The sequence below is a fragment of the Phocoena phocoena genome, chromosome 17 (assembly GCF_963924675.1).
Source record: "Phocoena phocoena chromosome 17, mPhoPho1.1, whole genome shotgun sequence".
NCBI classification, from domain to species: Eukaryota; Metazoa; Chordata; class Mammalia; order Artiodactyla; family Phocoenidae; genus Phocoena; species Phocoena phocoena.
The window spans coordinates 23301805-23373893 of NC_089235.1; the positions used below are offsets into that span (position 1 = coordinate 23301805).

Here is a 72089-nt window from a genome sequence, read left to right on the forward strand (position 1 = left end):
CACTAAAAGGGATATAAAGATATACACTACCCAGTCCCTACCTGTAAAAATGTTAATTGTATTAAAAACCATAAACATCGTAGCCATAATTTATTAAACATTCATGGTGATTTAGGCAGTTTACACATGGTAACCCTTCAGCCTATCCCAAATTCTGTAATATAGGAATTGTTGTCCTTATTTACATTGTACAGATCTAGTACCTATTCTTTAATTTTGGTATCCACCATCCTCATCAAAACCATTTGCTTCACGAGCAGCTGCATGGCACAGGGAGCTCAGCTCGGTGCTTTGTGACCACCTAGAGGGGTGGGATAGGGAGGGTGGGAGGGAGGGAGACGCAAGAGGGAGGAGATATGGGAACATATGTATATGTATAACTGATTCACTTTGTTATAAAGCAGAAACTAACACACCATTGTAAAGCAATTATACTCCAATAAAGATGTTTAAAAAAAACAACAAAAAAAAAACATTTGCTTCATGGAAAGCTGATTCTCATCTTCAGACCTCTGGGACCTGCTCAATCTCTATAGTTAGATGAGCTGACAAATCCCCTTCTATTATCAAAGCTAGTTTGCATTGTTTTTTCTATTCTTTGCAACCAAAAGCACTCTAACTGATACACAGGATAATATTCATCCTTCAAAATTAATAACATTTTCTTAAGAAGGTGAGGGTTATAGCTTCCTTTATTTTATAATTTTTTAGACACTAAGGAGAAGCTTAGCTGATTTCATAATATAAAAACCTGAAATGTCATTAAATAAATATTTGCTGTATGAATGAACTGAACAAATGAATGAATAATGATTAAACTATTGAATATGAGATAATTTCTCTGTCCCTATTTTGCCCCTACCCCATCAGGCTAAGATGCATGCTTGACATTGTTATGTTAAAAGAACATAAATATATAACAATAATTGATGTAACTCAGCTCTTTGAATTTATTTAGTTTTTCTTAGGCAGTTGATGATAGCCCCAGCTTGACATTATTTGAAAATCATACATAACGGGGGTTAAGTAGCTAGCACCTAGAAAGTCAGAAATAGATAAGAGTCACCCATTTAACACTTGCCCCTGTGAACACTGACCTCCATCTCACATTCCTATACATCAGTAAGTAATGTTCCCAGAGAGTGAGAGATTAGACCATAAAATGTGTGTTTTGTTTTGTTTTACTCACAGTGATCAAAAGTGCAATAGATCTTGTTCAACTGTTAATGGTGGTTGTTAAAGACATTAATGCCATGACTTAGGGACCTTTTTCTCCAAGGAAGCTAAAGAATGGGTAGTAATGACACATAGCCTGAGGGGAAAGGGTGTGGTGGGGAGAAGAGGAATACTTTAAAGATATTAATCACACAGACATACTGAAGATCCCTCATCTCACGATTGGAAACTACTCCACTGAGAGGGAATTAGCTCTCACATTTAAAGTGGGAAGTGACTATAGAGAGGGAGAAAAGGGCTGTTTATTTCCAGACGCTGCCAAATTCCATATTGCTCTCTTGCTGTGTCATAGTCACAGACCTGTACAATGACAGGAAACATAATTTCTAATCTTCCTGTTCAAGAAATGATTTTATTGATCTCCACTTTATCTTTTATTTTTCCTATGATTCAGCAGGTTAGAACTGCTCCAGCTCCTGTAGCTTTCTATCATTCAGCAAGATGTCCATGGAGTTAAAATGTCTTACAAGTTAATAGGAGGTGAAGAAATTTATTTCAGCACCAAGGAGAGTACCCTGTTATTTTTCAAATGGTTTTATGCATTCAAAACTACATATTACTCATGAAGCTAGAAAGAAATTTTGAAAGGTGGTTTGACAGAAAGCTGCTAAGAACTTATTTCATTCATGAGAAAAATTCTAATCATTTCTATAAAATTAAAAACTTGCCACTTTTGTACCTGTACATGATTTAAACAATGCACTATTCTTTTAGCTTCAAAATGCAATGGGATTCGAGATTATTTGTCTATTTTTCAAATGTCAAAACCACAGATTCTGGATGGACTTAGATTGCAGGAAGTTTCAGTGAAGTCACAGAAGAGTTAAATTAACAGTGATGTTCCATGATGCAGCTAGAGATTATCATACTAAATGAAGTAAGTCCAAAAGACAAATACAATATGACATCACATATATGGAATCTAAAATATGACACAAATGAACCTATCTATGAAACAGAAACAGAATCAGGGACATAGAGAATAGACTCGTGGTTGCCAAGGCAGAGGATCATGGGAGAGGGTAGGAGTGGGAGTTTGGGATTAGAAGATGAAAACTGGTATATATAGAACAGATAAACAACAAGGTCCTGTTGTATAGCACAGGGAACTATATTCGATATCCTGTGATACACCGGTCAGAATGGCCATCATCAAACAATCTACAAGCAATAAATGCTGGAGAGGGTGTGGAGAAAAGGGAACCTTCTTGCACTGCTGGTGGGAATGTAAATTGATACAGCCACTATGGAGAACAGTATGGAGGTTCCTTAAAAAACTAAAAATAGAACTACCATACAACCCAGCAATCCCACTACTGGGCATATATCCTGAGAAAACAATAATTCAAAAAGAGTCATATACCACAATATTCATTGCAGCACTATTTACAATAGCCAGGACATGGAAGCAACCTAAGTGTCCATCGACAGACAAATGGATAAAGAAGATGTGGCACATATATACAATGCAATATTACTCAGCCATAAAAGGAAACGAAATTGAGTTATTGGTACTGAGGTGGATGGACCTAGAGTCTGTCATACAGAGTGAAGTAAGTCAGAAAGAGAAAAACAAATACCGTATGCTAACACATATATATGGAATCTTAAAAAAAAAAAAAGTCATGAAGAACCTAAGGGCAAGACGGGAATAAAGATGCAGAACTATTAGCGAATGGACTTGAGGTTACAGGGAGGGGGAAAGGTAAGCTGGGACAAAGTGAGAGAGTGTCATGGACATATATACACTCCCAAACGTAAAACAGATAGCTAGTGGGAAGCAGCCGCATAGCACAGGGAGATCAGCTCGGTGCTCTGTGACTACCAGAGGGGTGGGATAGGGAGGCTGGGAGGGAGGGAGACGCAAGACGGAAGACATATCGGGATAGATATATATGTATAACTGATTCACTTAATTATAAAGCAGAAACTAACACACCATTGTAAAGCAATTATACTTCAATAAAAATGTTTAAATATATATATATATATATATATATATATATATATATATATCCTGTGATAAACCATAAAGGAAAAGAATATGAAAAAGAATGTGTGTGTGTGTATATATATATATATATAACTGAGTCACTTTGAGGTGCAGCAGTAATTAAAACAACATTGTAATTCAACTATACTTCAATAAAAAATAAATTAAAAAAAAAAGCTCCATGAGAACAAGTCCTAAAATCTTTCTCACTGCTGTATCCTCAGAGCTTGGCTCATGGTAAATGCTCAATGAATATTCATGTGAGTCAAGTGAGAAAGAATGAATTAATGAATGGCATTCATTAAGTGAGTAGGAAGGAATTAAGGAATACCTTGTTTGTAATGAATCACTTTCTGCAACTGGTCTCAGAGATCCTCACATTGCTCAGCCTGAAACATGGACACATCTTGCTTTGCCCTGTATCAATGGTGCTCTGGATCTCAGAAAAAATCATGCCCCAGATCATGCCTCTCAGCTCCATTAAGCTTTCAGTGTAAAGGGTTCTCCTTAGAGCCCTGGAAGGGTCACTGGGGTTTCTATCCATGTAATCCTACATCTCCAGGGTAGCATGGCATCCACCCACCTGTGGCTCGTCCAATGCCCAAGCCAACCAGTCAGGTTGGTTCTGCCCTGTTACCAGTCGGACAGGACCCAGTCACAGGAGGCTAACTCTCATCCTTTTCCACAAAGTCCCCAGGTAGACCATAACTACTTGTCCTTATTCCCAAGCAACCCAGGCAGCCCCTTCCTTCTGTGCCAAAAGTAGAAAATATCAGGCCTTGCTCTACTGAGAGATCCTCAAGAGTCCAGCGACATCTTAGTTCAGATGTGCTAGGAGACAAAGGACAATAGTGCAGTTCTCCTCTGAGTTACCACCATAGCCAGACATGAGGTCACCCTGAGAGACTAGAATCTACCAGAGACATGGCCAAAGGTGAAAGAGGAAACATGAACGAGTAAAAACAGTGTTGAAACAAATGTTTCTGACAGTCAGCATGGCATGAAGACTTCTCAGGCCTCTGAATCCCTTTCCTTGTTTTATGTCTATTTGTTCAATGAAACACGTGCAAATCAAGTCAAGCCTCCTGGCTCCCAGGTAGGTACAGCCCAGTTCTTAGCTCCTAGAAGGATTCTGGGCTAAGGCTCCACTCTACTTGGACTGTACTATCAGGCCCCCAAAACGGGGGGAGCTGGCAGGGAAGGACTGATTTCCATTTCAAACTGCATTCTGGTACTTTGTACTCCAGCACCATTGGCCGATCAATATTTAATGCTTGGAGATTCTGACTCTGCGGGAGTCATGTCAGGGGACCTTGGGAGCCAATCTGCTTGAGCTTCTGAGTGATAATTATTCATGGGCTCCTGCCTCTTCTTGCTCTTTCTCTCGCACGGTCCCACTCTGCAGACTCAGTGCCTTATTCAGTCTTCTCTCTCGCTCTCTCCGCTGCTGTAGCTGGACCCTCCGCCTTCGCCAACGCTCAGCATCTGCACATCCCTACAATGGCTAAAACAGCAATGGGTAAGGCATCGCGCCTCGTTCTTCCTCGGCTCGACCTGGAGCCCACCTCTCACCCTCTCTCTTACAGCTTGGAAGACATTCGGAGATATTTTATAGAGAAAAAGTCATTACTGTTAACATAGCAATCGGGAAGGATGGAGGCCGCTCTGGGGTTTGAGGGAGGGCAAAAAGGGGATCCTTGAAAATCTAAAGCTAAGGATTTTTTTTTAAAGGTGGAAGAAGGTAAGTTGCCGTCCCATGGGTAGCGAATTTATTCTGTTTCCATATTTAAAATTAGGGCTCAGTCGTGGGGGGGAGGGGTCTACTCGAACTGTATGCCTTAAATGGGGTTAAGGGACATTTTGGAAAGTGCTTTGTAACATCCTTTATTTCTTCTCTAGTTAAAAAAAAGAAAAGAAAAGAAAGAAAATAGGGGAGAGAAAAGGGGGCGGGAGAAAGGAAAAAGAAAAATGCAAAGTCAAAGCGGTCCCATCTAGGCTGTTTGAAAGATGGGTGGAGACGAGGGAGGCGGGAGAACCGGGCAAATGTATCGCATTGTCTGGTCGGAAAAACTGATGGTCCTGGGGCGCGGTGCGAAGAGGTGAGGGCGCGGGGCGGGGTTGGCAGTTGGGGGGAGACCTACACTCTTTTGTTTTAGGGAAAGGGAGGGGAAGGAGACAGGAAGTCGGGAGGGCACGGAGGGCGCGGGTGGGCAGCTGCAGGGGCGGGGAAGCGCGCGGTTGGGGAGGGGTGGAGGGACAGCGGTTTCGCAGGCTCTCGGGTGGGGTTTCTTTGTGTGAGGACGAGCCGTCCCGGGGGGGAGGCACCTGCAGAGCTGGGCACACAATGCGGATGGCCCCACCCTTTGCGGAGCCGCGCTGGTGCCCTCCCCCTCCCCCCTCCCCCCAACCCGGTGCCGCGGAAAGGGGGCCGGGTGCGGAGCGCAGCGCGACGCCCAGGAGCCCAGCCCTGGGGAGACAGCAGCGCCACGCCCGGAGCCTCGCGCTCCCGACTCCCACCCTCGGCTTCCGAGTGAGACCTGACCATTGCCCCCGCCTTTCCCACCCTGGCCATATTGTTCCGTTTTACAGAGGGAAGGGAGGAAAAGTGGGTTAACATTTTTCTTTTCAAAACCGCATTGCACAGGGTTATTAGACATAAACGCGATAAAGCCTTCTTTGAACTCATTTGATCGTTTGGGGGAAAAGCTTCTGGAACCTAGATACGAGTATACATAATAATACAGACACAAAAGAGGTCAAGGTCTTAAACTGAGCCAAGTGAAACATGTTTTGTAGGTCAGACAGGGCCAAATATCGGCAATTTTCATAGGCTCAGCCTGTATCGGAGAGACGGTCGAGACGCAGAGACCAAACGAGGTTCCGGATCCAGGGCCGCCATCCCCACCGGGTCTTGCGCCTCCAGTACCCCTCGGTTCGGCGCTCGGTGGCCCCGGGAGAAACAGGCAGGGAGGGACCGGAGGTCGGGTGGCGGTTGGAAGCACCCCTTCCGCGGGACCCGGTGCGGGATGCGGAGAAGGGGGAAAGAGGCCAAAGGGCTTGTTCTGGTCAGCTCCGCCCTGCCCTACCCTCCCAGGCGGAGCCGGAAAGACCTCAGGCTCAGATACTGAGCAAGGAAAGGGGGCTGGGGAGGGGCCCTTGAGCGGTCTGCCGTCCTAGAGTCCTTTTTTCCAGCCCCGCAGTCCATAACAGCCCGGGGGCCCCTCGATGTGCGCAGACAGCGGGCGTTGCTCGGAGCCGCAGCGCCGAGCCCCTCCCAGCAAAGTGCGTGGCTCTGCGGAAAGGCCGGCTCGAGCCCCGCCCGGCCACACAAAGGCGCCGCCCCACCCCAGCCGGCCGCGGGACCGCAGAGGTGACCCCTTCCTAGGAGCGCGGGGAGGGTCTCTTCTCGCCCTCCCACAGCCCGTGGAGCATGGGGCTGTTTCCCGTAGCCGAAGCCCACGGCCCACGCCCTGTTCTCCATGCTTTCCTGGGTGGAGACCCCTTGGATGGTCTCGGTAGGAGAGGCCCTCGCTCCTTGAGCCAGGGCCTCGGCCCCACCCTTCCCAGCTGGGGCCCAGGCCCGACAGCCGCTGGCCGGATGGGGGCGCACGTGGCGAGCCGGCGAGTGGAGCGCAGCCAGCCCTGCAGAGCCCCGCGCCGCGCCCTGCGCTCCCCTCCCCAGGGCTGGGCGCTCGCCCGCGTGGGTGCAGCCGGGAGACGGGTTTCTGCGCAGTGTCCTGAACTACCCCGGCCTCCCGCGGTTCGCGGTTCGCCTGGCAGTCCGGCAAGGTTCTGAGAATGGGAGGTGGGGGCCCTCTCGCTCTGCGCTCTGCACCCCCACCGAGAGGTTTCTGATGCAGGCGGGCGTCTGCAAACTCAGCAGTAGCAGCATTATTGCTATTATTTTAAATTACTATTATTGTTTCCTGACTCACTGGCCATATTTGTTCAAAAGGTTTGAATGACTGCATTTGAATAAGGATTAACCCTTGTTGTGCTCACTTTTCTTCCTCCTGTTCCCAACTCCCCCTCCCAAAAAAAAGAATGCATTCCCCCTTTCATTTTACGTTATAAAACAAATACATGTTCGGTTCCTGTAGGGACTTTGTACGTTCATGTGGGTCAGATACAAGTGCAGGTGCTTGCTTAGGGCAAGGCTTGTGTGCCAAAGATTGCTGGAAAATTCTCCGCGAATTGTTTGTGGCCGCAATGGATGAAAATATCCGTATATAACTGAAATATTTTGATCTTCACCTTGTAGTCCATAGACCCTATCTATAAATATAGGTTATGCACAAAATTTTAACTTTTTGTTTTTATTGCTAAACTCTTCTTCCAATTGCTGATTCTTGATACCGACTCGATTCTGCACAGAAACATGGATGGTGAAATAGCCACCATCCCATTAATAAAAATCCCACCCCAAATATGACAAACGTAACGGCCCTTTCTGCCATGAGTAAGCAAATCATGAAAAGAACAACCTCTGCATTATTAAAATAATGGATTTTGAAGTCATTCCAGTTGCAAAGCATAATCAGTTAATCACCAGGGCGGGAGATTTTTCCTGATTCATTAAACAATTATTGTATTCAGCAAGATTGTACTAGGTGTATATAATATTCCCTGTTAACTTCTCAAATGAAGTGGGCACCTTATAAATGGATATATAAATAACTAGAAGTGTAAAGAGGAGGATTTTGTCAAATTTTCAGGATAAAATTGAAAGAGAAATAGCAGTAGTTTATCACTTAATCTTATATGCATAGTTCATACCAGGAGAGTAAGCTGAGCCTGCAGTAAGCATTACTGACTGACCCAGTGTAGCAGCGTTACTGACCCAGTGTAGCTCAAGGCAGGTAGCTGGTTTAATGATATAAATTAATACACTGGGTGGTGGTTGTCTACCTACGCATGGTAAAATTCTCTGAAAGAAAATTAATTTTTCAATGATAATTATCAATGATTATTGGATTGGATGGTTTGTCATATTAAAATACACAACTTTAAAGTTAATTAAAATTAACCATGGTTTTGTGATGTGACTTACCGAATAATTGTACTAAATTATTCTAACGGGGAAGGGAGTGTTTTTATTGTCAGAGCAATTGTCTCTGCCCTTAATCATTAACAGTTTTAGCAGAATTGTATCTGTTGCATTAAAAATACTTTTACTTACTTTCATATTCTTTTAATTGTTAATGGCTAGATCATGGAATAAGCATTTAGTTATTTGGCACAATATATTTACCTTCAAATAACTTGTTCTCAATGGTGAAATGCTGCAGGAGGCTACATTTTCCTCGGATTCAAGAAATGTCCTCTCAGAGTGTCATAAAGCCGGTTCACGCAATAAAATAGCTTTCCTCCCTGTAATTTAGAATCAAAATAGTTACTCAATTCTGTGAATATTTAGTAGTAGCTATTAAGCAGAGTTTTAAAGTTAAATCTGTACAATTAAAAATGAAATGGAGGATAAGTCAATTACATAATTAATTGAGGATTTTTGTCATTGATAAATCCAGACCATCTTTAGGAAAATTCCTGACTTATCGGTCACTCGTGTTTTTTATTCCAACCGACTATACACCCACCCCAATAGCTCACTGCTCACACAGGCTGGATGAAGCTGGCCTCAGAGCTAGTGGCTGCCTGCTTTGGGTGTGGCCACCCCAAGCTGTTATATCTAACTCCAGCGCACACCAGTTTTCCTCCGCGGTCTTAGAAAAACACACATTATTCTGTTGTCACAGAACCTGTGACCTTATGCCTTATGTGAAGAATGCAAGAAATTTTCCGGACAAGAAAAAAAAAAAAAAAAAAAAACGGAATTAGCCAGTGACCCAGATGTTTCCAGAACCAAGGCTTGGAGTCTGCATTAACTTTTCATCCCACTAGAGGGCACTCAGGTTCTCCAAAGAAGTAGATTGATTTAAACCCTGTTCCAAATACTTGCTATTTAAGAATGTCTTTTATCTGGAGCATTCAATTGCTTATTGGATACGTTAATGCCACGCTTAGCCTAGTGAATGAAAAGAGTTTGTACTCTTTTTCAAGGAGACGAGATGAAATGAGCCATGTTCATAATCTGGAAGTAGGTGTAGGTCCTGGTTAAGTATTCTCTGATGATTTTACTTTCTAGTATCATTACATTGTTACTGTAACATCATTTATGTTATTAGGGTTTGTAGTGGATAAATAGTATACGGTGGTCAGTAGTAATATCAAGATTATATAGGAACAGAATGTTTCAATGTTTAAATAAAGGAATAATTAAACAAAAACATTGTTTAGTTATTCATTTATTTAAAATGTGCTCAGTGTTGAGGACACACCTGAATGTCACTCACCACTTCCAGAGAGATGTCATGTTAGTAGATAAAGCAGGTAGATACAATGTGATACTGAGAGGGGGCCCCCCAAACTGGCTGTTACTCTTTTTCCCACTTCCTGTTTTTGTTTTTTTTTTTTCCATTTAAAGGATACCTTTTAAACCAAATCCAGTGTGATTTCAGCTTGAATATTTAAATCTAATGTTATGTCAGCTTTCAATAATTATTGAGTACCTCCTTGTAGTTTTATTATTTAGTAGAAAATTGATGTTAATTTTCATGAAATAAGAAATAGATAAGCATAAACTAATTTTTAGGATTATCAAAAGTGGATTTTTTAATGTTTGCTATGGTAGGAAATTCTTTTTCTCTTATATGTCATGTACTATAATCCAACCGTGAAATATTTAATAGGTTCATATTACTATGCTCCCCAGACTTTAATGTGCATGCGAATTACCCTGGATTTTCATTAAAATGCAAATTCTAATACAGTAGGTCTGGTTGAAGCCAGATATTCTGCATTCCTAACAAGTTTCCAGAAGATGCCAATTCTAGCCACCAAACACTTCAGTTTAAGCAATATAAAATTGTGATATATACGTTCCTCCCACAGTAAGCTCTGGCATTACGTCTTAACATTCAAGCCTATGGCAATCTTTACAAAATATTTCACCTCCAAACTCATACACTTAAGGATTTTATTCCTCTGGGAGTTATGTGTTCTGTGCCATCATTCTCTTTTAATTGGATTTTTTAAATATATTCATATTGCAGGATTCAGCAAAAGACCTTCAAGAGAAATGTGGAAATAAGAATTTGACTCTGGGTGGGGGGGGCGGTGTGTGTGTGTAAGAAAAAAATGAATGTGGCTTGCAGCACAGTTGAGAAGGACGATAAATCAATACTGCTAGTTTACTGTCGTTTACAAAACAATGCACAGAACAAAAAATTCAATTCGGAAACTTTCAGTTATGGAATACAGTGCAAAAGTCTGTAGCCCCATTTACCATATGGCTAATTCATTGCAAGTACTCTACATACAAAGGAAATTAACACAGAGGATTGAGCAGCTCTAAAGTTGTCCCTCAGCATATCCCGTACTTATTACTTACCAAGTTATCCAACAGAACACTTCTTCCTGGATACCACATGAGCAAATTATTAATCATTTATTGAGTATGGCTGTATATCTGAAAACATTACGCGTGTGTTTTCTGCTTACTTAAGCCAATAAAGGAACTCCATTATTCTATACTAACTTTCTAAGAAAGTCAACCTAGAGGTAAAAAATGGGTCTTCAGGGAATATCATCAAAGATGTACTATGTCAGTCCTGGCATGCAGTGGGTGGCTGACCCTGCAAACATCACCACATCTCGGGAAATGCTCTCCTGCAAAAATGATACTATGCATGAAACATCTCAAATTAGAAATTTACCGTTTCCCAAATAGGGCACTAAAAACGTGGTCCCAAATAAAACTGGCCATAGAGATAATAAGATGTACTTTTTCCCCATGAAGTTGGATTAAGCCTAAAGCTTATCCATCCCTTTGTTCCTGTTGTTCATTTCAGGGTCTCTCAAAAGCTAGGGAACTTTCAATTTTGCAACTCCTGGTACATTTAAAAAGGAAGAAGACATGCTAAGACAGCATTATAAAAGTAAAGTGTGTTTTAAATGTTTAATCCTAGCAGTCTGCTGTAGCTGTATGTATACTTCATTTGGAGATAACAGAAATTTAAACTAGTGGACCCCGAAAAATGAGGCAAAAAATTTCCTGACTGGTCCTTCAATCAACAATTTTCCTGTGACATTGCTTATTTTCAAGGATCATTTCTCTGGCATAGAAGTAAAGTTCAGAGTGTCTATAAGAAGTTACTTTAATTTATTGCTTTCATCCTTACATAGTGTATATAACATGCTAGGCACTAAGCACCTTACACATATTAGCTATGTTCATTTATAACATGTTATAACATGTTCATCATCCAATAATCCTAAAAAGTATGTACTATTACAGATGAGGAAACTGAGGTGCAGAAAAGAGGAATGACTTGCCCAAGGTCACACAGTTATTCAGATCCAAAATTTGAATCCAGGCCTTCTGGCTCCAGAATCTTTGCCTTTAACCAGTACCCTTAGACTTCAGAGGTGTTCCCATCATGGGGTTTGAACCAGTGATACTACTATTTTGTTTAACAAGCCCGATGGTCTTATCCTTTCTGAGCACAGATCCACCTTGAAGATGAAATACCTTCAAATTAATGACTATTTTAATAGCTAACCTGGGACTTATTAAAATAATTGCTGTGATTTAGGCTTTTGGTGAAAGAGAGCTATAAGACCTTGGGGGCTCTAATGTATGGGATCACTTTGCTCTCTGAAGGCTCAACTAAGAACACAGCAGGGACTTCTCTTGTGGACACAGTGATTTTTTTTCTGGAAAAAAAGAATTCTTGACTTATCTAATCAGTATCTTCCGGTTGACACATTTCAAAATGGGCTCTTAGCTGGTTCCGTAGACCCTAGATGTTTAACCTTAATATTTTGTTTTATGAAATAAATCTAGAGCTAAAAGAGAGATACAGCCATGGCATCCACATTTAACATAATCATTAGATATTACTTCAAGATTTTCTCCATCTTCTTACCTCAAAAGCAGACACTCAGGCAAGAGAGATCTGTGGGAAGGCTCTGACTCCCTTGCAAAACATTTCTAATTATCTTTTAATAAAGGAATCAGGTCCTGTCATTTGTCAAGGAGACATTTGCAGTAGTAAAACCTGTGTTTATATAACCCATTTTTATTAGTCATGATTAAGATAACATTTTGTGTACATTTGTTCTCACAAAACACTTTTATGTGAATGTAAAGGTTAATTAATGCATTTCAGCAGTCATTTTGCTAGTCATCTAGAAATATAGCTTCTCTGGGAATTGTACTTAAGAAAAGAAGCCACACGTTATACTGTAAAACCATAGCAAAATTTTAAGGCTTTTCCTCATTTGCAATTTTGTTGACCTCCAGATTAAAATATTTAATACTTTGAACAATTATAAGATTTAAAAAATTTGTTTTTGTGATCAAAAATAATTACAGTTCTTGTATACTCCATTAAATGTAGTATTATCTGGAATTGATTTTTTTTAATTGTAAAGCAATGACTATAAGTGTGCTTATTTAGCAGTTATTCTTCTGGAATAATTGTACTTTGGATGTCAGAATTTGTACATCACCCATCAGCACAAGTACTTAGTATCACAATAGATGATCAGTAATATGAATCTGTCAACCTTTTAGTTGTATGCCTTTATATCCGGAAAAGAAATGGATGAAATTCATCTAAACTTAGTTCCACAAATACTTGTACAAGAAAGCATTTTCAAGTTTAAATTTTCATTCTACTCCCTGTTTCGGAAGATTTTTTTTTTTCTATTAATGGCAGCCATAAACTTTAATTTCCATTCAACAAAACTGCTTACAGTAAACCTAATAACAGTCTTTCAGTTTGGGCTTCCTAGTAAACAGAAACCTAACTCTCATGATAAATCTCAACGGTATAAAACATTTGACTGTTGCAAAAACTGAGACCAGAAAATCACATCAAGATGTCACTTGTTACCACTTCCAGACTCTGATGGGGAGGGGCGCCAACCATCTCAGGCAACTGAACAGCAGCTAGAGTTACAGCAGCCTGCCTTGGAACCCTGCTTCAGAACATAATTGTCTTTACTACTGCGTGGTTCTTTTTTGTTCCTGACACACTAATATCTACTGCTGTTTTTTAAGTCTTACAGCTTTATCTGAGCAGTGCCAGTTAGCATCTGTCTCATTGTTCAAACACGTGACAAATTACCAGAGTTGATTCTAGCCTTTTCATGCACAGATTACATGATCCAAGACCCCTGTCGCTTTTAAAATCATCTTTTCATTCTATTTCTGACCTAATCTTTACTTTTAGAATAAAAAAAAAAAGGAGCAGATAAACACAGAAGACTGAAAACATTCAAAAGAAAAATTGGATAGCATGATCTATCAATGTGGGACCTTGTAGTTCTCAGAAAATACTCACCTGTGCTACACTTTGTAACCTTCCTATAATTCTTATGAGATGGGCATAGTATACATGTCACTCTGTTTAAAAATGAGCAAATTTAAGCTCAAAGAATTTAGTAACGTTCACATGTGGTAAGTTTTAGAGCTAGGGCCAGAACACAGGTCTAACAAAGATATATGTATCTATGTATACATACAATATATGTGTGTGTGTGTGTGTGTGTGTGTGTGTATGTAATTTCACTGATATGTGGAATCTACAAAACAAATGAACAAACAAAACAAAATAGAAACAGAGTCATAGATACAGAGAACAAACTGGTGGTTGCCAGGGGGCAGAAAGGGGGGTTGGGCAAAATAGGTGAGGGAGACTAAAAGGTACAAACTTTCAGTTATAAAATAAATAAGTCACAGGGATGTAATGTATAGCATAGGGAATATAATCAATAATATTGTAATAACTTTGTATGATGACAGATGGTAATTAGACTTATTGTGGGAATCGTTTTATAATGTATGAAAATATTGAATCAGGGCTTCCCTGGTGGCGCAGTGGTTGAGAGTCCGCCTGCCGATGCAGGGAACACGGGTTGGTGCCCCGGTCCGGGAAGATCCCACATGCCGCGGAGTCTGCGCGTCCGGAGCCTGTGCTCCGCAACGGGAGAGGCCACAACAGTGAGAGGCCCGCGTACCTAAAAAAAATATATATATATATATTGAATCAATATGCTGTGCACCTGACACTAATACAATATTGAAGTCAATTATACTTCAATAAAAAGATATAGATATCTAATATATATTAATATATATGTATTAGATAGGATTAGATTAGATATATATATGAATATATCTAATATATATTACATCTATATTAGATATGATAATATATAATAAAAACAAAACTAATAAAATGTAGCACTTTCTCCTGTCCAGTAACAATATGCACAAGTGAGGAAAGGCACACACTAAGTGGGTTTACCTTCAGTCTAAATTTATTAATAGTTAATGGCATTCGCATAGCACAGGGGGATCAGCTCGGTGCTTTGTGACCATCTAGAGGGGTGGGATAGGGAGGGTGGGAGGGAGGGAGACTCAAGAGGGAAGAGATATGGGGACATATGTATATGTATAGCTGATTCACTTTGTTATAAAGCAGAAACTCACACACCACTGTAAAGCAATTATACTCCAATAAAGATGTTAAAAAAATAGTTAATGGCATTAACTGCAGTAAAATAGATTCAAATACCAGCTTTGTTCTGAAGCCTATGCTAGGTATTGTAAAACTATAAATAATCATGGTCCTTACCCTTGGAGAATTTAGTCTTTTGAAGAAAACAGGACCCTGTACATACAAAAAAAATTAATAACCAGTAATTGTAGCTTGTAACTATAAATAGAAGTCTCCACCATTTTAACAATCTTATTACACTACCCTACAATATTATGAGGCAGCATATAATGATACACTAAGATCATCAATTAGGAAGTACAGAGAGCCACTCAAGTGCTCTAAGAGACCTCTTGCAGATAAGAGGTGGGTATGGGAATTAGATGGATGTAATTTTATTTTTATTATTATTATCATTTTTTTTTTTGCGGTACGCGGGCCTCTCACTGTTGTGGCCTCTCCCGTTGCGGAGCACAGGCTCCGGACACACAGGCTCAGCGGCCATGGCTCACGGGCCCAGCCGCTCCGCAGCATGCGGGATCTTCCCGGAGCGGGGCACAAACCCACGTCCCCTGCATCGGCAGGCGGACTCTCAACCACTGCGCCACCAGGGAAGCCGGATGGATGTAATTTTAAATCTTGCTCCACCTATTCACTAGTTGATAATCCTTGAGTGAATTATTATTTCTATACTACTGTTTTCTTGGTTATATCTCACAGTATATCTCAGGTATAGCTCAGTTATATCTCAGGGAAATAAGACCACCTAAATTACATGGTTGTTGTCAGAGAAAGAAATACTGTATAATATTACTTATATGTGGAATCTAAAAAGAATACAAATGAACGTATATGTGAAACAGAAACAGACTCACAGACATAGAAGATAAATTTGTGGTTACCAAAGGGAAGAGGGAAGGAGCAAATTAGGTGTATGGGATTAACAAACTACTATGTATAAAATAGATAAGCAGTAAGGATATACTGTATAGCACAAGGAATTATAGCCTTTCTCCTAGTAACCTATGATGGAGTATAATCTGCAAAAATACTAAATCACTATGCTGTACACTGGAAACTATTATAATATTGTAAATCAACTATACTTCAGTTTTTTAAAACATCACGTGTTGTGGAGGGGATTAAGTAAGTAATTCAGTGTTAAGCACTTTGTAATCCAAAAGAGTAATCCCCTTCCCTGACACCCTAGATGGATGACGAAAACACTAAATAAAAATATTATTTAAAGTAAATAACTAAATTCTTATACTTTGTAAATTTCTACATATAATAACAAATCTACTGGAATTACTTGGAATTCAGGAAATAAGCATCACTCAATAATTCTTCGTGGTAAGGGGAGTGATATTTATGACACAGCGGCCAATATAGAACACCTCCAAGATAAATCCATTCCAGGCAATGCCAGAATTAAAAATACATGTCTTTTGCATTTATTTCTCATCTCATGTTTCCCCGTTATACTTCATATCTCATCCTCCTTCAAATGCGTATATAGCTTCAACAAAACTAACCCTTCTTGCCTACCCAGTAAGGCTCATCAACATAAAATGTCACATTCAGTAGAAATAAAAACTGATTCCAGAAACATTAAAATGTAAAAGTCTTCCCTGACGTTTCTTGGAGAGCAGGAAAGGGGAAATTATATCACATACCACACACACGCACGCACGCACGCACACAGTCTCTTGTTCCTAAAATCCTCTTAACCCATCAATTTCACCCAAATCTCACATCACTTGACCGTTTCATAATCTCTCATTTCTGTTTCTCCAGCCTCCTCCCTGCCTGGAACTCTCCTGCTCTCCTACTTCCATTTTCAACACCTATCCTTCAGCTAGATCTTTTCTTTCAGGGATAACTTCAGGTATTTCTTACCTGGGTCCATTTAGCCTTGCTACTCTCCACCCATTAGTAGATAAGTACAACAAAAATACTAGAGCCAAACAGTACAAACAGAATATTCCTTAGATGACTGTAGTAAGGAAAAGGATATAGATACTTAGAGTTTAGTATATTATTCTCCCAGTACTCATGAAAATAATATGTTTTCAATCAGTAGCGTTCCAGGTACCAATCAGTAAAACACTAAAATGTTACTGGAATGTCATTATTAAAATAATAAAGATATCCTGAGAAATCCAATTAGCATTCATCTGACATCTGACTTGACAAAGGCTTAAGGGAGCGTAATTCTGCTATAAAAGAGCATTACAACTATTTTGTTTTGCCTTCAAAATATCATTTCATATAAACACATGGTACATAAAGTTGGAATTATATTTATGACATAATTACAGGCATATTAATAGAAATATGTTTACATTTACAAGTATAGTCCTTTTTCAAATTAGATACTGTTGATAATAACAATCTACATATAAAAATACTCAATATTGTTTGTATTTATAGGCCATAAAATGCAGAGGATAAGATATACTCCTACTTTCTCATAAACGTGAAATAATGAAAAAGGAGCTTTATATGAAAGCATCAATACAGTTTAAATGCTCACGAGATCATAAGATATTGCAGTGGGTAGAAGAGTTCAGCTTTAAAGAAAATGTAGACATTCTTTCATTTTAAAAAAATTGAACACGCTTCCAAAATGCCTAACCAAAACACAACGGTAGAAAGAAAAGAACTTCGTCTCTTCTATCAACCAAAAATCTGGTTTAAAAAAAAAAAAGCTTAGTAGTAGAACAAATAAAAGAAAATGAAATTCAGTGTCTGGGATGAGAATTTTTTCTAAGTTCAGCATTAACGTTGAAGAAGTATTGAATTATGCTGCTTTGAAAGAACTGGATTCCACGTGCTGAAATTTTTCTTAAAATGAATTTTTTTCGAGCGTGTACAGTAGCCAGTCTGTATTTGTTATGAGTTGCAGGAAACTGTATTCCAACTTATGCAAGAGAAGAATTGCAGAAAAATATAACTTGGGAGAGAATGATGAACTTTATGACCTGCTTGCATAGCTGAAGAGAATAAACGCCTACCCACTTTTGCAAAGGGACGGTGCTGCTGACAACAAATAGCCAACATTTTATCACTTTTGATAAATTTTAGACGTGAATGGTGAATACATAGGGTGAGGACGGTCAGCTAAAAAGTCAAATAGGATTTCTCAGAATTGCTTCTGAAAAAGCTTTGTTCTGCTTGAGAAAAAGAGTAGCAGGTTTTGCAAGGCAGCCTCAAATCTAGCTTTGCATGATCTTCCTGTGACAGCTCCTCCCTGCTCAGCCACCAGAAGATAAACAGGTTTACTGTTTAACAATGAGCTTGGGGATTAGCCACATACCTACTTGCAGCACCTTTTTGTGGTCATCATATTTCCCATCATTTATTGTCCCCTACTATGCATGAACCAGTCACATGTCACGTGTCCCTATGCTCTTTTTCCCGTTTCTTTCTTTTTTTTTTTTTTTTTTTTTTTGCGGTACTCGGGCCTCTCACTGTTGTGGCCTCTCCCGTTGTGGAGCACAGGCTCCGGACGCGCAGGCTCACGGCCCCAGCCGCTCCGCGGCATGTGGGATCTTCCCGGACCGGGGCACGAACCCGTGTCCCCTGCATCAGCAGGTGGACTCTCAACCACTGCGCCAACAGGGAAGCCCTTCCCATTTCATTTTTATGGCAACTCTTAGGTTTCATTATTCCCACTGGACAAGGAAGGATAGGAGAAACCAAGGGAAGTGACTGTCGAAGTCACACACCTTGTTCACGGCAAAGGTGGGTTTCAGATCTCAAGCCCTCTCTCTTCACTCCAGCTGCCTCACTGGGAACAGTTGTTAACTGTGTTTTGCTACAGACATTTCTTTATCTTATACGCAACTATACTGAGGGCTTCTTTTAGGCCAGAACCACGTTTCATGTACTTTGTCGCCCTCACAGCATCGTATGACCGGCAGTAATGATACTACTGGGTAACGTGTATTGAGTGTAGTGTGCCGAGTGCAGTGACAGCTGTCCCAAGCACCTTGAGAAGATTATCACCCCCATTTCCACAGCTGGGAAAGGAAGGCAGGGAAGGAAAGCCACATGCAGCCAGTAGGTGCTAAGGCCAGGATTTGAAACAAATCAGTCCCTGGAGCCCTCTTAGGCAACCACTATACCTACAGTCTCCCTTGGACATAAGTAGGGGCTCTGTGTTCGGTAATTTGATGAGCTAAGGATGAAGAGAAGCCACAGCATTACAAGAAGCAAGATGCCACAGCATTTCACTATAGCCACGGCCTGTAGACTTCAAAAGTCACTCAAAGAATAAAGAGCAAATCAGAGAAGGTTAATCTTTGCTAACAAGATCTTACATGAGTTAGCACTTAAGTTTTGCAATACATTATTTAATTCAATCTTTACAATAATATACCCATTTTGTGGATAAATAAACTCATGTTTAGAAGGTTTAATAAATTGTTAAGTTTGGATAGATCCTGAGCTAGAGCCTAAGTAAGTCTTCAGCTCTTACTCATAGTTTTTTCCATTATCCCAAGGTAATATCTACTCATCTTAAGTCAGTATTGTGGCCAAAAAAGCAACAGAACATATAAATGAATGCAGAGGAAACATTCATCTGCCTCCTTTTTCTCCTTGCATAGAGAGAGGTGATTACCTGTTTTCATGAAGTTGACTTTATGAAGCATAGAGGTAGGTGGGGCTGCTTAAATTTTGCCTGGGATCCAAGCAATTACAGCTGTGCCACTAACTAGTGCCATTTTGAAACTATCGCCATAGCTACAGCTATGGGATAAGGGCTAAGTGAGATAAGTAGGCCACTTCAAAGCACCCAGAAATACCAGTCTGTAGCATAAAAGGAAGTTAGTAAATTTAGTGAAGATAATCGGTGAGCTCAATCTGGCTCCAACATCTGGACTCTTAATCCCCACTCTTAAGCTAGTCTCAATGGAAAGCCAGCTGAGCCACTGACAGATCCAGGGGGTATCATTTGGAGCTGGTGACAGCTCCTCCCTGCTCAGCCACCAGAAGACAAGCATTTATAGAACACTAATGGCTACGTATAACTACATGCATGCATTAAATGAGACACCTTCTCTCGCCCTCAAAAAACTTAAATATAGTTGGGAAGAAATGATTAGCAGCGAACCCAACAGTAGAGAAATAAGGGCTAAGCTTTGTGAAACAAGCCAGGAACATGACTGTGTCTTTGAAAGGAGAAGAGACTCAAAGCCCTTTGCGAAGGAAACCATTAAGTTTGAGTCACTTCTATTTTTAGGGAGATGCGAACTCAGCCTTATGGAATTGCATGAATCAACCACTGGAGACATTTCTGAATTGTCGCCACATCCTCGTACACAGATCCTCTGTCCTGCTCTACACATTATTACTTGGCCAACTTTTTGAAATTGTGAGCAATATCCCAAACCACAAGTACACTTTTTCATGAATGTATTTAGGCTGAATAAATCTAGAGAAAACAGAACGTGAAGGAAAGCCCATATTGTGCCTTTAAGTATTATGTATTACCAAGTTATGATTTTTAAAATAATATCAGCAATTTATTATGCCAAATTCTGATTCATATTTTTTGAAAATTTAAATGATGAGTTGCTTTATGAATGACATTATATATAACATTTTGTGTCTATCATGTAAATATTTATTATGAAATACCAAGATTTGGAAAGAGGAAACAATTTACAAAGCAGAAATATGAAGAGTAAGTTTTCCTTTTCTTTAAAAATGTAATGCCTTAAAATAATCTGTTTAAAAGAAGGTAGGTAGAGAAAGCCCTTAGTGCAGAAAACGCAAAAAACTGAATCTGCGTGTAATGAGGAAGTTAATTCATTTATAGACAATATTTGCTAAATTTGTAGAATCATAGAATTCCAGAGCTTGGAAATACCAACTATCAATGAAAAAAAGGTCCAGAAAAATTAAATGACTTGCTCAAGTTCTTAACAGAAAAATCTTAAGTTTTAAGAAGACCTCAAAGGTCATATAATCCAGCAACCATCTAATACTTCTTTTCCTACCTGAAACATGGGGTTAATTAAGGCTTGAGCTACTATCCAAGAGCGTAGTTTAATCGCAACACATTACATAATTTTGTAAAGTAAAAGAGAAATGCCATTCTTCATGAAAATTTTGTAAATGGAGGAATTCTACAAGTAATACATGGTACGTATATATTGCCTTGGTCAGCGGAAGCAGCAAGTACCACCATTCTGGGTGCATTCCAAGAATTTTGTATGTATACGTGAGGCACTGGTCTTCACATGCAGATGAATTTGCTTCCCAAGAAGTTTGAAAGTGTGTGAAGCCCTCCGAAAGGCTGTTCCAAGTGCTCTGGAAGAGGAGATCAATGATCCTTAGGTTTTAGGAAAGGAAAAAAAAAACCTGCCACAATGCAAATAAATTTCTTTGTATCACCCAACATCAAAAATGCACAACAAGATTTAGAAGCAGGAGAAAGAGTCAAATATCGAAGAAAGATGATTTTTTTAAAAGCCTTTCATCACTTCCACTCATTACACCTTTCTCCCATTGCTGTTTTCCCCTCTGTCCCTGTCATCACCACCACCACACCATCTACCATCCCCAAAGTGGGGAAAGGCCTTTAAAAAACTAAGGTTATCAAGTTTGATTTCTTCATGTATAAAATGAGACTATCATTAGATTATTTAGATTATTTCTGCTGTTCCTTCCAGTTCTACAATGCTAAGGCTAGTGATTCCAATTACATTAGACAAAATGCAGACTTATTAATAATCTAAACATATTTATATTGATGACCTTAAAGCAACTCTTTGAGAAACTGCTCACCAATCCAGGTCAACCAGATTTCACTAAAGTACAGAAACAAAATGCATAACCAAAACAAACTAAAAACCTCATACTATATTTCCTCAAAGTATGAACAAACCCTCCTGATCACTCAGGTATTTTTATTTGTATCTTATAGGTTAAGCATATTATGAAATCCACCTGTAAGAGAACATACAGTTACTTTTTTAATCTTTCTGGGGTTTTTTGTGATGTGTATTGCTTATTTCAAATAAATCAAAACCCAAATTTCAATCTCTTTATCCTTTCTGTAGCCATTTACTTTATTACAAAAAAGGCAAAATGATACTTTGGCATGCAAAGAACAATGACTTAACAAAACTACACTTATCGTAGCATGAGCATACAAAACGTTTGCATCACTGAAAATTACCGTTTCTTAGAAGAGTTTTATTTCCAGAAGAAACAAAACGCATGTGAAAGAAAGAAAATTTAGAAATACTTTTCTTGGGCCAAGTTGTCTTTTATATTTTAATCTTGTTTGTAACAGTGATGACACGAAAGGGACTGTGGAATTCAGAAGCTCCCGACATTTTTCTTACTTTCTTTTTACACTGCTTTTCATTCCTGGCAGAAAATCATACGAATTCAAGTTCTAGTATATGATGGGATGAATCCTATTGCAGAAAATGAGGCTTTACGTGGCAAAGCTTGAGGAAGTAGCATTTGATTTCCAAAACAAAAAAGCAATTTTCATGGCATATCTACATTAACCTGAGGATTTCTTCCACGCTATTTAGCTGCCTCAAGAATGGACACTGAAAATAATTACACAGTGGAAACCGTAATATGAAGAGGTTTCACACTCATCTCAAAGGCTCCAGTACTCTCACATACTCGCAGAGATAATCAGTGGTATCGCTCAATTTTTCTATTATCAGTGGCAATTCTAAACCTTGACAATATTTACATTTCCTATAGTTTTAAATATATATTTGTTCATTCTATTCTCTTTGACACAAAGTGACTGTAGGACACATTACTTAAGTGTGACTAACAAAGTCACAAGACTTGTTTTCATTCAGGGGAAAAAATTTACCTGACTGCTCAGTTTTTGTTCACTAAACCAGTTACCTAAGCTTTTAATACACAGGTTTTGAATGGATGACTAAAACCAAACTCTAATAAATATGATTTAAAAATCCAACTTTTAGAGCACTATTGAGTAAATGTTACATACTGTTGCATTTTACAAAGTTTCATTTAAGACTCTAGAATTCTTAGGTTTTGGGAAGCAAACAAAATGCTGGCTCCTACATGAGGCTTTTGTGGCCTTTTCCTGAAATATTGTCTATTAATCATTTATATGCTGTTCATTTCCTAAGAAAGAATTTAGAAAAACTGCTCTAAGGACAATTTGTATGCTACCCAGATAAGGATTCTATTCAATGGAAACTTAATAAGTATTATTTGGCAATAACAGCAAGTTAAATACTTCTTTTATTTGCAGTTGATGCTAGTAACTATTACAAGTAGTAAGGATTTTGTAAGATGCACTTAGAACTAAAACAACAGCATGGGACTCTTTAAATGTGTAGAAACTTTACACCGTTCCAAGGGAGTTGAGGTTTATGGGCAAACTTCAAGAACTATGCTTTTGACTGTTGGCAAATTTTCAGATTGGTAGAGGAATTAAATCAGGATATAACTGATAAGGCTTATCACACAAATTACTGCAGAGTCCCCGCTTAATCGGACTGTGTTTCTTCTCAGTGTTCTGTATTAATTAGCATATTCCATTAACTGAATACAGGCAACCCCATCTTGTAATGATAGAGAGGATTTTCTTTGAAATCATTGTTTGTATTCTCAGCATCTAAACCGCTGGTTAATTCATGGGGAAATTCAACTGACCTATTAAGGGAGATAAAGTCATGTGAATCTTATATTACAGGTTTTTTGTTTTGTGCTTGTAATAAAAGTCTTGCATTTTTCATTTCTGGAAGTTCCTGCTTTCACTGAGAACATAATAAGGAATTCACCATATATGCAGTTTTATACTTCCTTATGCAATACAAAAACATGAATCATAGTCAGACTTAATTCTAAAATCCATGTGAAGGAGAAGCCAGGGCTTATTTTCTAGAGAAAGGCTACATGTTACAACAAAGTGAAAAAGGAAGCCAACATCCTCATCATCGATGACCAAAACATTTTTGATTCTAGAATTTATACCACAAATGCAACAGTCAGTCTGCATAAGAAGTATGTTTTGCTGAATTAAGAATGGATGCAAAGTATTTTTTTACTCTTCAACCAAAAAATTAAAAAATAATGGGAAGAGATTTAAATCACTTGGGTGTCACATTCAGCCATTGTGGAGACACAATTCAGAGAACATCATGGCAGCCCTCAAATGGAGGTTGCCTCCCCAACAGGAGACTGAAGGGAAGGAGAGAAAAGAGTCATTCCTCTATGAGAACTCCACTCAGCCAGATGCATGGTCTCTCTGTTCTTTCACTCTGGCTTTGTCTCATTTAAGTTCCAACCAATTTAGCTATCATCCTAGGCTTGTGACTACTACTGGTGACTTAAGAAAAACACATCCCTCGGTACCCAGAATTAGGCTTGCCAATAAAACTTGAATTGCAGACAGAATAAAGTGCTCCCATTACCCCTGTAAACCACAGCGTAGTTTGGTCTCCATGTAGAACTACAAGAATTTCTTTACCAGGGGAAAGATAAAAGAACAAGACCCTGCATGATAACAGCGGAATTCTCATTAACTCAACAGGTGCTTGACCTGGAATCAAGAGTAAGGTGAGGTCCCAAATTGATACAATTTACTGCTTTTATTATAATTTTGATCACAAGGACTGATTCACGTCACCCAATTTCTTTTCCTTGTCACAATTGTTTTTCCAAGAATCAATGGAATTGAAATTTAAGAGCCTCATATGTTTCTGTAAAATCCAATGATGGGTTGTACAGCTTTGACCTTCTTAAATGTTCCTTTATTTGATTTGGTATCTATTCCTACAGAAAAAATATGCTGCTCTGGATTATCAAAATATTAATCTTTCAGAACCTCCCTGGTTATTATAGCTTAGGAGATCATAATCCTTGTGGGGAGATGTGAGTGGAATAAATACAAACCGAACCCATATTTATTTGGATTAGCATTACATCATCATGGCAGAAATATCTAGAACATTACTTCATATCAGTGATCTTCTGGGATGTTAAAATAGATCTTGAAAAATTTGAGATTTATTTTTCATGTAAATGTTGAATTCTCAATTACATATTCATCAAGCTAAGTTTTTTTTAGGGTCCAAATTGAAGCCAGTATAGTATGCAAATGTTTTAAATAGAATCATTTTAGTCTATTTCATCTCTCAAGAAGAAAATCACAGTGATGGAACTCCTGAAAGTATTTCTAAACGGGATGATAGATTTGACTTTTAGAAGATAATCTGACCTCAGGCTCTAGGACCTCAAAGCAATCAGACTACCAAACACAATACACATACACACACACACACACACACACACACACACACACACACAATAACACAATATGGCCAAAATCAAGTTAAGATGAGCTGTGGGAGCTTAATTTATGACATGGATAAAGAAGGCATCAGAAAAAGAGCTTATAGGTAACAGATTCCCATCTATTTAAAGACACATAATAGGAGGCACAGAGAGAAGTCAGATCTAGGAGATCAGTGGTAGAGTGCGAGTTCAGTGTTTAATGACTCTGGGTGTAAGTCTTGAGTCTTTTTAGAATCAATTAGCAGAGTATCCTGTTTCTCCCATTATCTGTCATTTAAACCCTGGCAACAGCAACGAGGACTGCCAGGAATGTCCACAACTATCGCCCCCAGCTTGCCAGATCCTAAAGATGCCCCTACCTGGAAATGACAGCGATTTTTCCCAAAGAAAGAGGTGCTGCTTTTTTTTTTTTTTTTTTTTTTGCGGTACACAGGCCTCTCACTGTTGTGGCCTCTCCCGTTGCGGAGCACAGGCTCCGGACGCGCAGGCTCAGCGGCCATGGCTCACGGGCCCAGCCGCTCCGCGGCATGTAGGATCTTCCCGGACCGGGGCACGAACCCGTGTCCCCTGCATCGGCAGGCGGACTCTCAACACTGCGCCACCAGGGAAGTTCGAAAGAGGTGCTTTTAATTCACTGTTTATATAAATTGGAAAGCTTCAAATAAAAAAATGTTGTCAATGAAATCTCTTAGAAACCAATGCAAATCTACTTGCTGTAAAATCATTGCAAGGAACTTATATCCTGCATTCTGTATATCACCTGTGTCCTTTACTTTCTTCCCAGAGACCTTTCAAAAGAAGAAATTTAGGTTGACTCCAAACTGAGTATCTTAGGACTTGCCAAGAAACCCCACCCCTACCCCCTACTGGACTAAAATGATCAATGATTGCATTACCTGCATGAGAAAGGCAAGGAGGAAAATCAATGTGCTAACAGACCCTGAGCATCCCTCATCGGAGCCCCCAAAACACAAATCCATGGTCAGGCAACGAGTGCCTTGAATGACTCTGTTCTTATGGTTAACACTGCTATGTGGGAACACAGACCAGTAGCACATCCAGAGATTATGAGATATTTTCTTCCAAAGTAGTACATTAATGACATTTTCAGAGCATTCCATAACTGTCTTTCACATGTTAACAGGAAGTCTAATACATATTATTTCTTTTTTATACTCTGCATTAGCCAAAACTGAGTCAAATAAAATTTTTCCCAGAATGAATAAATGGAAGATATTTTTGTGATACTACTGATTCTAAATCAAATAACAACACAGTGAGTATGAGAACTCATATTGACGGTCGTTCCCACACAAGCCAGGTGAAAAAAAAAATGAACATTTTAAAAACACTTATTTTTAATTATTCAAGCCTTTCAAAAGTAATGGAGTATATTGTCATGAATAATATAGATATTGTCTTGTTGAAACACAAAGTGTATAAAATTAAGATGCATTTGAAATTTTGAGCAAAGGGCTTAGAGCTTGTGATATATATTTAGAATGGGAGAAATAATTTTATATGTATATACATACGTATGTGTGTGTCTATTTCATATTTTACTAAGTAAACAAAATCTCTGCTATTTTAATCTATGCCAAGATCTAATCTGATAATTAAATCTCTAGTATGGATTGTATTGTTCTCCTCAACCACTCTTTGTTCCTCGAGGGAGAAGTACAATCTCCAGATTCACACACACACACACACACACACACACACACACAGGAAAAAGCCAAAAAAAAATTAAGAAAATTTACGTGATTGCCTGCCAAAATATATCATCCTTAAAATAATAATCCAAGTAACTGATGCAAAAGTATTTGTTTCCTAAAATACCTAGATAATTACCACTTTCTCTTTTTACCTCATTAGCTGGAATATGAGTGTGTAAGGATATATTTACTCATATAATAAAATATACATATACTCAAAGTTCCCTTTGAGAAACTGTTCCTGCGTTTTCTAGCCATCTCTGTACCAAGTAAAATCCACAAGTAAAAAAAAAGTTACATTTTCTTTCTATAAACCCCTACACTTACCTATAGCCATGCAGTCAATAAAGTTAAACAACAAATGCCAAAGAAAAAATGGGAAAGAAAAAAGTCTTGAACTCATCATTTTAAAAGTCAGTAATAATATGCATTATTTTCTAGTTAGAGACAATATGTAGATGGTGAAGGTAAGTGTAATACACCTGAGCAAATTCTTGGGGAAGTGAATAACGTTAGCAGCAAAGCGTTTAGAGTCAGGCAGACCTACATTCAAACTAAACTCCACACTTTATCATCTACTGCACATTGGGCAAGCTACACTACCTCTCTGAGTCTTTTAATTTCATCTGTAAATCTGGGCTAATTATAGTACCTCTTATCGTATTGTTGGGATGATTAAATGAGAAAATACATGCAACCAGCTAGCACCATGCCTGGTACATTGTTTGTTCTCAAAAAATCGCAGCTGTTGCCATTATTCATAGTTCATTGTAGCCATTTAGAAGAGTGGAAAAAATATCAGCGTTCATACACCATGAGGTTAAGTGGATATTGCTATAAAATCATTATGTATCATGTGGATTGAATTTTAAATGAATTTACTAAAGAAATACACTTACCTGTAAACATTAATAGTAAATAGCAAATGCAAGTAACAATGAAAAACATATGGAATTACCTATCTCCTCCCACATCCTCACAAACATGCACGCTCTGCTTGGTGTTGGGTATAGTGAAAAGATGAATATATGCTGATTTCCAAAAACCAATGAAGAAAATGATTGTCAATTCAAAGTATGAAATTTCAATACTGAAATCTTAACATGTTTCTAATAGCACTCACATTTGCTTGGGATTTGTTTTATTGTCAATAAAAAAGTTTATTCAAATTATATATATTTCCGTACCTCAACCCATGGTCTATTTTCTGCAAGGCCAGCTCATCCTAGATGAGCTGGACTCAGTTTTAGCAACCCTTTTTCTGGAAAGCTTCCCTTGGCTACCCATCCATTAGGATCTCTCACTCTCTTCCATCTGCCCTTGACTCCAAATTTAGGTATTCTTTTCTAACAATTCATCTTTCATAAAGTCCCCTGCATCTTCCCTTTCCTTTTCCTCTGCACTACCCTTTCCCCAAACCACACTGCATTACCTGCTGAACTTTATTCAACTGTTTCTTAAGTGTGTCTCCTAGCGATGGACCTTTCCTGCATAAAACGGCCAAATAGGTCTAAGAAGAGCTTTTATCAGGTAATTCCACTTTCAAAACGTTCAGTGGCTTCCTGTTGCTAGGATGACTCATAATAGCCAAACGTTTCGACCGTGAATGGGGACGTTATTAATGTTACTAATGGGCTTAAGCCAGAACGATGCAGGCAAGCCAGGACTTACAGTGAACCAACCCATTGCCAACTCTGTGCTTTTCAAACTTTCTCACCTAAATATTCCTAAGGGTGGACTCATAACTAAACTCTCAAATTCAAATTTCTTTTAAGTTTACACATTTAAAATTCTTGAAATTCTAACATTCTTGTATATATCCATGTTTTAATGTACACATAATGTTTTTAAGTCCCAGCAACCCTTTTACATGAGCAAAATTTCAGAACATCTTACCCAAAATCTTGGAGCCAAACTGACCTCAAAGAAGACTTACTATCAGGACACAACTTCTAAAAACCCTTTGTAGTGTAGTCTATGAAAAAGCTGTCTCCTGAAACAGAGAAGGCCATTCGCAAAGACCTGGAATTGAATTATGCTCCCTGAAGTTGAGTTGAGTCATCCATCCTTATGTAAACTCACTGTTCCACTCACAAAAGTTTTCCATATGGTCTCTTTATAAACCCATTTCCATGTCAACAATAACAAATATACCTCCTCTCTTCTTTGCTTTCCTCAACCCTACTCAGTCTTATGATCCTGGTCCATTTGCTCTGGTTGCCATATAAAATAAAAGGTACCCAGTTAAATTTGAATTTCGCAAAAGCAAGGAATGGTTTTCAGTATGTCCCGTGCAATATTTGGATTAAAACTGAACTAGGTATTGGTATTTTTATTTGCTAAATCTGGCAACTCTAACTGTAAAGCCATTGCTGACCACCCTCCCTACGGCCCCAGGGCTTTGAGGTTCTTCTGAATTTCTAGTACAAATCACCTACCTCTATTTGACGCTTACCCTATTTTGCATGTGTTTCTATCGCTTTTTATATCCATATACTTCATTTCCCTGACTTGAAAGCTCCTTAAGAATGAGGACACATATATATCTTTTTAATTTCATAATGCCTACAGAAACTTTTGACCATAGGTGGTGATCATAAATATTGATACTTGTCAATTGAGAGATTGACTTAAAATCAGGACTTCCCTGGTGGCGCAGTAGTTGAGAATCTGCCTGCCGATGCAGGGGACACGGGTTTGTGCCCCGGTCCGGGAAGGTCCCACATGCCGCGGAGCGGCTGGGCCCGTGAGCCATGGCCGCTGAGCCTGCGGGTCCGGATCCTGTGCTCCACAACGGGAGATCAGTGAGCAAAATAGCCAACAACTACTTATTAAGCAACTGCTTTCTGTTCCATTCAGAACCATGCTGTAAATTATTTCATAAATGAGTAAGATGCAACATTTGCCTTCAAAGAGTTTAGTTTAGTAAACAAAACTTACGCATCAGAAACCAGTAGTGAATGACCTGAAACAGTATATAATCAAGTATAACAGTGTATAATCGTGATTATGTAGTATAGCCTACTAAGGACAACAGGGGATCAATGTGGGAGTATCCCAAAGAGAGGGAAACGCTGAAGAGGGGTGATCTGAATTGGGATTCAGATCTTGGGAAGGATGTAGATGAGTGGAAACGATTAGGAAGGGTAATGCCGTCTAGGGAAAGTCTTGGGCAACTGCAGCAAGTGGAAAGGAGACCTATCTTCACAGTATGCCTTTGCTGCATGGAAACAATCAGAATTTGCTTGCGCTGTGGTTGCAACTGGTTTTACGGGGTTCCATAGGATTCAGAGCAACTATATCAGCGAAAATCTATGCAATGGCTGCTACTGGATAGTGTCGTGCCATGTAGAGCCACAGGCCATGATGTTTAAAAAACATAATCAAAGTAAGGATGCCGTTAAAGAAGTCACCCACGGAGACGAGCTGGGGTTTGTCCCCAGACCACCTAAGAGAGGAAAGAACAAACATTTTTATCAGTCAGTTATATATTACACATGGGCTCTAAATGTGTTGGTTCCTGACAACGTTTACACCTTTATCAATCTTAATTAGATCAGTGACCTTACTGAAAATTGGTGAACTTCATTTCCAGGAAACTGAGGACAGATGTTGAGGAATGATTTCTTCAGTAGGAATTCATTTTCTATTACAGCTTTAATCTGTTACCTCTCTATAAAATGGAAAATCTTTTTTTATTGAAGTATAGTTGATTTACAATATTGTGTTAGTTTCAGGTGTACAGAAAAGTGATTCTGTTTTATATATTTTTCGGATTATTTTCCATTATAGGTTATTACAAGATATTGAATATTCTTCCCTGTGCTATACAGTAAATCCTTGTTGCTTATCTATTTTATGCATAGTAGTTTTTAATCTGTTAATCCCATACTCCTAATTTATCCCTGCCCCCTCCCTTTCCCCTTTGGTAACCATAAGTTTGTTTTCTATGTCTGTGAGTCTGTTTCTGTTTTAGATTAGATTAGATTTCTGATATAGATTCTTTTGTATTATTCTTTAGATTCCACACATAAGAGACATCATATATTTATCTTTTTCTGACTTACTTCATTTAGTATGATATTCTCTATGTCCATCCAGGTTGCTGCAAATGGCAATATTTCTTTTTTATGGCTGAGTAATTTTCCATTATATATATATATATATATATATATATATATATACACACACACACACACACACATATACACTCCCTACATCTTCTTAAACCAATCACTGGTGGATGGGAACTTGGGTTGTTTCCATGTCTTGGCTATTGTAAATAGTGCTGCTATGAACATTGGGGTGCATATATCTTTCCAAATTAGGGTTTTCATCATTTCTGGATATCCAGGAATGGGATTGCTGGATCATACGGTAGTTCTATTTCAGTTTTTTTAAGGAAACTCCATACTGTTTTCCATAGTGGCTGCACCAATTTACATCCCTACCAACAGTATAGAAAGGTTCCCTTTTCTATGAGACAGAATATCTTTTATTTTGCTTTTGGATTGCCCTTCCCTAATAAAGTTGATGTCTTTAACATGTGCTTCTAATATGTGCTTAATTTTGCAAAATATTTTGGGTAGCATTTGGCATCCTCTTACCAGAAAAAGGTACAAGCCTACAAAGGCTTGCTGTTTTGGTTTTAATCAGTTCATGGAATTAAATGCATTGAACCACAAAATGCTTTTATGTGACAGATACTGTGGTTCACGCTGAACATCCATGTGAAGATAGGCTTGGACCTTTATAAGTGACATAATTTTATTAACTAAATAGACACATAGGACAAAGAAATGTGGTTTCAGCCTTCTAAAATTCCAAAGGCATCCAGTAAAAATCTCTCAGAATGGGTGTTGGCAGGACTATTCTGGCACAAGGCAAATTGTGTTGCTTATTTTAAGGAAATAAGCTAAATAGGGATGGAGATTCTTTTAGAGAGATGCTCTGGATGTATTAGGTTGAACCATATGCAGTATGACACTATTGGTCTTTGTGTATGGTTCAATGGTGTGCAAGCATGTCTAGCTCTCTTGGCACATTGAATCTCTTTTTTTTTTTTTTTTTTAAGAGGATGTTGGGGGTAGGAGTTTATTAATTAATTTATTTTTGGCTGTGTTGGGTCTTCGTTTCTGTGCGAGGGCTTTCTCTAGTTGTGGCAAGCAGGGGCCACTCTTCACTGCGGTGCGCGGGCCTCCCACCATCACGGCCTCCCCTGTTGCGGAGCACAGGCTCCAGACGCGCAGGCTCAGCAGTTGTGGCTCACGGGCCCAGCCGCTCTGCGGCATGTGGGATCTTCCCAGACCAGGGCTCAAACCCATGTCCCCTGCATTAGCAGGCAGATTCTCAACCACTGCGCCACCAGGGAAGCCCGGCACATTGAATCTCATTCTGAAAGTAGAGCTAGAAGAAAGCCTCTTGGCAATCTTAAGACAGATTGATTTACTACATTTTATCCAGAGATCCCAACTTTGTCACTGGCCATATATGACTTCAGCCTCTGTGGGCCATTTCATTTGCAAAATTGATGGTACAATGGGTGGACAGTTGACTAAATGATCGCTTAGAATCTTCCCAACCTAAATTTCTGTAGCTCTAAAACATCCAGATACTGAATCTGTTTCCTACTGGCTAACCAAAGATGCACCTGGCAATAATGCCCAAACCATCTTCTGCAGATTCTCACCTTGCCAAGGTACTCCTCTTCCATGGGTTACATAACGATCAGAAGACCCTGCCAAGAGGTACATGCCCCCTGTGAGGTTCAATATGTTAGGACATCACCATTTGTTTATACTTTCTCACAAGTCAGTGCACATTATCTCTATTATTTTTCTTCCATTTTCCTTAATTTATTAATTTTGCTAATTATATAACCAACAAAGGTGAGAGGATCCCACCTCTTTATCCCCATCTGGTCACTTGTCCCAGTGATGACCAACGTGATAAGAGGCCCTCTAAGGTTTCCTAGACAGGAGACCTCTTGAAGGACAAAGGGGAAAATGAAATGGGGGGTGGGGGGAGTGAAGGGGGAGGAAGGTCTGAACTCCAGCAGCTGCTTGGCATCCAAACTGAGTGTGCAGAGAGGAAGAGGCATCCTTATCAGATCTCAGGTCCAGGTTTTTGGTGTGTGTGGAAAGAGGGAGATAAAAAAAAAGTGCACTTGGGATGAAGAGAAATAAGCAACATTGGCCCCTGCAAGATATATCAATATTTGCTTAATAACTGTCCTGATGAGTTCTCTGACTCTCCAAATGTGTATGTGGCCATTCAGGGTCAACCAGCAAAGGACAGCTCCTGAAGCTGATTTATATACAACAGACCTGCGTGCAAATGTACTGGAATGGACCTTTCTCTTTGCCCATTTTGTCTGTTTCTGCTTCCTCTGTATCTTCCTGTCTCTCCCTCCTACCCTGCTGGATCTCATTTCCTTCTACCTTCCTCTCTTTCTCTAGCTCCCTTTCTCTCACTTCTTATCTAACCTGCAACAATTTGTGTTTTATGTCCTCTGTAATAAGGAATATGCACCCCAGAGTCCGTTTCCATCTTTCGTTCATTTATATTTTGTGAAAGAGAGCAGTGTCCCTGGCAACATTCATTCTGCAGGAGACTACAATTATTACTCAGGTTAAAAGAAACGTTCAGAGGAAATTCAGAAAATGATAGATACTAATCTTGAGCCTTTTGTTTCAGCCTACAAGGAAAAAATGAAGGAGCTGTCCATGCTGTCACTGATCTGCTCTTGCTTCTACCCGGAACCTCGCAACATCAACATCTATACTTACGACGGTAAGATGCCTACGATAGAAATGCCCTCGCTGGCTGGATCAGTTGGCAAAGCTTGGATATATTTGTTTCTGTCTCAAAGTTCCTGATATAATTAAATCAATATTTTGTGGATATTACTATTGACCTGCCGCGTCTAGCTAATGGGTCTTATTGATTGCCGTTTGCTCAAAACAGTATGAGTTTGATGTTAATGACAGCACATTAATGGCTCTTAAGAAACATGGCTGAGTGCTTATTAGCCATCGCATCCAGCATGTCAACAACCACAATATGTCCGAGGCTTTTCTTTGCAAATAACATGATATGCTAAGCTGTAATTAGAGATCACAATTTGCAAGAAAATGCTTTGTAGTTAGAAAACTCAGGAGAGAAAATCAACCACCATCACAGTTTTTTAGTGTAGTCTTTATAAAATCCCCATATTTTGTGTGTGCTGTCAACAACCTAATAAGTTCCAGTAGTAAAACCGACCTATGAAGCCCCAGATAAAGAGGATTTTAAAAGAAAATCCTGAAGAACTGGCATAGCTATGAACCTTATTTTGCAGTAAAACCTTTTTGGTTTGATTTATCCTGATTCATACTACTTAATTTTATTACCTTCCTGGTTCTGCCAGTATCTGCATGACCTCGGGCAAGTAACTTAGATTCTTTGAGCCCAATTTAACTCTAATATCTTCCTCCCAATGGTGTTGCTGGGTTTAAATGGTTTCATGTTTAGCATAGAGCCTGGCCTCTTGTAAGCATTCAAAATGGTAGCTGACATTATCCACAATACCATTTTTACGTAATTCAGTCCATTTAATCAAAATGTTTGGTGCAGTTACATATGTAGTATATAAAGCTGAGGCATATCTGGCTACCTGTTTGGCTCACAACGATTTTCTTTTCCACATGTATAAGGAAATACATTAAAGGTAAGGTGAAAGGATCTATGGCAGTTAACTCCTTATATGCCTTTAAAATATTCCAGGACTCAAAGACGCTTTTCTTTCAAACTGATTCTCTCATGGCACAAGCATCATAAATATGAATTAACTGTTTCACAAGGAAATGTCTTTCATGCAAAAAGATTTTGGTTTCCAACCAAAACTCTCATTAGAATGCAGGTCCCACGCCTACTTCGTATAAGTTCATTCAGTCAACAAACACACTGGTCCTTCCTTCATCTGCTAAATGTGGCTGTGACTAGCAATCCAGCTATGTTTCTTCTGAGACTGTATCTCACCATGTGTTGTCACTGAGGCTCCAGTGAAGAATGCAGCTCAGGCCTCTTCTTTAAGGCACTCATGGCCTAGTAGAAGAGAATTACAACATACAGATAACCAGAAAGTGGAACTCAGTGTGATTATTTGCTAAGGCAGCGTTTACTGGTAGGACACAGAAGACAGGGATGGTTTCTGCCCTCTTAGGGACTGGAGAGAAGGAAACGAAAATCAAAGGTTATATATAAGCTGAGTCTTAGAAGTCAAATAGACAATTCAACATAGCTCATTAACTGCTTCCTAAAAGAACTGGTAGAGAATTTCAAATTCCCAACGTCTGTAACCTTGTCTTCTCTTTCTATATTAGGTAATAATGTGAAGTGTTTATTGTAGACAAATATTATCACAAGAATTAATAATTATTATTTACATTTATAAACACTAAGTGCTATGGCCCGTGCTTTACATTTAGTATCCTTTATATCTTTTTTTTTTGGAACACCTTTACAATTTAATTTTTTTAACAGCTGTATTGAGGTAACTTACAAATCACTGCACATATTTAATGTATATAATTTGATTAATTTGGACAAGTATCCTTCATCTTTTAATCTTCACAACAGTCTTATGAGAAAGGTGCCTTTTATCTCCATCTTTTAGTTGAGGAAATGAAAGCTTAAAGAAGTGAATTAACCTTCCCAGTATCACACCCTAGTAAGCAGGGCTTACTATTTGGATGCAAATACAGGCAGTTCTGATTTCAGTGTCTCTAACTCTATCCATTTAAAATCCCATCACCTCATCAAATAAGTGATTTTTATTTGCCTCTGTTCTCTTGAAATCCTTTTCCATAAATTTACACGCTTTTTATAGAATTGTACTTAAGATATAAGTACAAATTTGGATGCCTTCAGGAAGATTTAAAATTTTTTTATATTTGTGAAAAAAGCCACATCATTTTTAACATACTTACTGAATTGACTTTGTCTATATGATCTGTTAGTATTCACAGATCTAAGTAAGTAAGGTCAGTTCCTGTTCACCTGGTGTCTTACCTGACCACAAACTGAAAGTGCACTAACCAGGCTGCTAAAAGAATGTTAATGGAAGCTAATTTATAATTCTTCTCTGCTCTGCTCTAGTCAGAACTAGCCTGGAGACCTGGCCAGCTTGGTTGCCACAACTTTTAAGGGACATTAATAAATTAGTGAGCCCTGTGAGGTTAGGGAGTGATGCAGTAGCAAAGATCTAGAAACCGTGTCACTTTAGGACACTGAGGATGCTTTAGACTGGGGAAAAAAATTTGAAATGGAAAATCATAACTATTTTCAAATATTAATGTGATGCACAACAGAGACTGGCCTGACTTTGGGTGGGCTCAGAGGACAAAACAAGGACTGGGGGGCCAAAATGAGAGGGGTGTAGTCTGGGGTTCAAAATAAAAAACACTCATCTAAAAGTTAGAGCTGTCCAATGAGCTTCTAAAAATCAGTATATTTTACTAAGCTGTAAGTTGTGTAATTACACTAATATCCTAGCAGGTGCTAGCTATCACTCTATTTTATATTATAAATGATATTATTTTACATTATAAATTATTATTTTACATTATAATTTATTACATTATAAATTATATTATGCATTTTCAGGTTTCTGCCCATTTAATTACTATGCATATTATACAGCTATTGAGTTTAAATAGTTTTAAAATGTACAGAGTGTATAAATTAGATAAGCAGATGTTGCCCCCTCCCTCCCCTACTACAATGCCTCTTCCCCCGGTTCCTGTCTACAGCTGAGGGATGATGAAGAAGGACATTCTAAGTAGCAACAAAGTAGAAGCAAAGAGATTACCATGGTACCCTGTCTTATTGTCTTCATTAGACTATAAGCACCTTGAAGACAGGGACCCCCACCACAGTGTCCTCCCCAGAGAGGACATTACACTGCTTGATGACTCAGATCAACAGACACACTGAAGGGCAAAACAGGAACCAGCAGGATGCTTTGCACATGAGCCTTGACTGCTGCAGGTATTTCCAACCATTCAGGGAGCTACATCAGTTCCAACACAGCTCCTGTGATTTCTAACCACAGGATTAGGTGTGAGAACTGGAGGACTTTGTTATTTTCCTCATTATGTAATCTGAAAGTGTTTCCCGCTATGCTAATTTCCAAAACAATAAAAAAATCTAAATCTGTGCTCCTTGGTTTTCATATGAGGCTCATATTTATTCAAAAGGAAAATAAAGTTAGTTTAAAATCGATTCAGGCTATTTTTTTCTGGGCACGCCTACCATGATTCAACTCCCTATGGACATTATTGAATTTCCCCACACTGTAAATATTTATCCAGTTAAAATATATCTAGAATTATACGAAAGAAAGAGGTCTTATATGTTCAAACAATGTAGAGTAAATGATCATATGCAGCATTTTACTCATCTTTGCCAGAATAACAAGGCTACTTTTAATTGCCAGAATTCAAATTATTTTAGTAAACCCATGCCTGTGTTCTGTGTGCTTAACCTTCTCAAATATTCATCTCTCAGATATGGAAGTGAAGCAAATCAACAAACGTGCCTCCGGCCAGGCTTTTGAGCTGATCTTAAAGCCACCATCTCCTATCTCAGAAGCCCCACGAACTTTAGCTTCTCCCAAGAAGAAAGATCTGTCCCTGGAGGAGATCCAGAAGAAACTGGAGGCTGCAGAGGAAAGAAGAAAGGTAACTTTTTTCATAGGTTTTTAAATTCTGCTCTCTCTTTTCCTTGCCTTCTCTCTCTCCTCTTCCCTCTCCCTTCCCCTCCCCAACCCCTCTGCTTTCACACACACACACACACACACACACACACACACACACACACACACTCTTCCATCAGAAGTTCCAGGAGACAATGATGCCTGAACCTGCACATGTAGGTCTTCTAGACATAGATCCAGGCTACTTCAAGTAAAAACTGCTGCTTTGAGCCTAGTTAAAACCAAAGATCTCAGGCACTGAAAGAACTTCAGTGCCCTAGTGCCCTCCCTCCATCTTGGACCCATTTTGATAAAAGCCTCCCTGCCTTAGCCTATCCTTGCTATCAAGAAAGCACAGCCTTAGGTACCGTAACTCCAGGGGTTGTGGTGGAGAGAGGTGCCCTAGTGGTGAGTCCTTGCTCTCAGACTCTGCGTCCTGCCCCAAAGCATAGTACATGGTTTTCCTCGGAACTAGAAAGCACCAGATACTCCCTCTGAGATACTTCCTGCCCAGAAACGCTGTTCACCCCAGGGTAAGGGCCAGAAGCTTGCCCCTGTCCCCAAGGCCTCACTCCCTGTCCTTGAAGTTGGTTCTTCCAAGATCAGAACCCTCTCGGGAATATATGAGTATCTTCCTCTACCCATTTCTAAGCCTTGATGGCATTTTTTTCTTTTTTCCATTGGTCCTTGTTTGTATTAAAGAGCTTTTTCTTACAGAGCTAAATCTTTAATTTTCCACAATCAGTTGAATAAGAAAAGCCAAGGGTATTAAAAATGGAGGGCATACAGAAATCCCTAAGACTGTATACATAGAGACAGAAGTTATGTCTGAATATGTGTGTATCAGCTGTGTGATTATGGGGGTACATCCCATTGAGACGCTCTTGATTAACCCAAATGGATTACTGCAGGTAATTCATTCCTATGTTGTATTTTCCACTGACTTTATCATGATATATTTTTAGAATCATGTAGTCCCTAAGAATATGCTCCACGCATGGTCTCATGATTTAAATGGAAACTCTGCATTTATAATAATTTTTAAGTTTTATTTAGACGTTTATAAAAAGTTAGCCAATACATTAAACACTTCTATGTTGGATACTTACAAAGAAAAGGAAAATAGTCCTTCTCCTAAAGACTGAGTTCTCTAACAGGGAGTGCAGAACAAACCCAAATGTGTGTGTATGTATATGTGTTTATATATACCTACATGCACACACACACACAAACACACTCACACATATGTACATACATAACTATAGCATCAAATAACAAGGCTCAGAGATTATAAATCCTAGATTAAGTTTTCTGAACCAAAAATACTTTTTGTTTTCATTTTGTGGTTGGAAAATCTTCTTATATTGTGTAACTTTCTGATCACAATTTCAATTTTTACTCAGGTGAAGTTCTCTTTGCATCCAGTGAGTATTTCTTTACATATTATTTATTGTATTTGACCAATTACTGTTGTTATAAATTTGGATTTCAAAGGAAGGAAACTAAGCTACTAACCCAAGCAGACATACAGGAAGTTGCTTTAGAAATATTTATCATTTTTTTTTGTTGTCATTTATAGCTTTCTTCTTATAGTAAAACTGAATTAACATATTCAGAGTTACAGTCCTTTGAGACTGTCGCCAACAAATATGAATAACTAACTACAATAGTAGAAAGCATGTTACAGTCAAGGTAATTTAAGTTCTCACCGAAGCATTGGCATCTTATAGCTAACAGTTGTAAGTAGAGGTCATAGGTTGACATATAGAGATGCCATGACTTGATTAGAAGTCAGTAACCGACCTGAAATTGAAAATTAAAGATGAAAATTCAACATCATAGCTCAGAATGTTGCTGGTATGTTTAATTTGAAGGAAATTATTAAAAGAAAAAGAACACAGAGATGATCAAAATTAACTGGATGTTCTCATAAAATTCCCTGAGTTAACTAATTACTGATTCTGGTAAAATTCATGTACTCTGACAACAACAAATTATCAACAATTACACATTTAAACCGTTGAATTTAACTAGAAATTGGCCACGTGGCTAAAAGACATTTACAAATGTAATCATCCAGCATTGTGACACCCAGGAAAAATATTCTTTGGAACCCTTTAAAATCAGTATTCCACCACATTTCTGCTCTTACTAAAATTTGCAAAAAAATGATTTTCAAAAACATCATTATATAGATTATGTCCAGGTACTAGGGTTTTAATTAGAAGAAAATACAACTGATTAACAGAAAGTGACAGCTTAAGAAATCATTAATTGATTTTTTCTATTGCGTTGTACTGACTTAATTAGCACTCATTTGAAGAACTGTTAATTCTCTTTAAAGAGAATTCTTTAAATTCTTTAATTCTCTTTAAAGAGCCTTTAGCAAGTGCATATATCTCAGTAACTATCTAAGTGAGGATATGCATATAACCAAAACCCAACTCAACTAAATGAAGCAAAAAGAGGGTATGGGACTAAAATCCTCAGAGTGGTTACAGCTTCAAACACAGCTTGATCCAGGAGCTCAATATTTCTTTTTACATTTATCATTTATTTCTGCAACTAATTGGTCTCAATACCAAGGATTTTTTGTTTCAGTCAGTCCCAAATTATTTTTCTCACAAATTAGCAGCTCCAGCAGAAAGAGAGCTTCTCTTTCCTAATAGTTCTAACAGAAGTCTTAGAATTGAGTCTCAGTGACCTGTGCCAGGTCACATGCTCAACCCAGTAAGATGGTAATAAATAAAGTAGGACAAAGAGAATTGGTAGTTCTGGGGCGAAAAGTGCTATTCATATGGGGTGGTCAGAAAAGCCCTCTTGAATATGAGAACATTTGAAAAGAAGCATGAAGATAGTGAGGGAAAACATTTGAAAAAAAGGCAAGAAGGTAAGGAGTGAGCCATGGGACTCTTCTCTGTGGGACAGAGTTTGAAGTAAAGAGAATAGTAAGTGCAAAGGCCCTGAGGTAGGAGTATGCTAGGACTACTCGAGAGATAACACAGAGGACAGTATGGTGGGAGCAGAAGGAGCAAGGGGAGACTGAGGTAGGAACTGAGGTTAGAGGTAGCATTTTTAAGGACACTGACTTCAAATGAAAAAGAAGTTCATTGGGAAGATGAAACCATTTCACTCCTTGTGAATCACAGTCTCTGTTCAAAGAAATATCTGCTTTAAAAAAGCTGGGTGACTAGAAAAATAATAGTGTTAGATAAATAGAGAAGACATGAAAGTGTGCTAGATGTAGAGAATGGTTCCAGAACTAAGGATACCCAGAGGTGAGAGTGCAGAAAGTGTGTTTTCAGGGCAGTGGGTAGACCAGTAGTTTGGGCTAGTGGCCTTGGGTAGGGAGTTGGAGAGTAGTGAGGTGAGATTGTGGAGGGCCTTCGATGCCAGGTTAGGTATCCAAACTCCATTTTATCTAAGAAATGAGGAGTCACTAAAGGCTTTCAGAAATACTCAGATGTCCAACCTAGCCGAGTAACCGGCAGCACTTATATTGCTCTGGTTCCATTTCCTTTCCTACAAGCTAAAAGTTTGTAACGATTCCGCCTACCAAACATAATACATTTAAATACGTATTAATCAATTCCTTTTGTCATGGTTATAATCAAAGCATCTATAACTGCCAATTACTATTTCTGATTATCATAAAATAAGCATTCTCTCACTGAATTAACATAATTCTAACTCAAAGTAAGGATTAAGATAGACACAGAGGTATTTCACAAAGGTGAAATATGACTCCTGATAGGGCTTTTAAAACAAAAAGGTTATGAGACCCCTCCCGTCCATTAGTACCCTTGAAAGACTTGCTTCTGGGACCTGAATTTAGAGATCATGTCTGGGAAACAGTGACCTACCTCGGCCGTGCTGCTGGAGCCTGCTGGATCTAGAGCTGGAGGGCTGCCACTGACTCATCTCCGTGTGGGCTCCAATTCACTTTGTGTTCGATGTTTTGGCAGTTTCCCCAATTCCTCACTCCATCTGTTGATACTATTGCAGCACTGACCATCTCATCACTACGTTAAATGCTCCTCCCTTAGGCTCCTTTGAACCAGAATTAATGCTCCATTGATCAGTTGGTAGAAGATTATTATAAAAGGAATAAGTCCTTTTCCTGATGTTTTTCTTCCTTCTTTGATTATCTCTGAGAATCAGTATTCACCTCCATGAGACCACATTACCTCATGAGGTCAGATTTGAAGCTCATTATTTGAAATTATAGTTTCCATACAGCAGCTTACCCATGTGGATGAAATGATATGAACTCTTCGGTTATCCATCCATCTATCCATCTATCCATTTATTCATTCAACAAACATTTATTTAGTGAGAGGCAGCAGAGCTAAGCTAACCATACATTCCAGTTGGCCCAGGACAACCCCAGCTTATTCCTACTGTTTGGTTATCATTATTATCTCAATCTCATAAGTATCCCAGTTTGGACAGTAAATTATGTGATATGGCAAGACAAGTACAGTGTTTAAGAGCATCTTTAAAAGCATAGTGGTTAAGAACACATGGTTAAAAGAATGCCTGTGATCAAAGTCTGGTTTCGCCACTTAATAGCTGTGTGACCTTGGGCAAGTCCCTAATTTCACTATGTCTTATTTTATCCATCTGTAAAATGAGACTAACAATAGGACCTACATCCTGGAGTTATGGTGAGAATTAAAAGAGTTATTCCATATCACAAGCACTGTGAAAGTGTCAGCTATTATTGTGTAAAAACACATCCAATTCCAACCTCACAGAGATGATGATCTAGCAAACTCATGATTTTATAAAGAAAGCTTCTCATTAACACAGATGCTGAAATGTTACTGTATAATACATTTCATAAATATTTTTAAACATTATAAAATATTAGTTATCAAATTACAGAGGTGGTTTGATAGGTAACAGATATATAAATAGTTCAGCCCAACTAAAAGTGGCTTGGAAAAATTAGTATTATAAAAAAAATGATGAAAACTTAAGGAATTGAATGATATTGATAAAATCTCATGCTAAAATCAATTAAATTAAAAAGAAAGTTATTCAAACCACTCCAGTAAACTATAATTGGCATACTGACAATACTGGCACAATCAACTCCAAAGTCATGGAACCTCCGAAAGAAATCTGTGTTGCTTATTTTTAATAATATAGCCTCGAAGTGGACCATTTGTCACCAAACATGATAGACTTACCTTTTCCATTTGTCGGCATCTCACATTGTAGATGGCAACTAAAGTCGAATCCAGTAAAAGAGGGGCGGTTTGTATAGCAATGATTATGAGCTAAAGTGCTGGATTATTCACAATTCAACATTCAGGAAGCGTTCTGCTCCTTAGAGAATGTGACATATGGTCCACAGACTCTTCCCGTGTGTGAAGAGCACCATGGGGACCTCCCGGCAGTCTAGTGGTTAAGACTTCACCTTCCAATGCAGGGTGCGGGTTCGACCCCTGGTCAGGAAGCTAAGATCCCACATGCCTCACGGCCAAAAAATCCAAAACGTAAAACAGAAGCAATATTGTAACAAATTCAATAAAGACTTTAAAAATGGTCCATATCAAAAAAAATACTTTAAAAGAAAATAGAGGTAGAAACGTGTATACTTCAGAACACATAGAAATAAAAACTAGCACTATCTAAAATATAGTCTTAAATCCCCTCTGTGTACACAAAGTAAAATGAGTTTTATTATACCACTTAACTCAAATTTATCTTCCATTTCATTATACAGTAATTAAATGCTTATACTCAGTAATATAAGAAATGGTAATGAACCTCTTTGGAAAATTATATAGTTAAAGTGTTCCTAAATGTACAATAATTCTTCTCACCATCTCATTATTTTTCCCTTCACGTATGTCTCTTTTAATTATTTCAGTGATAGTGAGTTCAGTGTGAGGAAATTTATGCCTAGAATAGGTGTTCACCATCCTTGTGGCTCCGCTATTACAATAGCAAGATGGAGATGATCTTCATCTTCCAGAACATCATGCTGGATGTCTTAGCTCTATAAATACTTTGCCTTGACGTTCGCATTATACCTGCATCATGCCCTCATTTTCTATTTCCGCGTTTCAGTGACCTTCAACATTAGGTACATGCTATTCAGAAATGCGCCTCCATGGTCAGATCCTTTTCCCTTAAACAATTTAGTTTTAACAACCTTTAGCAAATCCCACCTCTCCAGCCTCCCTATAAGTCAATCAAGATTCCCTTCTGCTAATCTGCCCAAACAAGGAATAAAGTAAGAATACCTATTCGACCACGTAGCAAAAACTTTACTCCGATTGAAATGAAGGAAAATGCTTCTACTTTTATATATCACATCCTCACACTCATTTTCTGTTTTAAGGCAGTTTTCCGGACAAAATACTTATTTGCTTATTGATAGAAATATTAGAATCAGGACCAGTGAGGCTGTGACTGGGGGGATTAAAGCTGTATTCATAGAATCAATTTCTCCCCAGGAACAAAGTTAGAGGTTATAGGTGGTGATATCTGGAGGCCAGGCTATGTAAGAAGGAAGAAGAATTATGACTCTCTGCCGCAGTGGAGTTCCAGAGACCCTAGGAACTGAGGTCAAAGCCCTCAGGGCTGTTAGCTCCATGGAAGAATTTAAGAGTTGAGTACGTATGAGGAAGAACCAAAACAGGGAGGCAGACGTATTTTCTTGGTGAGGAATTCTTTCCATAATCAACTTCTCATCCTGTATTTTTTTTCCATGGACTTGAGCTTTAAATATTTGAAACATATATAATTATTAGATCCTACTAATGCATGAGTTGAGGCAATGGTGGTTATAACAATCCCTACCAGTGCGTAAGGAAAGGCTCCATGGAGTGGCCCTGAAGGGTGGCCTGGCCCAGTTAGGCAGGTCTTCATCATTGAGCAGCGGCCTCACGTGAGAACGTTCTGTACTGCCTTCTGTTTCTGTTTTACCCCATTAATTGTGCTAAAGGAATGCGCTTGACACCTAGGCTGGGTAATCTCATTTAGCCCCAGTGGCTGCAAAAGTACTAACACCATTAATTGAGGCATTTCGAACTGAGCCAAATGCCACACTCCACAAATGCAATAGGCCTCCCTCCTTTCGTGATTATGGGCCCCCGAGGGAGTCTGTGTTCACACAGACCAAATGTGTCCCACCAAGGCAAGAGATCTGAAAAGGAATGTATTGCTCTATTACCATTTCAATGCCAAGGCCTTCCCTTCTCAATCCTATTCCCCTGCTGTCTCCCGACTGGTTTCGGCTCTTTCACAAAAGAAAATTAAGAGCACAAATATAAACATCAAGTTACAGCACGATTTCAAAGTGCCAAAGTTAATTTGAGCATCTGAAAATTAAAAATTACGCAGTTGCTTCTGGATAACTATCCACGGTAACTCTGCGAGAAAGGGCCACAGAAGAATCCAGGTAGATCCTATCCAGGGCAGCGCTGGAAGCACTGATCTATGGGAGAAAGAGGAGGGGAAAGGGACTTACTAACATACGGAGCAGAAAGTTCACGTATCTACTGGCTTCAGCAGCCTTGGCTGATGGACCATGTCGTACAGAGGAATACAATCTAAAAGCACTGCTATAGAGGATTTTGAAAATTTTTGTTTTGCTTTATTTTGATTGATTTGGTGTTCTTTGGTTTCCTGAAGCTGCCCCATCGTTTTCTGCCCATTACAAGAGATACCTAAGGCCCCAATCTTATCCATAATTCTTGGACACATTGCACCCTTGTTTTGTGATAACCCAGACTTCTCTCCCTCAAAAAGTTTTCTGGACTTAGGTTACGTAAATTGAATTGAACTTTATGAAATGAAAGATCAAAGTCATTTCCTCTTACTTCTTTGTGGTGCTTCCTTAAGCGTGAAAATTCTTAGCAGTACAGCCCCATTCAGTGTACGTGTGCCGGTGGAGAGGACGGAGTTAAGGAAGGGCTGACTGTCACCAACCACGAGGACACCTGAATCTACTCACCGTCAATAACTAAAGGAATGTGAACAGATATCCTGCACACGTGAGATAACCAAGATTCTACATCCGAGCTTAGGTGTAGCAGGAGGTTCAACTGCCGTCCTCTCCTGTCACAAGTGTTTTGAGTTTTCCTTTCAATAATAATGGCTGCCGTTTGCTCAGTACTAACTTCCTCCATATTAGACACTGTGCTGAATCCCTAGCAAACATTATTTCATTTGATGCTGACAAATAGTCCTATGAGATAGCTACTATCTTTATGCATATGCCAAAAAAATAATTTTGTGAAGACTTTGCTCAGAGAGAAACTTTAAACACTCACACACCTTTTGTCAGTCTCTCTTTCCCTGTGTCACAATTCAGTAGTCCCGGTAGCAGTAGATAAGCAAAATCCATGTAGGATGTTTTACCAATAGCCCCACCTAGAGGCAGAAGGATGAATAAACTAGAAAATATTTTTTCATGTTTTTTCCAGAAAGGCTCCATTTGATCTTGAACTTACTTTGTGTTAACATTTTATCATTTTTCATAGTAGATTTTTTGCAAGTTATAACAAAGCAAGAATGAAATGGGTCCACTAAAGATGTCAGTGAAACGATTACGGGGTTAAAACAAGAAGTGGGGCTGGTTCCCAGAACTGTCTGTTTAATCTCCAATGAGTCACTAGACACATTCCTGATAAACTTCAGAATAACCACATCAACAAAGACTCTTAAGGCTGTCTGTTTTTACCATTCCTGTAGAATTTTATCTAAGGAAAAGTTTCTTTCCCTGTCAGACTTCGTATTGTTTACACATCACAATCTCTCCAGTAAGGGCCCACGACCACTGCCATCAACTGAAATATCTTCCTGTTAATGTTTTTAATGGTAACCAATATTTAGCCCATGAAATCTTTGTTTGATCTACCGTTGTTTAGATATTCACATTTACAATGAATCCTCTGAAGCCTCACCTCAGAGGACCAGCTGATCCCAAGGAATTACCCAGGAACTATGGATGTGTAATAATTTAGTCTTAAACCTGGATAGTTCATTATTGGGTAAGACTGCTCTTAGCTGCATAATTGGAGGAGAAGGTGAATGTGGAAAGATGTTAATATATCCAGGGTCATTGACACAGTCAGCACTTAAACACAGACCTGACGCCAAAGCGCATGCCAGTGTATTTTTCAAAAAGTAGGCTGTGAACTGCCTGCATTACAATCACTAGGGCTGCTTATCAAAAATATAGCTTCCTGGGTCTTACCAAAGAACTGCAGAGTCAGAATCTCGCAGGTGGATACCGGGCCTCGGCATAATTATCAAGCACCCCTCTGACTGTTAGCATAAAGAACCATATAACCTCCTGATGCTGCGGGAGAATTACGGTGTGCAAAAATGTGTGGGACGTGCAGGAGTGGGGTACACAGGTTTCTGATGTTTCTGCTGTAATCACTGAGCAATCACAGGGTTTCACAGGTGACCCGGGTGGCCTTGGCATATTCAAGACGGGGCCAGAAAAGGACTTTCTGTTGTCTGTGGCCATATGGAGATGAAGTTTGCACTGTTCCCAAAGTCTCCAAAGAGAATGTGGTGCATGGTAAAAAAAAGAAAGAGCAGAGGTGGGCATGGAATAAAATGAGAAAGTGGATTTAACAATTTAGGGAAAGTTGAAAGGCTCATTGCAGGGCCCGGCCTACAACTGATCAAAAACAATGAGGCAGGAAAAAGATGGGAACATGCCCCAATCCTCACCTATTTTCCTCAGGCTTCCAGGGATGTTGCCATCAGGTGATTAATTACAGCATTCCCTGTTGCATAAATGCCTAGCAGCAACTTATGAAAACAAAAACTCTTCCAGGAGGGTAAAATGCTTCTTCTTCTATAACAATCTGTCCGGAAAAACTCACAGCTGAAAATTCAGCTCACTGCATTTCCCCACTCTGCGCATTCTATAGAGAATTCTAAGGCATGCAGATGAGCAGGGAATTGACAACAGTGCTCAAGGCTAGAAGTACTATTCATTTGAAAAGAATGCTGTCTTGAATCAGTGGACCATTATTCCACCAGGTTTGTGTCTGGGTGATTCTAAGACGGATATGTTTTTCTTCCCCAGTCTCAGGAGGCTCAGGTGCTGAAACAATTGGCAGAGAAGCGGGAACACGAGCGAGAGGTCCTCCAGAAGGCTTTGGAGGAGAACAACAACTTCAGCAAAATGGCAGAGGAGAAGCTGATCCTGAAGATGGAACAAATTAAGGAAAACCGTGAGGCTAATCTAGCTGCTATTATTGAACGTCTGCAGGAAAAGGTAATCATAACAGAGTCCTGAGCAGATGCATACATTCGTATGCAACACGGCCAGATGAACTCTCAAATGCCCAGGCACCAGAGACTTAATCAATCTCTGCTGTGGGTGCATAAGGCACCTAAGCCCATGGGCAGGGTTTCCCGGGGTAGCATGGCCTTAGTGGGCACTGCAACATGGTTGAAGAATGAGAGTAGGACTTAAAGCTGGAATTCTGTCAGATTTTTCCAATGGTGAATAGTTTGAGGGAGGCTGATTCCTGCTTTTCAAATGTATAACAGACTTCGGTACAAATCTCAGGAACCCATCTACTGGAAAAATATTAAATTGGAAATATTATTTCATACAATCAGTAATAAAAGACAATAATATATAGTAAATAATAAATTTAATATTTAGTCTAATAATTAATATATAATAAATTTGTAAAGGTTTTGTCAAAATATATTTGGACATATTTCCATACATTAGGAAAAACATTTGTCAGAAAAGGACAGAATATTTATGAACAGCGGAAAACCCATTCTCTCCATGTAGGAAAATCTACACTAAAAGCTAGTAGGGGAACTTCATTTACTCAATTTTCTGGTGCCTTCAATTTCCCGGTGCCTTTCTTCTCACCAACCTGAACATATAACTATTCCCATCAGTCAGGATGAACAGCCCCGGAAATCCTCTAGAAATTGTTCTCTCAGAACCACTGTACCTTTTACTCAGGATAACTGTGAATCAACCTTCATCTCTCATCCTAGGCCCTAAAAAAATAAAAGCAAATGGCATTGCTAGGAATGGGGCATGCTGCTTTTATTCCAGGATTGGCAATTAGACCTTTAATATCCAGTGCAAGATTTATATCAATCCAAGTGGGGATGAATTGGGAGATTGGGACTGGCATATGTACACTGATATGTATAAAATAGATAACTAATAAGAACCTCCTTATAAAAATAAATAAATAAAATAAAATTGTTAAAAAATTAAATTAAATTTTAAAAAGACATATCAACCCAAGGCTATCCAGGAGCATTACTGTTTTTTAAAATTACACATAGTCAAACACACAGCAGATCCTTCTTGATTTCAGTTGTAAAATAGTTCATAAAATTTGCATATTTAACTATTATTTCCAGAAGTGCTGGATTTTAATGGGCAATTTATTTCTCTCTGTGTATTTTTCTTCACCCACCCCTCTGGCCAGCTCCTTTTTTCTCTCTTCTCACTCTCACCCAGAATTGGTCTCCTCCCTCCATGCATACATACTTGCATACACACTTGCATGTCTACATACATGCATACATACGTACGTACATACATACATACAGTTTGTCCTGGAAATAATCAACCTGTGGAATGCTTAATATTCCTGGCATCAGGCTGCAGAATCTCCAGGGGTGGGATCCAGGCATCCATATATTTTTTTTAACTCTCCAGATGTTTCCAGTATGCAGTCAGGTTTGAGAACTAGCGGTTTGTAGCTTTTTCTGATGTAAATCTCAGCTGACAGCATTTTATCCTGTGCTGAGTGATGCAGCCCACATCATTTTTAGGGCCACATTTTCCCTGGTATTCCATAGCTAAAGAGACACTTTTCAAATCTAATAGAATCTTTGACCAGTGACAGCCAAGATCTGTTATCTTCTCAGTAAAGTGGAGATACTCCTTAGAGCATACTAACTTTACTTCCATTTGATGTATTTTAAGTACATTGTAGATTTTTTGTTGACATATGGTATATGTGTTTGTATGTACTAAAACTACTATGCTTCTTCCTAAAATAAGACAAAGTTAGTTTTTTATTGTGATTTTTTCTGAATGAAATTACTGCAATGAAGTTAGAAATTAAAAAGAGGATCAATAATAATCATTATGCTGAAAGTGCATGAAACTGCCGATATAACATAAGCTTTTCTGGAATCTCCCATGTCAAAAGATGGTTATTACTGAAATGACATCTATTAGTGAGATAGTCATGAGGCAACCACACTAAGTGCCCACCACTTTGACAGCCCTCACTGGCCCTACCGATTAGCCAAGAGATGTGATACAATTCCACGTGAGCTTTTGCAGCAATCTGCCTACCACCCAGCCCTCAGTCCCCCTCCTTCTCAATTAATTGAATTGAGCATTTGAGCAGAGCATGTCCCTCGATGGTGGCTACGATGGTATCCTCAGTGTAATTCACTGATGAATTCCCACAGACCTCTCAGAGTCCCAGCCATGTTAGCACAAAGCCTTTAGATAAGACTGAAAGCCTAAAGCAAAATCAATCCCGGTTGCACTTTAGAACTTACTGAAGAGCTCTTTAAAATGAGAGCTTCTGATGTAGCTGTCTGGAGCGGAACCCAGAGATCAGCATTTTTAAAGCTTACCCATAAGCACTCATATTTAGCCAGGGTTGAAAAGCACTGAGCTAAAGCCTTCTTAAATATGTTCTGTTATGTTGTCATAAATGATATTTAAATCTTTTTGATTTTTCCGTAAACATGTTCTTTCTCCCTTCAACTATAATGTTACACTCTTTTTTCAACATACATTACTATTCATTTCTTGAATAAATGAGCACCTATAAAAATATAAAAACACTAACATGTGAGTAGTAGGTGGGCAGGTACTGTGTCTATATTGTTCACCACTGAACACACAGTGCCTAGAATGTGGAAGAGCTCAACAAATATTTTTGAATACATACATACATACGTACATACGTACATACATAATTCAGCTCATGATCTCTCTTTTCTCTCTATTCTATTCCCAGGATTCCTCATGCCTCTCACAATTTCTACTATCCCCTATATGAGAACATATCCTATGATTATTAGTTTATTAATCATTCGGCTAATAATTATTAATGATAATAAATGTAGTTGTGATGATGATGATGATACATTTACTGAACACATGACACATATTAGCTTTGTGCTCAGTACAATTTTGAATGTTACACTGTTTTTAAATTTCCGTTTCTGTTTCCTTAGCACTTCATCTCAGCACTCCAACTTATCATATAGAAAAGAATCAAATGAAGAGGGTGTGAGCAAAAAGATGCCTGTGCCACAAAGACCTGCATTAGTCTAACCTGTTTCAGTCACTCAAATTGAGTGACATGAATAGTCATGCTCAGGGCTCAAAATTGTAGTCTATGACTACACTGCAGATTATGACTGACCCTGCAGTAAAATTAAAAATGTTCTTATTCTTGGAGTTTCTATTTCTAAAAAATAGAAAGAGACAGACAGAGAGAGAGGCAACACCTATTCTCGCCATACAGAAAGGATAAGAGACACGTTCTCCTTCCCCCACGTGTGCTTCTTCCCCTAACCCACTAGACAGTATCCCACAGAAAATCCACCACCTGACCCATTTGGAACCCTGGGTCATAGCAGCTCTCTTGTCAAACACAACCAGGAACTGTAGTGAATAGCTAGTTTTGAAAAATCAATTAAAGCATGTATAATCATTTTGACCATAGATACATTCATTAAACATATAACTTTAACATCAAACATTTAAATGTACTTCTAATTACACCCTTTGAATGTGGACCAGGACCTGTCTGAGAAATGGCTCAGTAAATTGGAGTTCCATGTCCCTTTTTCCTTGTGTTAGCCACACCTATATCACATTAGCTATGATTTACAGTTTCCTTTTTTTTTTAATTGCGTGAAGGCTAAAGACATAGGCAAAATAATCTGGATATAGAAAGGATAAATGTTTTTTCTTCAGGGAGTAACATTCTGTGATTCTTTTTCTAAGAGATGATTTTGATGATATATAACCCTTTAGATAGAGATTTCAACCATTATCAATTTCCATCTGTTGTAACCTTTCATGCTTCTCATCTGACTTTTTTTTCTTTATCATTCTGATTCATGAATGCTACTTGTGTAACTATTTCCTATGGAATATGTCTGATAAATGAAAAATGAAAGGGAAAAGAGGATTAAACTAGGTTTCACTGATTTCTCACTGTAGGCGAGGCATTTGACACATACTATGGAATTTAATCCAAACTACAGCCCTAGAAGGAAATACTGTTATCATTCCCATTTCGCATCTAAGGAACCTGGTCCTTAGAAAGGTTAAGCCATCTGGCCAAGATCACAAAGCTAAGCAGATAGCAGAGTCTCGGTTTGAACCCATGTCTTTTTGACTCCAAACTTTTATACTAAGCTAAAGTTGTAACTTTGGCCATCCTAAAACACTGCACAGTAAGCAGACTTGGCAGCGGCATTGGATGTTGATAATGCTCCCATGACCAACGTCCTCTTCATGTATGAAAATGTGCTTTCCTGCACTCCTGACTCACTCCTGACCCCTCTTTTGCATTGCAAGTTCATAGTTATTAGCAAAAAGAAGGATTCTGATGATGTTGAATCTCATCTTGCATTTAAATACTCATATAATAGGATTTCATGGATTGGAATTGATACCCTAGGTCATCTAGTTCAAGTCTTTTGTTTAGATTTGATACCTAGTGAGGTGAAGGGGATATTTAAAGGTAAAGTAAAAGAAAGACCTCATATTTCTTCGCTTCCAGTACAGAAATCTCTCTAATCAGATTTTCTCCAAGTATCAGAATTTTTTCCTAAAACCATCTCTTACACATTTTTGCATATCAAAAGAATAGTTGCGGGCTTCCCTGGTGGCGCAGTGGTTGAGAGTCCGCCTGCCGATGCAGGGGACACGGGTTCGTGCCCCGGTCCGGGAAGATACCACATGCCACGGAGCGGCTGGGCCCGTGAGCCATGGCCGCTGAGCCTGCGCGTCCGGAGCCTGTGCTCCGCAACGGGAGGGGCCACAACAGTGAGAGGCCCGCGTAACGCAAAAAAAAAAAAAAATTGTTGCATACAAGTGCTCAAGCGCTATTATATTGATGGGAGCGAGGGGGTAAGTTGTAGAGAACATCATAAATTTAGATCTGCTTCACTCTGTCTAACCCGGCGTGTCTGACAGTGCCTGGCAAATATTAGAAGCTCAATAATGAAATGAATATTATCAAAGAAGAGACTTGACCTCTTGATGCACTTTCTCAGAGCATCACAACTTCCTCAGTAACCTCTTACTCAAGGTCTGACAATTGCCAACATTTTGCTGATTAAAAAAAAAACAGACTATGTTGAAAATTACACGCCCCCTGCCTATCTGCCTTTGATTCTCCCACATTTTTATATGAAATCACATTACAATTTTGAGTATATATTTGATGATTTGAATGTAAGGTTTTCAAATAATAGATTTACTAGAATGCCTGAAAATAAACAATATTTTTCCCAGAAGCTCAGCATTTATTTAAATTTCCTTTTTTTTTTCATGTTATCTCAAGCTCACAGATTATATTTCTTCTTTCCTATGGCAAAATCCATTTCTTTGCAACTAATTTTGAGCTGAATAAGAAGTGTGCTCCAAAGTAGCCTAATAATACTGATTATAATCTTTCCTGTTATATTATAAATTTGAGTTTATATGAATCTTTAGGCTTGAGGCTGGTTTTCTTCCTAACGTAGTGATGGTCTGGGCTTTCTCTCAATTTTTGTCAGAGCTCAGGTCTTACTAATTAGTTTCTTTCTGCATGAGAAAAAGATTTTATGGCATCTTTTTCCTCACCATAACAGAACAAAAAGAAAGAAGAGTCAGCTGCATTCATCCTAGTTCCCCTGTGACATTTCCAGACCGGACATGATTTCTCTATACATGCTTTTTCCCTCTTCTCTTCATGGCTTTTGAATACAGACAAAAAGCTCATTTAAACCAATTAAATAAAATTGCTTTTAAACTCTTTCTCTAGAATCAACTTCCTGTTTACTCTAACTCTGTATCTTTGAAAGAAATGTAAGGCTGTACATGCCTTTCTCTCCCAGAACCTACATTTGAAAAGACATATTTTTCCATACAACTCTAAAATTTTCTCCTCACGTTCACATTGAGGCTATATAGCCGTGGTTGAATGGGGGCTGTATAGCCAGACTCCCTGGGTTGGAGTCTCAGCTCTGCTGCTTCTTAGTTTTGTGATCTTGGGCAAGTGACTTAGCCTTTCTGTGCCTCAGTTTCTTCATCTGTAAAATGGGTACCAGAATAGAGCCTCCATCACAGGACTGTTTCGAGGATCAAGGGAATTAATACAGGTAAAATCTGTACCTATGCAGAACTGGTACATATTAAGTGCCTAATAAATGCTTAGTATTATAAGGAATCTATAAGCAGAGACTACTTGAGATTAATAGAGCTTAATGATAAGATTTACTTTATAGCTGGTCAAGATCATTGCCTCTGAACTAAAGGAATCTATAGAGCAGCAGTCCCCAACATTTTGGCACCAGGGACTGGTTTCGTGGAACACAATTTTTCCGTGGACCCGGGGCGGGGGTGGAGAATGGTTTCGGGATGATTCGAGCGCATTACATTTGCTGTGCACTTTATTTCTATTATGATTACACTGTAATATATAATGAAACAATTATACAACTCACCATAATGCAGAATCAGTGGGAGCCCTGAACTTGTTTTCCTGCAACTAGATGGTTCCATCTGGGGGTGATGGGAGACAGTGACACCCGAAGTGTGTTGCTTATGTCCAGTCTACTCTGTAAGATGCAGCTTAATTGTCACTTGCCACTCACTCGTAGGGTTTTGATATGAGTCTGCAAGCAGTTGGTTTATTATGGTCTCTGTGCAGTTAAACCTCCCTGCTAATGATAATCTGTATTTGCAGTAGCTGCCGAGTGCTAGCATCACCGCCTCAGCTCCAGCTCAGATCATCAGGCATTAGATTCTCATACGGAGCGCACACCCTAGATCCCTCGCATGCGCAGTTCACAGTAGGGTTCGCGCTCCTGTGAGAATCTAATGCCGTCGCTGATGTGACAGAAGGCAGAGCTCAGGCGGTAACTCAAGCCATGGGGAGCGGCTGTAAATACAGATGAAGCTTCGCTCGCTCGCTCGCTCGCTCGCCGCTCACTTCCTGCTGTGCAGCCCGGTTCCTAACAGGCCACGCACCAGTACTTGTCTGTGGCCTGGGGGTTGGGGACCCCTGCTATAGAGCCACAAGGAATTTCTGGAGCTGCAGGGGAGTAAAGTAGCAATATAAATAATATTCTAAATAGAAAAATAAATAATACTAATAACAATTAATATTTTAAAAATTCAATTTCAATTTAACACTTATTTATTTATCACCTGTGATAGGCAAGACCACGTGCTTATAATCATCCAAGGCAGAACTGTGTACTAAAAATAGAATTCCACCTTTCCTATCAGTTCCCTTCTCAGAGAGTTTAGTTCCCAAATCAAGTTTAGTGCCCCAGATCCTCATGTAAATAAACATCTACTGATCATGCACTATGTGCAAGAGAACCTGCTGGGCCCTGCAAGTGCAACAAGAGTGAGAAAGTGCAGCCCTGGCCCTCAGCGAGCTTCTAAGTAGGCATCTGCCTAAGAGAGCTGCTGAGATAAGAACAGAAATGACCAAAGCACAAGTTAGAATAAAACGGCTGCCACAGAAAAAGGGAAGATTAATGCAGGTTTTCAAATGGAAAGTGAGATAGTTTTCAGTCTCATGAAAGTCTTCACGGAGAAAGAGACAACCGCTACAGGGATTAAAGAGTCTGTTTACTATCCTGGTGGTTGGAACTGGAAGGCTTGGAATCTCCAGCATTGAAAAGTGCAGGAAAAGACAATTCCGGGGCTTCCCTGGTGGCGCAGTGGTTGAGAGTCCGCCTGCCGATGCAGGGGACACGGGTTCGTGCCCCGGTCTGGGAAGATCCCACATGCCGCGGAGCGGCTGGGCCCGTGAGCCATGGCCGCTGAGCCTGCGTGTCCGGATCCTGTGCTCCGCAGTGGGAGGAGCCACAACAGTGAGAGGCCTGCGTACCGCAAAAAAAAAAAAAAAAAAAAGACAATTCCGTTAAACCGAGAAATCAAGCAGGCGTAGAAGGGTGGAGGGTAAGACTGGAGAGGTCATTTGGACTCAAGTTTTGAAAGCCCTTGACTAAGGGGTGAAGAATTTAGGAAGCATACAAAAAGTCTTGTTCCTGCATCTCATCCTCCCAAAGTGTCCACTGGCAATTATAAATCCCTTAAAATGTTAGGGAAAAGGAAAAACACCGTTCAAAATGATAGAGAAGACAGGATGATACTTTATTGCTATTCTCTGGATTTATACAGTAGTCCTAATAGTCAAAATTCTCTTAATCAAAAAATTTAATTTTTTTTTAAATTCTCTTAATCATATGATCTTTTGTTCATCATTTTAATCAAATACAGTTATAAAATTTTTTTAGACACTATTAGTCTTCTATGATCTTCTGTAATGTGACCCTTATTGCATTCCACGTTTTCCTTTCTTTGAAATGAGAACATTTCCTAAAGGTAGGCGCTAAAGGGGGTTACTTCCAGTCAAGCGCATAGTAGCCAAATTAGTGGGCGAGCCCTCCTAATTCTCTGTGGACCAGACAAGGTTCCTGATGTCTCGTCTCCCTTCGGTGTTTTTCAGGAGAGGCATGCTGCGGAGGTGCGCAGGAACAAGGAACTCCAGGTCGAACTGTCTGGCTGAAGCGACAGAGGGTATGGCACGCCCCACCATTAGTAAATCCCCCTGCCTATATTATAATGGATCATGCGATATCAGTATGGGAAATGTATGACATGGTTTAAAAAGAACTCATTATAAAAAACAAAAAACAGAATCAAAAATAAAAAAAAAAATCAATGCGGTCTCTTTGCAGAATGTTTTGCTTGATGTTTAAAAAATACCTTGGATCTTATTTTGTAAATACTTACATTTTTGTTAAAAAATACAAGTATTGCATTATGCAAGTTATTTCATAATCTTACATGTCCTGTAACAGGCTTTTGATGTTGTGTCTTTCCACTCAAATGAATTTGCTAGGTCTGTTCTTTTTGAAGCTCCCCATGTCTGACTCCATTCCCTGCCCTTTTCATTCCAACAGAAAAATGAGGTCAATAGACAGTCTTTGGTGCTAGAAACCCACCATTGCCTACTGACCTAGACAGCTTGGTAATCTCTGAACTTGACTGAGACCATACCTAGATCACAGGTATTACAACTCCACACAAATCACCACATTTGTCCGCTCATAATCTACTAACTGCCTAAGAACTACAAAACCAGGCTAAGAGAAACCACTACTCGTAGCATTTACTTCTGCTTCTACTGGATTATGTGCTGCAAATGTGCTTTGGCTTTAGAAAGGGATGGACGAAAAAGACAGATCTGAGATCAATCTGGGTAGAAGCGAAAAGCTGAACCTTTTAAAGTGCTGAACACAGATCCTAACCCAGATGGTTCAAGCAGCCGTGAAATCGCTTTTCATGAAGTGGGCTTATTCTCTAGTTTAAGTTCTTTTGATGGAATGAATTCATGTGTCAGGTGGCTTATTTGTGGATGCCATGATTGATGATGTTCATTTTAAGCTCTTACCTATAGTACAAGTACATGATGCTACTGAATATTTTTCCACTTGGAAACTGTGAGCTGATTGTTGCATTCAAACACACACGCAAACAAAGTCAAAAACACTGCGGACTTTCACTTAAGCTGGTCTTTCTTCCCCAGTGTGAGGCAATCCTGCCTATTTAAAAAAATATTTATATATATTACTCCATCTATGAGGGCTGACGCAGTCAAGGGGGCTAGGCAGGGCGTTTGTGCCAACTGAGAGAATCAACAGATACCCACCATAAGTACCTATCGCAGTTTTGAAGTCGTTTCTCCCCCAACTCCCAACTCCCGAAGGTTGCTGCCTGCATATTTACTCTTCATTAGTGCTATTTTCCTGTATGTCATTGTGAGCAAGCTGTGATTAATAAAGAATTGGAGTTCTGTGAACTAATACAGGTTTGGTCTGTTCTCTTGCCCCTCCGTGTGTCAGACCCTGGAGTTCAGATTTTAAAAGGGTAGCCGTTGCATTAGGCAGTCTCAGAAGCAAAGACAGTAATTAGAGTTTGAAGGAAACCAGGGCCCTGCTGATTCACTTCCCTTCTGGAGCAGCAGGAAGCATCACTTTTCTCTCTCCCTCTGACAGTCCAACACAGCAGGAGAGGGCTTCAATCTGTTCCCCTTAAAAAACATTCAAAATTGAAGGAGCTACCACAGGTTTAGACTGATAATTCTGCAGGAGAGAGCCCTTCTCAAAGAGCTTGGAAGCTTCCTGGCACCGCCTCACGTTCTCCCACGCGGCCACAGGACACCTTCCCCAGCCTGTTAAAATGTGATTTCCCTGCCATACTGCCGAATTTTGCACTGCCAATAAACACACTGCACACACGGACACAGCGGGGGCGTGCCAATGACCCAGATGGATACTGCAGGACCAAAGGAACCACATCCAGTTTTAGCAGAAAACCATAAATAATTGAGACCACACAGACTTATGAATAAACAAACTGAGCTATTGTCCATAGGAGTGCTAACAAGCCAAGTTTAAGGTGGAGGCCACCTGGTCCCTATCTTGAATATCCTTTATTTGTGGGCATCTAACACTGCAACCATTGATACACATCCTTAAAAACATGAATTCCATGATCTTCCTTTCAGAAGTCAATCAGAGCTTCTGATTAGCATAAAATAAATTATACTTTCACACTGCTTTTTATGTTGCTTAATTCAGTAAACATTACTTGAAGGGCTTCCACTGGGCCAGAACCTGTGATTAAGCCCTGGATTTCCTCAGGATTACGTTTAAATTGCGTATATGACTTTGAGATGTTCTTTAAAGAAAACTCACATCATCCCATTGATTTGAAGATTCACCCTCCTCTCATCTCTTCTACTCTCAAAAATGTGTGAAACAGTGGAGGACTGATAAATGTTATCCTCCTCCCTGGATCAGGCACCAGACTTTACAACACTTGCACTGATAGCCGTACTCTAACCCTCCCATCAGCCCTCCCACTGAGGGAGAGAATGAGAAGGGAGACACGGCACCCTTGACTTTATAGCAAGCAATCACCTCTTGCATTCCCAGGCTGGACAGGACAACGGTCCTTGACTTCTAATCAGGCAATTTGCTGAAAACTGCTAAGGCAAACACAGAGCCTAAAGCAAAACTAACATCCTCAAGCTCCCCCAAATTATCCCAGATCATCTTAGATTCCCCTCTGTCCCCACTGCCCACCTCCAAGTGACCATCAAGCAGCACTGATTTGACTTCCACGTTGCCCCTCATTCCTTGCTTTTCTGCTTTCATAACCACTGCCCTAATTTGGATGCTATCAGACTCTTACAGGAGCCAACTGAGAAGTCCCTTCCGTGCCAGTCTACAGCCTCCTCTACACACTGATCGGGTCCCTCCCACATTCTACTACCACCTCCCCTTTACCAGCAGAATAAAATCTGCACTTCTTTACATGACATTAAATTGTCCCCAACACACCTCTCTTTTCTCAAGAACGTCATTTTCCTTAGACACCAAACCATGCATCCTGACATACCAATGACATGAAATGTCTGGCCTCCATGCGTATGCTGTACTCTCTGTCTAGAATTATCTTCACTACAATGTCAGTCACGAGAGCCTAGCTTGCTCTGTAATAAAACCCCCCAAAATCTCAGTGAAATAAAACCACAAAAGTTTATTTCCTTCTCCCGCTGTACATGTCCAACATGAGTCACAGTGGACGCTGCTCTGTTTCACTGCTCACTCTGGGGCCAAAGGCCTACAAGGACTGCCTCTATCTGGAACATCGCTGGCCACCGTAGAAGAGGAAAAATGTAAACTCAATGTCCAGGATCTCGGTGGGACACAGTACTCTTTCCGACAGATGTGGATGTGAGTCCTCCTGACAAGAGACAAATAAATTTAAAATGCAAGTTATCTTCCCTAACATATTCAATATACGGTGGTGAAATGAGGACAGATAAATCACAATAAACAAGCTTGTTCTAAAGGGGAACAATAGGGAATACATGGCATTCACTGAAGATAGAAATTCTGGTGACCCATTGGCCAGTAATTATGAGGGTCCTCCTTTGGGATAGGGAACGTTCCTTGCTTCTGTCTCTATTCTACTCCCAGAGAGGGACTCCCCACTCCATGGCTCTTGGCTCTGTCAACTAAGCAGATCTTCCTGTTCCTTTATTCTCCTTGGGGCATTGGAGAATACGCCCTCCATGGAACCTTAGCAGCTCCTTGCCATCTTGCTGCCCACCAAACTTGTAGATCCAAGACTCATTACGTTTTTACTATCATACCCTCACATATTAGTCCTCAACCTGGCAAGAAATAGATGGCATACTATAAAGGGGTAAATGAAGTCTATTTAATGAAGATTCTTTTATGAGGATGTGGACAGATTAAAAGAAACCAACAAACGATGGTGAAGGACCTAGTGTGTACCACCCAGAGAGAAGCCATTTCCACCTGTGGCCTACAGATCCAAGAGAAAGTTGTAGCTGTAGAAGAAGGCTGTCTGATCAGGGGCTATGACCTTAAAGAGAGGAATTCAGCCTCTAACAGATGCAACCCGGCAAGGAGGGATCCACAGAATAGAGCAGCTTTCTTCTGTTACTCTTCCATCTGTAGCTAAGGACTCGCAGTGGCCAAATCCAACAAGAGACCAGACGGCAAGGGAGCCCAGGTGAGGCAGTGTGTAGAAGTCAGTCTCTGGGGCTGAGGAGGATGAAGAAAGGCAGAAAGAGAATCTGGAAGGACAGAGTATATGGCAACCTGTAGTACAGACCGCCGACAGAATTAGAGGACAGTGTTCATGACAACTAGGATACCTTCCGTTTGTTTGTCATTAATGCTATTCACTAAATATTTCTGGCTTCTTTTTTTCTGGGATTGATTGCTTCCCTGACACTTCTAGTTAGGCGTGGTTGTGTAATTCCCTTTGCTCAGTGCACGTTGTGCGGGAGTAACCTGTGTCCCTTCCAGGTGGAAAACTTAAGAGGAAATGCACAATTCACCAGGCCCGATTCCCCCCTGCTACCATGACCTGGAAGAAGAAAACAGAGCTCAGCCCCCATCTGTGAGAGACATGTATCAGGAATGGGGTAAACTCTTTTTGTTTTATGCCCGTGAGCTCTGAGATTGTTATTCACTAATAACTATTAATGAATTGAAATTCTTTTTACCATCACACACCGTAACTTTGAGCCAACCACATCATCCCCAGTCTGAAATTGAATGTTTCAACAGCTTTCAAGTGGCTTACGTATTTTCAGTTCATTTGAGTCCTAAATGGCAAAGAAACCATTTAACACTATGATACTGGGAAGGGGGCCTGACCTAACCAACTGAGCTATTTATCTCAAACATGAAAAGGCAAATTGAATTTTTTCATTGGTTTATTTTGAACTATAGTCACTCGCATTGTTTTAAAAGATGAGAGCAAAACGTTTAAAACCTTATACAAATTCTAGCATACAAAAATCTTCACATACATACTTGTGCCAACTACCTCTAAAAGTTATTTTCCTAACACACATATTCCCATGACTGAGGCTTCAGTAGACCCTTTTGTGTATGAAAGGAAGTAATACGTTTGACTAGCCTGACACAGCATGGAATATTGTGAAGGATTCCATTTCAATTAATGGAGACTTCCAGAAAGTCTTTTAAAACCTGCTTGTGATGTTTCCTAAATACTAGTTAAATAAATGTATCAATTCAATTCTGTAGGCTACATGACAGACACTGAGCTAGACTACATGTTATATGCAATGGCACATACAATCATTGAAATGATCCTCTCTCGCTCTTTTTTTTTTTTTGGCCACACTTCACGGCATGTGGGATTTTAGTTCCCCAACCAGGGATCAAACCCGTGCCCCCTGCAATGTAAGCGTGGAGTCCTAACCACTGTACCACCAGGGAAGTCCCCCCTCCCTCTTTTTTGAGTCACATTCATCTCTTCTCTGTCCCTCACCTCCCACCAGCGGGGTCATCTTGTATGGAGGGGCAAAGATGTGTTGGAAGCCAAACTTCAATCCAATGGGGCCTCTCTACTAACTCTCAGGTTAGCATTAAGCACTCAGGTCTCTGAAGAAAAAAAAAAAAATGCTATCTTCTATCCTATTCCAATCCTATTGTCATATTTTTTTCTACCTATCTTAGTCAAGCTTCTAGAACCTGTTTCTCTTCTTTCACCTCCCAAGCACCTTTCAACCTACCACCATCTGCCTTCTGCTCTCACCTCTCCAGTGAAACTGCTTTCACCACTACCAATGGCCCCTTTGCTACTAAACTCCCAGTCTGGCCAAATACTACTCAGGCTCAGCTCCAGTCCCTTCCTTCCCTACTGATGCCCCAATAGGCTGGTGAGCCGCATCGCCTATGTGCTCCCAAAGCACCCTGTGCAAAATAGTGTAGTGGTCAAGGGCATGGGCTCTGGAGATTAAGGTCCCTAGCTCTCTGACCCTGAGCAAGTTGTTTATCTTCTTTAAATGTCCTTACGGGGAAGCTGGGGATGATCTCATAGTCAACGCCTACATTTGACTGAATCATTGTCTCAGCTCTTCACTCGACTGCAGGACCTCTCACTGGAGAAGACAGAGTACATTTCCCCACCCACTGATGTTGGGCCTGACTACGCATCAGACCTTGGCCAATGGAATAATACTGGATTTGCTATGAGTCAAGGCTTTAACCGAGCAGGGGCTTGCCAGCTTATAACTCCTATGATGCGTCATGGAAACATGTCCTGGAGGAGCTGTCGTAAACAAGGAGAATGTGGAGGCACGTGAGCAGACCCGAACGCAGTCAAAAGCCTGGAGCCAAGCCCAGCTGACCAACAGTCTGAAACAGAAAAAATATATATACATATATATGCAAGAAAAGTAAATATTTATGGTCATGAGCCACCGAGGTTTGAAATGGTTTGAAACACAGCATTGTTATGAGATGATTAATGTAGTGTCTGAGAAGACTGCTGACCAGATTCAATGAGCTAATGTAAAGGATCTTTACACAGCACCTGGTGCATAGTAAATATTCCATAATTATCATTAACATATATCCCACTATATTATAATTTGTTTGCTTAGCTGTTTCTCTCATTTAACCATAAGCTCCTCCAAAGCAGAGAGTCCTCTTCTAATTTATTGTTGAATCCCTAGTATTTAGCAAGGGTTCAATACACACACGCACGCACAGAGACATACTTTTGGTGAGTTAATGAATGACTGAACAAAATGAATCGATGAATTCAAATGAGAAGAATACTTACCGCAGTGCTTGGCATATTCAACGCTTAATATGAGTTCCCATCTTCTTTCCTTCCTCTGTAGTCTAATAGTGTCTTCTTGGTTTCAAATTATTTGAGCTTGAAATTAAGCTTTAGGTATACAACACCATTTTAGATGATCAGGAAAATAAACCTCCGCAAAAAAGGGAAAACTTTTTAACATCTAACCATAGAGAAAAACAATAAAATCACTTGGAGGTAACTCTTTAATTAGGAATTTAATGGTAACACTTTCAGCAACATACCATGAAACCAACACTGGTCCCAGCAGGTCACACCACATGGGCTGCTGATTCTGCCCGCAAGTCATGCCACTTAAAGCAGCAGCTAGTCCAGGGCTCTGAAGCCTGAAGTTCCCATTTGTTCCTGAGGAAATGGAGTCTAACTAAACTGAACTCTCTTCCAAAATGCGAAAGTACAGCAAGGGCACATTTTTCAGGGTCTGGTGACAAAAAAATTCCTGGCATTTATGTGCTGAATACTGTACGTGCATTGTCTCCTTTAAGCCTTAAATTCCCCAGGTAAACAATGTCTTTCCCAATGGAAATTCCCAATGGAAACAATGTCTTTCCCTCTCTCCCCTGGGGATTCTGCTTCCTCTGTAGGCTTCTCAAGGAGTGTGTTCTTGTTTTCCACATTCAGATCATTTTAACTCCTCCCTAAAATACCCACTCTTGGATCTCATGTCACCAGACTATTCAACCTCTTTTCTTCATTGTTGGGGTTCACTACAAACCCCCAGGTCACGGTCCCACATTTCTCTATGATTTTTAGATATTGGATCACTGTTACTCTCTTCAACTCTATTTCTGTGTTAATGATAATATCCACATAGATGAAGCTCCCACATTCATTTGTTTGTTTTTTTGTTTGTTTGTTTGCTGTACGCGGGCCTCTCACTGTTGTGGCCTCTCCCGTTGCGGAGCACAGGCTCCGGACGCGCAGGCTCAGCGGCCATGGCTCACGGGCCAAGCCGCTCCGCGGTATGTGGGATCTTCCTGGACTGGGGCACGAACCCGTGTCCCCTGCATCAGCAGGCGGACTCTCAACCCCTGTGCCACCAGGGAAGCCCCCTGTGTAGTCACCTTTGATCCCCTTCTTTCTCTCATACTCCATAGGCAAACATCAGAAAATTTTGTTGACTCTATTCTCAGAATCAATAGATAGATAGATAAATAGATGATGATGGTAGATAGATAGATACTTTATCACCTTCGTCTAATCTACCTTCATCATTTGTTGGGATTACTGAGATAGCCTTCTAACAATGTAGAAACATGGTGTGCTGGCCAATAACATGGGGCCAAAGTGTGTGGGTTCAAATCCCACTTTGGTTACTTATCAGTCAGGTGTCAGTAAACAAATAACTTAACGCCTCTGCCTCTATTTCTTCAGATATAACGGAGGATGATAATAGTACCGACCTCATAAAGTTATAGTGAAAATTAAATGAATTAGCAACTTTAAGCGCTAAAAAGAAAAGCCTAACCTCTAGGAAGTAGTATTTACTATTTATAAAGTATTAGTTATTTGGTTATTTTTTATCTAGAAGGAACTGAAATGCAAATTTTTCTGTCCTGAACTTTATATTAAACTCATCACGAACAGCTATTTGAAAGACATTTTATAATTACACCCAGGCCACTTTGATTTTCATACAAGTTTTATTACAGATTTGGCTTTCAAACACTTCTCTGCCTGCAATGAGGGCTTATATTTACACATATAAATATCGCAGATGATTTTTTGAACAGAGTAGGGCATTAAATAAATATATTTCCACTCACAGTTATTGTAGCCACAAAGCCCAAACATATTAGTAAAATATACTTATTCTGCTGAAGGAACACAACATTTAACACAACAATAAGAATCACTTATAAATTTAAGAAGTTGTCAGCAACTTTCTATATGTAATTTATTTGTTTACTCATTAACAAGCACTTGTGTAACCACAATATTTTGCCTATATGTCTTTTTCATTACTACTGGGAGATGGACAGTTAATTACCAAATTACATACTGAAAAGAAATAATGAGAAGTAACAGAGTACATCAAAGTTTCCCCTAGAGATTAACATTTTGAGTAATACCTCTTTGGGAAACTTTTAATGTTTCATACATTCAATATGAAATTGACAGTTACAGAAGAAAGACACATCATTTCTAGTCCAGAGCTATAAACTAAGCCTAGTTATATATTATCACAAAAAGGATGAGAAAATCTATTAAACTTTAGCAATTATAGAATGTCCATTATAGAAGATCGATTACAGAATCACATGCAACCTTCTTATTAAACTGGTTTGTATTCTCTTGGCTAGATTTTCATTTTTGTAAAATGAATCTAACAGTAAATGGAAGAGAAGAGCAAGAGAAACGTGTAAGAATAGGACACTCTTTTGCAAAGAAAAAATCTTACCCACTTCTAGCCTGTTCTACATACTACAGCCAAGGTGGGAGTCCATAAAATTGATATCTGATTGGGTCACTTCTCCACTTAAAATATTTTGGTGGCTTCTCATTGCCCTGAAGTTATTCTAAATTCCTTAGTGTAATTTACAAACTTGTGGTCTCACTGCTTTCATCTCTTATCATCATAGCCCTATAATCTATGTAACAACCTTACTTTCTTTAGTTTCTGGAAAATACCGTGATTGTCTCCTCCCAACATTTAACAGAGTGCCTGAAAACGTTTGTGGAGTATTAAAAAAAAAAAAAAAATCGAAAACGAATGAAGCAAAGGGAACATCTCCATTTTTTTAATGATTTGATTCATTTCCTCCTTTCACGGCTCAGCCCACAAACATGGCTGATGACAACATTTTAACAGTACGGAGAGTAAAAAAAACAAAACAAAAATTCAGAATCAAAAGTAATCTCAAAGGATTAACAAATTGATTTCTCCGTCATTGAGTAGGTCTGCACAAAATGTATCAGAACAGATAGAACAATAACTTTTTAGTTGTGTTGTAAATGCGGGATAATAATTTTGAATACATATTTTGAAAATCAATTTTTTAATTAAAATTCTGAAAGCAAAGGGTGATTTCCTCTTATTTGAGCAACACCATAAATGGTTTAAGGAACTATTTCTTTAGGAAAACATAATTGAGAAGTCACCAGTTAGATCAAGATGGAGGGTTAGATACATTCATTTCTCATTTTTTGCCCCAAATCCGTGAAATGGCGTAAAATATATTTAAGATAGAGTAATTCCATTGCAATAATAGAAAATAGAAGTGCTGTAAATAAGCCAGAAGTTTTGAGCAAACTTTGAAAAATGGAGACCAGTTGGACTCAGATCTGTAGAGAAATCCAGCTCGAGGAAGGCATGTATTTCAGAGGTAGATGCAGTTGGGGGCAGTTCTAAGTCCAGAGTCAAGAGGTAACAGGTGTGGGGCGGCAACCAGGTATCAGAGTGTTTAACTGAGAGCGTATATCTTGAGTATGTAGGCCAGCTGACTCCTTTCCACTTTCCAGGCTTTAGTGAGAGTTAGACAACACTATCTTTGTATTCAAACTAAAACAATGAGTGTGAGCCCTAAGGACATAGAGGCAAAAAAAAAAAAGTTAGAGTAAATGAAAGTGGAAACACAACATACCAAAACTTATCGGGTGACAGGAGTATTTCTAAGAGAGAAGTTTACAGAACTGACAAACCTTTATCTAAACTTACAAAGAAAAAAAGAGGGAGGATTCAACAAAATAAAATTATAAATGAAAGAGAAAACATTACAACTGATAGCCAGTAAATACAAAGGATCATAAGATACTACTATGAACAATTTATATACTAACAAATTAGACAACCTAGAAAAAATGGATAAATTTTGAGAAACATACAACCTACCAAGTCTGAATTGTGAAGAAAAAGAAAATCTGAGCAGATCAATAACAAGTAAGGATTGACTCAATAATCAAAACCTCCCTACGAAGAAAAGCCCAGAACCAGATGGCTTCACTGATGAATTCTACCAAACACCTAAAGAAGAATTAATGAAAATTCTATTCAATCTCTTCCCCCAAAAAAATTGAAGAGGGAACACACTCAAACTCATTTTACTCTCTAAAGCAATTTACAGATTCAATGCAATTCCTATCAATATTCCAATGACATTTTTCCAGAAATAGAGCAAATAGTTTTAAAATTTGTATGGAACCACAAAAGACCCTGACCAGACAAAGTAATCTTGAAATAAAAGAACAAAGCTGGGGCTTCCCTGGTGGCGCAGTGGTTGAGAATCTGCCTGCCAATGCAGGGGACACGGGTTCGAGCCCTGGTCTGGGAGGATCCCACATGCCGCGGAGTGACTGGGCCCGTGAGCCACAACTACTGAGCCTGCGCGTCTGGAGCCTGTGCTCCGCAACGAGAGGCCGCGATAGTGAGAGGCCCGCGCACCGTGATGAAGACTGGCCCCCACTTGCCACAACTAGAGAAAGCCCTCGCACAGAAACGAAGACCCAACACAGCCATAAATAAATAAATAAATAAATTAAAAAAAAAAAAAAAGAACAAAGCTGAAGGCATCATGCTTCCTGATTTCAAATTATATTGCAAAGCTATAGTAATCAAAACAGTATGTTACTGGCATAAAAACAAATCAAAGGAACAAAATAAAGAGTCCAGAAACAAACCCATGTATTATATACTCAATTAATTTATGGAAAAGGAGTCAATAATATAAATGAGGAAAGCATAGTCTCGTCAATAAAAGGTATTGGGAAAACTGGACAACTACATGCAACAGAATGAAACTGGACCCCTAACTTACACCATACACAAAAATCAACTCAAAATAGATTAAAGACTTGAACATAAAACTACTAGAAAAAAATATCAAAGGTAAGCTCCTTGACATCAATCTTGGCAATGATTATTTTGGATTTGACACCAAAAGAAAGAACAGAAGAAAGATGGATTGAGGGTTCCAACATTCATCTCAGAGCTCTTCTAGATTACTTGGGTGAGAGGGGGAGCAGTTGGTGTAGGAGATAAAGACATAACAGAAAAAAATTTCCTAGCACTACAGAGCAACATGAATCAGCAGATAGAAATAACCAACTAAGTGCTAAACAGAGCAAATGCAAAAAGACTGCACCCACACAAATGCTGAAATTTGGAAACATCCAATCCTTTAAATTGCCAACAGAGTTAAAAATAATTTACCTACAGAGGAGTGAAAATCAGATCGATTCTGAGTCCCTATTGGCAACTCTGAAAGCTAAAAGATAAAGGAGAAATATCTTTAAAGTCTTGAGGAAATAAGGTAGGGCTCTACCTCCATCAAATGATCAATCAAATGCAAAGGCAAAATAAAGATATTTTCATATATATAAGAGCTCATAAAAGGTATTGCCCAATTTCTGAGAAAATTACTCAATGATATACTCTGTCAATATAAGGAGCCAGTAAGATTTATAGGTCTTCTAATTATTGTTGATGAATATGTTTGATATTGTCTAACAGCATTCGGTATCGTTCTCATCCCTCTGTACTCTCCTCAAGGACTACAAGCCTGTGAACTACACTTCCTGTCTTCTTTGCCAGCAGAGTTCCTGGTACTCTATAGATTCTGCCAATGATATGTGCTTGCATTAGATTTGGAAGGTGGAAGGGAAATAAAAGTCATTCTTTCCCCCCTGGAATTGGGGGGAAAAGCAAAGATGATCTTTTGTAGCAGTCACATTTCTCTGACAATGCCTTACTTCAGGACAACTGTGACCATGGACACTGGCCTTTCCTGCTGTCTCCAGACTCCTACATGGCAACAACCACTTCCTGATTTTCTGGATCACACAGCTACAGTGCCTCTGACTTTCACTCTCGCAGCACTTACAAAGTTCTGGAAAACACCAAATTCCCTTAAATCTCTTTCAGTTTGACATAATTAAAATAGTTTCTGATTGACTTTTTACCAGTCGTGGTCTTTTCAAAAGTAATAACAATTTGGAACTTTTCAGAAAATGTTATCCAAAAAAAGTGTTATTTATAAAGAGAAACTCTCTGCAGTTCAAATCGAGCTTCTTTTCAAGACTCTTATCAGACTCCTTCCACACTATCTTATCACTAAAGAGTTCAGTAAATTTAAGAATACAGGAAGCCTCAGTAAAAACAGATGATTCCTTAAAATGTCACAAAATCCAGAACACTTGTAAATTGTTGTGCTTGATTCTTAAATTTTCAGAGTCTCCAGAAACTGCAGTAAATTCTAGAAAGGGCTTGCCATGCAGTGGAATTCACTCTCAAGTAATATATTTATTAAGAGACCCATGAATTTCAGCTAGATTCCACAAAGAGAAAAACATGTAAGAAAAACTACTCCAAAGTAGATTTTGTTCTACGTATAAGTTTAAGGTAAGATCCTACCCTATGAATAAGCCAAAACGTAATTTTCATGGCCGCACACTCAGAACAAAGCTTCTAAACTTTTAAGTAGGGATCAATTTCCAGAAGTGAAACCCAGACTTCAGGGGGTTTTCCTCACTCACTTCACAGCTGAAACCTTATGAAAAGTAAGTTACATCTAAGCAAATCAATGGTCTTGCTCTTTAAATGGCATATACAACCAAGGCACCACGGAATGAGCAGTACAACACCAAACCGAGAACAAAGGTAGAACTTGATTAATTCAATTGGCGCAATGCCTGGCACATGGTAAACGGGGATTGAAACTGCACAGTCTGTAGAATTGTGTTGCAACACATTCAGCTCACTATTTCTCTGGTAACAAGCCCTCCAGTTCACTGAGTCATTCAGCAAACATTCATTGAGGATCCAGCATGGAGTTTACACAATTGAGAAAACTATCACATGCATTCGCCATCTTTTGCTCTTTCTTCTACACACAGACCTGTGCCCATTCTCTTCACTTATTTTCTACTTGCATCAACCATCCTCAGGCTTGTCCTTCTCTTACTCCTGTTCTTACTGCTTCATGTTTGCATTTAACATTTAGAGAGTGATTCGTGCACACCAAGCCCTGCATATGTAAGTGAATAGAACCCGATCCTCAGCTGTGAGGCCATTCAAATGGTGATCTGCCTAAAAAACAAAGGTAGCTATCTCACATTCTTACAATAGTTGCCCGTTGCCCACTGGTTGGTCTTAAGCATGTGCCCTCCGACATGACTGGACTGATAAGCACAGTTCATACACGCCATGCTCATTTTCAGGCTCATGCTTTTGCTTGTGCTGTTCTATCTACTTGCTTACCTGCCTTCTTCTACAGCTCACACATCCACTGGTTCCTTTAGGAACCTATCTTGAACACATATCCATCCCTTCCCACTTCCCCCCATTGGCTGACTCTTCCCTCTGCTTCTGTAGCTCCCTGTGTTTGCTTGTGTCAACAATTATCACATTGCAATTGAAATCATTTCTTCCAGTTTTACCCATTCACTCCACAAACACTATTGATGGACTATTAAGTGCCAAATATTTGACTAGCTGTTAACTATACAGTACTGAGTAAAACAGATGTGATTCTTGCTTTCATGGATCTTACGTGGTTGTGAGGGGAGATTGACAACAAATAAGTCATATAGATACATTCATACAACTTGGGGGAAATGGCCATGAAAATGATGAGATTCATACTCTGTTAGATTAAAGGGATACAGAAGATAAAGTTGTCCAAAGATTCTTATCTGAGGTGGAGGCAAAGGCTGACACATAGGAGGTGCTGAGTAAATGTTTCCTTAACTTTCAAAACTGTGCTCAGCAAGCCTACATTGGAATTAGACTTAGATTTTTATACATAAACTTTTATGCATAAAAATTATAACATGGGGATTTCCCTGGTGGCGCAGTGGGTAAGAATTCGCCTGCCAATGCAGGAGACACGTGTTCGATCCCTGGTCCGGGGAAGATCCCACATGCCACTGAGCAACTAAGCCCACGTGCCACAACTATTGAGCCCTCAAGACACAACTACTGAAGCCCGCGCGCCTAAAGCCCGTGCTCTGCAACAAAAGAAGCCACCGCAATGAGAAGCCCGCGCACCGCAACGAAGAGTAGCCCCCACTCTCCGCAACTAAAGAAAAACCCAGGCGCAGCAAGGAAGACCCGACGCAGCCAAAAATAAATAAATAAATTTCTTAAAAATAAAATTATAACATGGCAGCTATGATGGTGTAAATAACATGGTGGAGTAGGGAGAACAGTAGGGAAAGAAGTTTTATGTGTGTGAGGAGGAGAGAGAGAGAGAGAGAGAGAGAGAGAGAGAGAGAGAGAGAGAGAGAGACCCTCAGACCCCCTAAGGATGTGCTGCCTTTGTATTGCGGGTTTTCCTTCCTGGAGGAAATGTGAGATCATTTTGGACCACCAGGGGGCAGTGTCTGACCACGTGTGACAACAACTTTTCTGACCCGGGCAATCATTTTGTATGGGAGCCACTCCTGCCTGCCCCATCTGTTAAAAATGGGCGTAAAACGCTATTCATTCCTTTTACATGACTAATAAAATACATAATCCTCACAGATGACAAATATAGTAATTGGATTAAAATGTATTAAAAAGGAAGAAAAAAAGAGGCGTTTCCATATTCATAATTCTATAATTATCCTTATCTAATGGAACAGATCTCTACTTCCTAATCATTTATAATTTTCATCACTCAGCTATAGGTCACAGCAGGTATTAATATCGGGTGAGAAGGAATTTTCCGGTTTCTACTCAGCATTGATGCTGTTCAAGCACTTCCAACGGGTGCTTCCTTCACATTGAATAGTCTGGTTTAGCCTCATCATAACTCATTGAGATAGATGAGAGGCAATTATCATTTTTGCTTGGCAGATAAGGAAATGCAGAGGAGCGCTCTGCTGGTGCGGGCAGAATTGAAAATGGCCACCCACGTTTGACAGGCTGCCCAGAATTCACTCAACTCACTGCCAGCCAGAATGAACAGGCCCTGGAGCACTGCCATTTCCTGACGAAAGTCAATGACCAGGTGCTTTCAAGAGTGTGTTATCTGAGACACCTAGAGACATTATTCCTGTCAGAGCACATCAGAACACTCATAAAGAGCTTAGCGCCCCTGCTTGGCCCAATGAAGTTGGTCCCCAG

General features: G+C 39.4%; 1 protein-coding gene across 1 annotated transcript; it reads left to right on the forward strand.

Annotated features, from left to right (window-relative positions):
• The first annotated feature begins 4357 nt into the window (after nt 1–4357).
• STMN2 (stathmin 2) lies at nt 4358–57668 on the forward strand. The gene is made up of 5 exons (XM_065895178.1): nt 4358–4748; nt 33522–33617; nt 37374–37546; nt 47627–47818; nt 56307–57668. The coding sequence occupies exons 1-5, from the start codon at nt 4730–4732 to the stop codon at nt 56364–56366; spliced, it is 540 nt and encodes a 179-aa protein (XP_065751250.1). The 5' UTR covers nt 4358–4729; the 3' UTR covers nt 56367–57668.
• The last annotated feature ends 14421 nt before the right edge of the window (nt 57669–72089 follow it).

Coding starts and splice junctions, on each gene's coding strand:
- STMN2 (XM_065895178.1), top strand. Junction 33,618..37,373: donor CAACATCTATACTTACGACG/GTAAGATGCCTA, acceptor TTCATCTCTCAG/ATATGGAAGTGAAGCAAATC. Junction 37,547..47,626: donor CTGCAGAGGAAAGAAGAAAG/GTAACTTTTTTC, acceptor TTTCTTCCCCAG/TCTCAGGAGGCTCAGGTGCT.